This window comes from Olea europaea, chromosome 8 (genome assembly GCF_002742605.1).
Source record: "Olea europaea var. sylvestris chromosome 8, O_europaea_v1, whole genome shotgun sequence".
NCBI lineage: Eukaryota > Viridiplantae > Streptophyta > Magnoliopsida > Lamiales > Oleaceae > Olea > Olea europaea.
The window spans coordinates 6725418-6795397 of NC_036244.1; the positions used below are offsets into that span (position 1 = coordinate 6725418).

At 32.6% G+C, this 69980-nt stretch overlaps 4 protein-coding genes across 5 annotated transcripts in view; 1 reads left to right on the top strand and 3 right to left on the bottom strand.

Moving 5' to 3' along the window:
* Positions 1-478, bottom strand: part of LOC111399223 (protein PLANT CADMIUM RESISTANCE 2-like) — a 2670-nt gene extending 2192 nt beyond the window's left edge. The window contains exons 1-2 of the mRNA XM_023026488.1: positions 266-478; positions 97-168 (exon numbers count right to left, since the gene is read on the bottom strand). Coding sequence (XP_022882256.1) covers positions 97-168; positions 266-452 — 259 coding nt within the window. The 5' untranslated portion in view covers positions 453-478. The remainder of the gene's footprint in view (positions 1-96; positions 169-265) is intronic.
* An 11130-nt stretch (positions 479-11608) lies between these two features.
* Positions 11609-12561, bottom strand: LOC111398225. The gene is made up of 2 exons (XM_023025153.1): positions 12399-12561; positions 11609-12303 (listed from the first exon to the last, which is right to left on the bottom strand). The coding sequence occupies exons 1-2, from the start codon at positions 12559-12561 to the stop codon at positions 11609-11611; spliced, it is 858 nt and encodes a 285-aa protein (XP_022880921.1).
* A 23093-nt stretch (positions 12562-35654) lies between these two features.
* LOC111398671 (prostaglandin reductase-3-like) lies at positions 35655-48507 on the top strand. Its single transcript, XM_023025694.1, has 17 exons — positions 35655-35999; positions 36297-36478; positions 36833-36938; positions 37043-37119; positions 39361-39448; positions 39678-39867; positions 40611-40737; positions 41304-41384; positions 43749-43850; positions 43968-44063; positions 44268-44342; positions 44892-45011; positions 46528-46656; positions 46834-46911; positions 47676-47762; positions 48050-48136; positions 48255-48507. The coding sequence occupies exons 1-17, from the start codon at positions 35774-35776 to the stop codon at positions 48303-48305; spliced, it is 1902 nt and encodes a 633-aa protein (XP_022881462.1). The 5' UTR covers positions 35655-35773; the 3' UTR covers positions 48306-48507.
* A 14501-nt stretch (positions 48508-63008) lies between these two features.
* On the bottom strand, positions 63009-67606 carry LOC111398672 (B3 domain-containing protein At5g42700-like). Of its 2 annotated transcripts, none has more exons than XM_023025695.1 (8): positions 67446-67606; positions 67264-67347; positions 65481-65512; positions 65214-65376; positions 64676-64882; positions 63880-63970; positions 63604-63777; positions 63009-63519 (listed from the first exon to the last, which is right to left on the bottom strand). In XM_023025695.1, the coding sequence occupies exons 1-8, from the start codon at positions 67542-67544 to the stop codon at positions 63437-63439; spliced, it is 933 nt and encodes a 310-aa protein (XP_022881463.1). In that variant the 5' UTR covers positions 67545-67606; the 3' UTR covers positions 63009-63436. The 2 variants fall into 2 exon arrangements, with proteins under 2 accessions (XP_022881463.1, XP_022881464.1); XM_023025696.1 differs by having other exon boundaries at positions 67264-67344; positions 67446-67578.
* Positions 67607-69980: the final 2374 nt, after the last annotated feature.

The window sequence follows — 69980 nt, forward strand, 5'->3', positions numbered from 1 at the left end:
AAGAAGTAATATCGTGGTTTTATCTTCGGAAACAATATAAAAGGAAAAGAGTACGTCGAAAAGAATCAATTAGTGTGACATGCTTAGGTAACTTACGCGATGAACCTTTACTCGCTATCTCAGCAATCTGTCCAAAAGTAATGCAGGGACAAAACCAAGTGATGAAACCTAGTTTACAAAATCAGAATAATAATAATAATAATAAGAAACAGATCACTAAATAATGAAATTCTCAATTTAGCAGAATTTGAATAAATTGCCATACAATTTGCAGGATCATCGCAGCAGTGGCAAAGACCGGTTGACCACCTTCCCGGTACCCTTCCGGCAACGACATGAGGGGAGAGTAGAGGATGAGGGACATAAGGCTGTTTAGGAATGTTTTCCGGAAGTCCGGTGGCGGCGATAGATCCCGGATGGCCGTCAGCATAGTGGTGTGTTGGCGGATACATTTTGTCACTGATGGACAAGAGTTGATGTGTATTGAGGATAGAAATTACAGTGTGTGTATATATATATGTTTTTAGAGAGCTCACACTTGGAGGGATTTTTTACAAGGTCAACTTTATTCGTTTTATTAAAGATGTAATATAACAATTATTTCGCAGTCGGTATAAATTGAAACTAGTTGTTATTTTTTAAAACAATTTTCATAAAACATGCATTAAATCGAGATATGCATATCTTCTCTACAAGTTGTTTATTTAAATCTGCATGTGGGCAGAGACGTAGAGAAGACTTGTGCCTTTGACTACCAAGTCTTTATCTACTGCATTAACAAAAGGTGGTTATAATGTTACAACATATTTTATTCCATATTTGAATTATAGTTAAACTTCTCAATTTTTATTCATTGTAACAATTATTACCTTAATTTTTTCGTCATTTCTTATCTTCAACTTTCCATTAATTTATATATCTCATCCTTGATGATGATTTATATTAAAATATTATATTTTAATGTTTTGAAATGAAGGTAAAATAATTTTCGCACTTTTATTATTTATTTTTTTTTAAAAATGAATGAAAAATAAGTTATTTTTTGCCATTTTAATGAATTTTTGGACACAAGACTATTATCAAATACAAAATATATTAACTAATAGAAAGTTTGAGGATGAGAATGATATAAAAAATCGTTAAGTACACAAGTGTTATAATGAGCAAATATTAAGAACCTTAAGTGCAATTAGAAAGCGGTGCAAGAAATAAAAATTATGGTATGAATATAATTATCCTTAACAAAACCATAGATATGTCCACGTTTGGTTAATAAAAGAAAAAAAAATACTAATTTTAAAATAATTATGAATGAATGTACCCCATTATTCTTTCTTTAAAAAAATTTCGAACAATAAATTTATTTGTTAAAATAGGTCCTAGAGAAGTTTTTGAGACAAAATTACAAATGGTCTATATAATTGATCATATAATCATGCTCTATTTTTTCTTTAAAATTGAATATCGTAGTAGCATGATTTATTAATATAAAAAATAAATAAAGTACATCTTAGGGGTGGAAGTCAAACCTCTAGAGCAGTAAGCTTACATAAAATCATATGATAAAACGTGTACAAAATTTTGTGTGATCGAGTCACGCTTCGCATAATCTTGCTCCAGTTACATACTTGGAGGATTGTTGTCAATCCTTGAACGAATCTCTAATAATCTCAACGTCTAACTATATTTCAAATCCAAATTATCCACGAATCATATATTTTTCATTAATATATCTGAATGCATCCGACATAATTTATTTCAGATAAAATAATACGACATTTGTTGTCAACTTTGTATCATGTGTTTGTTGGGCGCAGAAGCTCCAATAATACACATTGATTCCAAATCGGATTATAAAGAACGAGATTTAATGACAATATTGAAATATACTAGATCACATCACGAAAACGCAAGATTGAATTTGTAAAGAAAGAACACAAAGGGTAAACGCAGAGGAACGATGTTTATTAAACTGAACAATATGGAGAATACAAGACAGTCTAGCAATACAGTTTCTGTGTTACTCTCTCTACAAACTGACCAGAGGAGCCTCGTATTTATAGGCTAACCCTAGAAGAGTTCTAAAAGGCAAGAAAATATATTACAATTAGGAGATCCAATTTCAACAGGATTTTGTTTCCTTATTCAAATTAGTTTCCTTAAACCCTAAGTTAATATTCTCCTAGTCCAAGTCGAAAACGCCTCTTCAAAAGACTCATATTTGAGTCATACTCCTAACAATCTCCACCTTGACTCAAATTCCGGTGCTACAAACGAAACTCCTAGATTTCAAATTCATCTGCAATGAAATTAACTGGCCGAATCTCCTCAAAACATTAACCACTCCATAGAAATTAAACGCTCATCCTCTGCTCGGCGTCCATAACCGATACCCGAACCCAATCCCCATGGTTCCCAATTTCACTAAGGAATTAATGTTGATCACACAGGGCCAAACAAAACACACCCTGTAGCAAGAACTAAACCATATGCTTGATTAGAAGGCCCCTTATTGGAACTATCGCCTTCAACATCCCCAGAAGTATCCCAGACATTACTGACACCACGATACCTACGCTCGATGAGTCCTACCCCAGCAACTGAACACAATGTACTTGCTGAAATTGGTGGCAAGCGGAATCACCAACGCTTTCCCTAGCAGTGTTCTGAATCGACTCAGAGCCAAATACAAGAGGTACTGCACCAAACTGAACTTCCACCAAGGTACTAAACTTGTCTAAATGTCTCCTCTTAACTGGTTGTGCACTCTCCTGTAAAATGTACAATTGGGATATTTTCCGTCCCTCCAGTACAACTTGAACTCGCTTTTGGACTTTCAAGACTCCACCTCCTCCAGAGAATTTATAACTTTTTGCATCCAGGGTACTTAACAAAATGAGATTCCTTTTCAGGTCAGAAACATGTTAAACTTGAGCAATTGTTCTAAATTTTCCATCTCGCGGCTGACTCGACTGATCCTAGCAATACGACCAGATTGTTTGTTTCCCATTACAACTCCACCTTACTGAATAGCCTCATATGTCTGAAATAAATTTTCATCGAAACACATATGGTGTGAACATACTGAATCAAGAATCCACTTCTCGTCAGGCCTAGACTCCACATCAGATACCACGATCAACATCACTTCTTCGCTATCTGAACAATTCTCAACTATATTGGTTTCATTTGAATTTAAAGGTTGCGCCTCACGATTTGTAGCTAAATCATCTTTAGCTTACAACATATCGCAATCCTTCCGAATATGTCCCTTCCTTTTTTTGCAGTAGTAACATGTCACATTGCTAAATCTAACTCTCGATCTGTCTCTTCGTCGACCACCATGTGAGAGCTTCCCCATCCCTTGATGTAGTTTCAACCAAATGCTTCATTTTCTCCTTTAAGTGCAAAGCATCATAGACACTTCTATAGTCGAAGTATCTTGATTATACAAGATAGTATCCCGAAACGACGCATATGACTCAGGCAGCAAACACAACAGGATCAAGGCAAGTTCCTTTTCATCGTACTTAACCTCCAACGTCTCCAGATCTGCAACTATTTCCTTAAACACGACAATGTGATCTTCCAACGATCCTCCTTTCACCATACGATGGGAATACAACTTCTGCTTAAGAGCCAGTTTACTAGTAAGACTTTTCGTCATACATAACTGCTATAGTCTCAACCACAAAGCAGCGATCGTCTTCTCCTTCAAGACATTCTGCATAATATTATTGGATAGATGAAGATGAATCAACGACACAGTCTTCCTATCCTTTCGTTGTTTCTACTTCATTATCCAATTAACTGGCATCTTCTCAAAACCTAGCAATGCATCGTCTAAATCCAACTGCATCAGAACAGCCCTCATTTTTACTTGCCACAAAGAAAATATTGTATTATGATCTAGTTGCGAAATATCATGCTTCAACCCAGTCATCCCAAAAAAATCTCAACAATCTACAAAAGGAATTAAGCTCTAATACCACTTGTTGGGGGCGAAAGCTCCAATAACGAGATTTAATGATAATATTGAAGTATACTAGATCACACCACGAAAACACAAAATTGAATTTGTAAAGAAATAACACAAAGGGTAAACATAGAGGAATGATGTTTATTAAATTGAACAATATAGAGAATACAAGAGAGATTATCAATACTGCTTCTATGTTACTCTCTCTACAAACTTACCAGAGAAGCCTCATATTTACAGGCCAACCCTAGAAGAGTTCTAAAAGGCAAAAAACTATATTACAATTAGAAGACTCAATTTCAACATGATTTTGTTTCCTTATTCAACTTAATTTCCTTAAACCCTAGGTTAATATTCTGCTAGTCTATGTCGAATACGCATCTTCAAAAAACTCCTATTTGAGTCATACTCCTAACAGTGTTGGTATGTTAATGCAAGATAATACCAAGAGAAAATCCAAAATCAATAAAGAAATTAAAGAAATACGATAAACAAAACTTTCCTAATGCGGGACAATACCAATAGAATATCCAAAATCAATTAAGAAATGAAAGAAATAAGATAAACATTATTTCCTACATTAAACTTGTGTTTAGCTCTATCTTTTCTAGTTATGTTTATTTTTTTTAAATATAGTTGTGATAGGACTTTTATCTTTTATTTAATTTGGGTTATAATTTCTTTATTGATTAGAATATGAATTTTAATTAGATTAAGATTTTATTAGTTTCCTTATTTTAGACTCCTTATATTAATAAGGTTAGGGGGATAATTTTGCCTATATATATATAAGAGCTTTGTACAATATTTCAGAGTTCAATTTAATCATTCGATTATTTATTAATAAGATATTTTGGTTTTTTAATTATTGTGAATTCCAATATTTATTTGGTGGATTCCAAATAATTAACACGTTTGTTCGAGCTAAATTCGAGTAAACACGTGTTCGTGTGTTACGAACTAGACACTTTTATTATTATCCACGCTTTCATCATGTGTCAGGCAGTATCAGAGCAGGCTTTTCTCTTCTCTATATCTTTTATTCATAAACTTGGGTGATGTACTAGCTACTAGGGAAGATTTGGATATAGCAAATCGACGACTTGACTGTCTTACTACTCAGATTGAAGAGATTCGTCAACTGTTTTCTGGCGGGTGTTGGAAATAATGGGCAGAATGAATAACAGACAATCAACAATGAATGGATTGTTGAGCCTGTAGTTCGAAGGGGAAATAATAGGAGTGGTGCAATAGAACTAAGTGAATCGGAGTCAGATGAGGAGTTCAAAGTATTGCCGCGTAATCCTAATCATCAAATCTAAAATACCTTTGATGATTCTCGATCTCGAATTAAAGCAAACATTCCTCTGTTCTTTGGAAACATAAAGATTGATGACTTCTTGGATTGGTTGGTAGAGCTTGAAAGATTCTTTTAAATTATGAATGTCTCAGAGGACAAGATGGTTAAAATGGTTGCATTCCGTTTGAAATCTGCAGTAGCAGTATGGTGGGATCACAATTATAGAATGCTTGAAGGAGACAGAAAGAGTCGGATTCAGACTTGGAGAAAGATGAAGTAGTCTATGATGGATCGATTTCTTCAAGCAAATTATGAGCAGATTTTGTATCATATGTACATGAGATTCACATAGGGCACTCGTACAGTATCAAACTACACCAATGAATTTATGTGATTGACGAAGCGAAACAATCCGTCCGAATCTAAAAATCAAAAGATAGCCAGGTATATCAGTAGTTTGAAGGTGGCTATTCAAAATAGAATTGGGTTGCAGAATATCTGGATATTGTAGGAAGCCATTAAAATAGTGATGAAAGTGGAGATGATGGAATATATAAGAAGTCGATTTCATGTAGAAGACCCCCATCCGTCGAAACATCATCATCCATTCCTTCTGACAAAGGAAAGGCTTTGCAACAAACCCCAGCAAACCCTAACACAAGTAATGTTGACAATAGTGGTTGATTCGAAAACAGAGGTCAGACTTGAGGCGCACCTCAAAATGCAAATCCGCATACTAAGCCCACGAAAGATATTTGTTATAGATAACAGTAACTATCTTGAAAGAAAATAGGTCAATTTGGTGGAACCGGAGGCAGTGGACGAGGAGGAAGATATCGAGGTGGAAGATGAGTATGTAGGAGTAGAGATTGCTATTGAGGAAGGTGTAAAAAAGATAACTTTGGTACTACAACGAATCCTTTTATCGTTTAAGGAGGAGGGGCAACATTATTGCATCTTCTGTTTGCTTTGTTCCATCAATAATAAAGTGTGGAGTGATTGTGGACAAAGGAAGCTGTGAGAAACTTTGTGTCGATGAGGTTGGTAAATTTGTTGAAATTACCAACCGAGAACCATCCTAAACCTTATTCACTTGGTTGGATGAAGAGAGGTCATTCCGTTCAGGTTGCTGAGACTTGTAAAATATATTTTTTTTCCGTTTGGTAAGCATCATAATGATGAAATTACGTGTGATGTCATAAACATTAATGCCTGTCAAATCTTATTGGGTCTTCCATGACAGTTTGATGTGGATTCAACTCTTAAAGGACGTAATAATGTGGTATTCTTTTCATGGGGTGGTCATAAGATCACTATGATTCTTCTCAAAGGTGGAGAAGTCTACTCAACAACAAACTGAGAACTTCCTTACCCTTATAAGTAATGAGAATGAGATTGCAGAGTATGTAAGAGAATCTGATTATTTTTATCCAATTAAAAGGACTTTTTTACAGCAAATAAGGAAGACGAGGGTGTTCCACCTGAGGTGCAAGAAATATTAACAGAATTCAAAGATTTGGTTTTCAATAAATTGCCAAATGAGTTACCTCATGTGAGGAATATTCTGTATCAGATTGATTTGGTACCTAGGGCGAGCCTTCTAAATTTTCCTCATTACCGAATGAGTCCGAAGAAGAGTAAGGATTCATCTACTTAGGTGAATCAAATTTGTAAGGTACTTTTGTTGATTGAAACTTATCACAAATCAGAAGTTATTTGTGAACTTGTTCAGTCGGATGGATGTCATATTCTACTGGATAGATCATGACAAATTAATGTGGATGACATAAATAAAGATAGAAAGAATACTGACAAGTTTAAGTGAAAAAATAAAAATAATAAAAAAAATTACAAGAAGGAGGACATATAAAGCTTCTAAAGTGGAAGGGAAAGATTTTCCTGACTATCCCAAATACAAACAATGAGTTTTCTTTAGATAAGCCTTTACATCCTAATGACAACTTGGGGTCGAGTTGTTTTAAAGTGGAAGGGAGTAATGCTAGACAATACCAAGATAAAATTCAAAATCAATTGGGAAATGAAAGAAATAAAATAAACATTATTTTCTATTAGGAATCATGTGTTTAGCTCTATCTTTTCTAGTTGTGCTTATCTTTCCTAGGTATAATTGTTATATGAACTTTATCTTTTATTTAATTAGTATTATAAATTCTTTATTGGTTAGAATTTGAATTTTAATTAGATTATGATTTTATTAGTTTCCTTATTTTAGACTCTTTATATTAGTAAAGTTAGGAGGTAATTTTGCCTATATATGGGCTTTGTACACTTTTTCAGAGTTCAATTCTATTATTCAATTCTTTGTTAATAAGATATTTTAGTTTTTCAATTTATTTGTGGATTCAAATATTTATTTGGTGGATTCCAAATAATTATCACGTTCGTTTGAATGAAATTCTAGCAAACACCCGTTCGTGTGTTACGAGCTAAACACTTTTATTATTATCCATGTTTCCATTCTGCATTATATGTCTTAGTGTTCAATGTATATTAGAAACGGAAAGAGTTGCCTCTTGATTATTTGCCCATATCTTTTGACCCATACAATCATGTTAGTCTCAATTAGGCTTGTAACTAGATTATTTCCTTTGGAAGGTGGTGCAACTCCATGTTGCTCATATCTTTTATGGGATCAGTTCTCTTAATCTTATTTCAAGTGCGAGTAACTTCATGCTAGCCTATTCCAACCGAAGATATTGACTCGCTTGACATTGTCTAATTCTTGTTTGGTAATTCAGATTATTAGTAGATTTTGATAAAAGTTGATGAAATGTGTTATAGAAAAGTTGTTGGTCCTATAAAATATGTGATCAATATTAGGTGTTGATTTTGACTTAGATTAAAATCTAAATTTTAATTTGTATCAATTGGAGGCCTAATCTTTCTTCATGAATAAATTAGGAAAGAAAACAAAGGTAGATCAAATTAATTGAATCAAATGATCAAATTGAAATGAATTTTTCAATAAAAATAACAATCAACAAGACAAACTCTATGTAATTGACTGTGAATGTGTTGAGACTATAGCTTAAATATTTGGTGAATTTGACATTATTAAAGGGAAAAAAAGGATTAAATTTTTATCTACTATAAATTTGGATTCGTTGTCGTGAACCGTGTACCAATCACATCCTAAATGTTTTATATTATATTTTGATGGTCATGTCCCCAACAATTTTGTATAATGCGAACGGAAAACACTGGTCAATATTAATTATTAATTTAGAAAGTTTTTATTTTAAGAGTAAATTAAGGAATCTTTTGAAGCTTGGTGGACACCTCAACATTTCAATACCTACGGCTTCAAATTACCAATCAAATTCAGTCAGCAATTGAAATAGCATGCAAGTTTAAATAAATGCAGAAAAATAATAATGCAGTGGTTGTCAGTTTTAATTAGTTAATGCAAATTGATGATTAAAGAGCAAATGCTTTCTCGTGTTAATTAGTAACTAATTAGTGACAGCTAATCGTGACTGCGACATTATATCAGAAAATTTAGATGCATAGTATTATTTTATTTTTAAAGGGGACAGGCTAACATATTGGTATTGCTGTTATTTTTATTACACTTTATAATGTATCAAAGAGACCCTAAATAGTTTTAAATTAAACATTTGATAAAAATATAATTTAGAGTCAATATTAATTTTAATTACACATTTTTTGGACCATGACTTTTATCTTTGATTCTCATTTTTCCTAAAATAAATTTCTCTCTCTTATTTTCAACCACATATTCTTCATTAAAATAATATTACACACAAACTAAAAACTTTTCCTTAATTTTTTAATCACACATTCTCCATCAATCTATTATTCCAAAATACAATCTTAAAAAAGCATTGGTCTCAAACACAACCTAAATATATACTACAGGGTAATTATCACAAAAAGTTCATACCTTTCAATGTTATTAGGGAAAATTGCAGCCGAGGTACCAAACCTTTCGTTTATTAGCAGAATTTGCCCAAACCTTTAGTTTGTGCCACCGGAGATACCAAACCTTTAAAAAATGTGTGGGGCCAGTCCAAAATGACGGTTTTCGTCTGTTTGACCACAAAAACCATCAGTTGACCCCTTTAATGATAATTTCAAGAATTTTTCCCAAATAAGTGAAGGGCAACATGGTCATTACACACATTTTCCTCCGATTATATACTTCACTGTTTATTTCCCTCCATTTCTTTATCACTATATATTACCTACCTTCTCTCTCACAGGTAGTAAAAAAAAATCAGCACGCACATGGAGGGGAATGTATGTAGATGTGGTTCCCTAGTGCAGATGAAGACCTCGTGGACGAACTTGAACTCGGGAAGAAGATTTCTCACTTGTCCTCGAAGCCAAGATGTGGGTGAATGCACCTTCTTTATGTGGTGTGACCCTCCGATGTGTGAGAGATCGAAGGAATTGATTCCTGGTCTATTACGAGCTAGGAGGGAAATGGAAGCTAAAATCGACACCCTTCAAGCAACAAGACCAAACGTATGGAAGATCTGGCTCTTTGGCTTTGTGTGTGGAGTGTTTGCAAAATGGGTTTGTTCCTAGGTATGTAAGGTCAGATTGTAGGATTTTAATTTTTTGTTCTAGAAATTTGAGCTTAGGGTTTCGAAATGGAGCCATGTGCTAGATGTTGTGAAATGCATATGTAAAAAAGGAAAAATTGTGTTGTACATTTTGACTTGAAATTTAACGATATTTTCCTAGCCTCTATGTCAAATGTAAAATTAAGATAACAGATTACACTTCAAACTTATCTGAAGAAGGTGCAGCATACGTACCAAACCTTATAACGATTCGCAGAATCAGTATCAAACATTTTCTAATGGTTTCAGACAGAGTACCAAACCTTTAAAAATATTGCAGTAAAGGTACCAAATGTTTGATAATACTTTCATAGGAAGTATCAAACATTCTCATATATTTCATAATCGCCTACACATCAGATCTTATGAATACAATTTCAGAAACCAACGACAAACAGCAGAAACATAATGCAAGATATTCGACATCAACATTATCATCTCATTGAACAATTTCATCAAAAATTCCAGTTACATCTACAAAATACACAGCATTGGAAGCACATATTTCCAGTTCAGTTTATAAAAAACCACAGCATTTTCCCAAAAAGGTAACTATACAAGAGAAACCACATGATGTTCAAGATTTCGATCCTTTATGCTTGGATTTCTTTGTCTGTGACTTGGATGTTTGCGTTGTATGTGCTTTTCTCTTCCCCTTCGCTGATCTGGTATGTGTATCTTCTTGTGTGGTTGGTTGAGACTGTTGCTGTGAACTATCTTCACCAGGCAGTGCCTCCTTACAGCTTCTTTTGTTATGTCCAGACTCTCCACAGCGTTTATATGTCATCTTCATGCTAGTCCTTCCCATCTTAACGCTTGTAGGTGGCTCTGCTTGTGACCTCTTCCTCAATTTTTTGGGTCTGCCAGCCTGTTTTCTCTTCTGAGGTTGATTGAGAGGATGCTTTCCCAATTCTGGCCACAGTTCAGGCCCTGACATCGAGTGGATCATTGGGGGCAACATTTCAGGTATGTCTCCTTGCTATACCATGGGTCGATGTACTCATATATGCCAATATCCCTTGAAAGCATGCCTGATATTGCATCGGAACATGGTATTCCAGTGAGCTGCCATTTTCTGCAAGCGCATGCATGTTTTGTCAAGTCAACGCTCTACCTTAAATCGTCTCTACTGTTTATCTCAAATTTATGGTTGCCTACATAGTCTGCCTTCAAGTACCTTGCCTCAGACTTAGCCTTCTTAATGATTTTCACAATTCTTGGCCCGAATGCATGATCCAACCTCTGTACCGCTTCCCTTTTTACATTCATCCTTATCATTTGCTAATGCCGAATTTTCTCTAGCATGGAGATGATGGGCCTGTCTCTGGCAACAACAATGGAAGAGTTGAATGTCTCACACAAATTATTAAGAAGAATATCACATCTCGAATGCTCTTCAAAATGGGATCTGGTCCACTGGGAAGGAGGTTTTTCAAGGAACCAGTTGTAAGCCTCTTCACTTATGTCTTTTAACTCATTCATTGCACTCTTTCACTCTGGCACTGTTGTTGCCCTTGCTGCAGTCCAAAATAGGTTCTTAAGTGCCAGATCTTTGTGTGCCAAGGTGAAATTACTATAAAGATGTCTAGCACAACACCTATGCTCCGCTCCTTCACAGTATTGACTTATGGAATCCACCAAACCCTTTTGTTTGTCGGAAATGAATGTCCAAGCTCGAGGGTTGTGCAACCCTATGTCATGAACCAACAATTCTATGAACTATTGCCAGTTTGTTTTGTTCTCTACATCCACAACTGCCCATGCTAATGGGAACATATAGTTCTCACCATCGATCCCAACAGCTGCCAACAACTGTCCACCTTCTACAGATTTTAGGAAGCATCCATCCAACCCAACAACTGGCCTACACCCAGCCTTAAACCCTTCCTTACAAGCCCTTATACAGATGTACAATCTCTTAAAAGTATGTCCCGAACCTTCGATTTGCACTGTACTGCCTGGATTTGTTCTCTTCAATTCCTCACCGTAATCCCATAAAATTTTGTACTGCTCAGCTACAATTCCATTAATAACTTCTGCACATTTTGATCTTGTCCTGTAGAATTGATGCTTTGAAATCTCATACATGCAGTCCTCTTTCACAATCTCCATAAAACTACTCATTGGAATGTTTGGATCAGACCTAAATTTTCTCACGTATTTCTTCGCCAGAAAACCTGAATTAACCCTTTTATTTTGCCACACCATGGTACACGTGTGCTCATCTACAAATGTGTTAATTCTAAGACTCTTGTCGGGTTGTTGGTATGCATACAGAACCCAAGGGCAATTATCTTGACACCGAACTCTCAACTGTGTCCTCATATTTTTCACGTATCTCAGTTGCCTGGAATTTTCGACTGAGTATTGAACTACTGCATTCCTTAGAATCTTGACGTTGTCGAATTTCATCCCTGGTAGAAATCAATTAAACCAGAATGCATTATCATCCAAATGAATTAAACCAGAAATGAATTACACAAAACAGTGGACATTACCTAGCTTGAACTGTGGATCTTCCATATCAGTTGCAGGGTTAAATCAGCACACATTCTTCCTTCTGGCAGATGATCCCTCAGCCTCTGTATCACTGGGTAAGCTTCTAAGCTCACTGGAGTCTTCGTATTATCTTCCAGATTCTTCCCTAGCAGCTGCCTCGCCTTCCTGCTCATCCCTTACACCTTACTGCTCACCACTTACACCAATGTCAAAACCTTCACTCAACCTGAAATATGTGTTTTCATCCCTTACACTTTCCTGCTCACCACTTGCACCTCTGGTTCGGCATCATACAACTCATGTTCAGCAGCCTGCTGCTGTGGTCCAGAAACATACACATCAATTTCAGCAGGCTGCACCTCTGCTTCGGCATCATGTTCAGCAGCCTGCGCCTCTTGTTCAGCAGCATGCAGCTCCTGCTGCTGTGGTCCAGAAGCATGCATATCAATTTCAACAGGCTGCACCTCTGCTTCGACATCATGTTTAGCAACCTGCGCCTCTTGTTCAGCAACCTGCAGCTCCTGCTGAGCCTGTTTCTGTGGTTCAGCGTCATGCAACTCATGTTCAGACCTCAACTGTGGTTCAACATCATGTGGTTTCTCTGGTTCAGCAGCATGCACTTCTGATTCATGTGAGTCTACTTCAGCCCCTATTAAAATCAACCTCTGTATACTCATGCTCTGTTCCACGCACTATATAAACTTCCTCTTCATCTGCTTCCATGTCATCCACTTCATCAACTACATACACGTCATCACCTTCTACTGATTTGTCATAAATCTCAATAGCATAACATGGCTGCTGTCATTCAATGCTTCACCAGACTTTTGAACCTTCACCAACTCCTCACCAGTCTCACAATCAAACACTTGAACATCCTTCTATTCTGTTTCATCCTTAGGCAACTCCAAAACCTCAACTACAGGCAAGCAATACAGTTCGGCTGTCCTATTATCACCAAGCCACTTCACTAAATTCATGAAATATGAGTCTTTAACCAACCAAAATGAACCTTCACTCATTCTTTTCTTCTCAATCTTGTACAGATATCTAATTCTATCAGAATATCCTAACATCTTCACGGCATTGTCCAAAAGAAATCTATTGAAGAAATTAGGGTCGATATAGTCTATATAACTTATTTTCCCATACTCATACACAAAATTTCTCATCTTCTGAAATAAAATTCCACCATGATGAAGCTGTATGCTGAAGTACTTTGAATTTTCCCCTGAAAAAACATCGAAAAAAGGAAGTTAAGCCCTAGCCCTTTTCAGTTCGAGCAACGAACATGTGCAGAAAAGATAGTACACAAGCATTACGCTCTAATACAACAAATCACTTAAAATTTTTGAATTTCTAGTACGTGAACACAATCGAACAGGGGAACTTCATAATCATACAACTTCACACCGTGAACCGAAAATAGGGGAAGACACTTACCATACACGGGTTGGGGAAGAGAGCCTCGAATGTGGGCTAAAATGTCCACTGGATGTTCGTCTTCTTCGAAGTCCGTTTCGTCTTCTTCGTGGATTTTCGCAGGTTTCATAGTGGATGGTGAGTGGAATTAAGTTACAACTGACGTGTTTGATGTTGAGGAGGGAAATGTGTGTAATGATCATATTGCCGTTCACTTATTTGGGAAATTTTTTTGAAATTATCATTAAAGGGGTCAACTGACGATTTTGGCAGTCAAACAAACTGAAACCATCATTTTGGACTGGCCTCACACATTTTTTAAAGGTTTGGTATCTCCGATGGCGCAAACTAAAGGTTTGGGCAAAGTCTGCTAATAAACGAAAGGTTTGGTACCTCGGCTGTAATTTTCCCATGTTATTATGCAAAACGTTCATATCTTTCATTTTTTGTACTTTTTGCCCCTAACTGTCACTTTTCATTGCGCAAAAGTTCATTTTCATCAATATTTTTCAATGAAATTACAATTTTACAATTTCACAACCTACCAAGCTATCACCTATAGATCCACATAGCACCACCTTCGCCCACAATGTCCGTTGGACTCCACCACCACTGCCAACCTCGCCTCACTCCCTGACCGCCCTCTCACACACGAATTTGAAAGATTGGAGCACTTAGAACGCACTAATTTTGGTCAAACAGCTTTCGTTGTGCATCGCGCGCGTAGAGAGTTTTTTATCAGAAATTGAAACGGTTGAGGGGATAATTTGTTCAATTAGATTCAGACACATTGTTGTTTGGGTTTGCTGATGGTTCGATTGATATTAATTTGGGGATTTAGCATTGTGGAATGCATGAATTGAAGGAGAAGAGTTTGGAAAATTGGATGTCACTACTGCCGAATGTTCTAAAATTACAACAAAATGATTTGAGATAGTTTTGATTGATGCGAGACCATGTATAGGTTCATCAAGGCGAGGGATAACCGTTGGTGATGGTGCGCGACCGTGGGTGGCGTCAAAAGTGGGATTACCCTGAAGGGTTGTATACGACAGTTTGATATTTTGAGCTATAAATGTGATTGCTTCAAACTGATTGGTAACTGATACTGTGGAAGAGGATGTTCGGGAGAGTGAGACGAGGTTGGTGGTAGTGGACTCCGACAGGTATTGTGGCTGGAATGTGGCACCCTATATGAACATAGGAGGGTAAAAATGTCATTTTGTTGAAAAAATGATGAAAATGAACTTTTGCGAAATGAAATGTGAAAGGTGGGTGAAAATGTCAAAAAATGAAAGGTATGGACGTTTTGTACAATAACATTGAAAGGTAAGGACTTTTGTGCTAATTACCTTATATTCCATAAACTTTTATCAAAATCTATTAAAAATTTGATTTTTAGCAAAACTAAATAGGGGCTAAGTTGCGAGGATAAATTAGAGCTTGTTTATTAAAGTAGGCCAAAAATTTTAATCTAAAATGGACACGGGCTAATTGAATTTGTTTTAAAATTTTATGATTTTCAGAATATTTATAGCCTTCGGTTTAAATAAATATATTTATTTTCTCTTTATATAACGTGTGTTTGAAAAGTAGTTGTTCCATAAAATTGACTCAACCTTAAATAAAGTTAGAACATCTCCAAAAGACTCTCTATTTATAAAGAGTATCTTCTGCATAATAGAGAGCATCTTTAAATTTAGAGAGTAATTTTTTTATACACTCCAACAAGCTCTTTACTTTGATTCTTTATTTTTTTTCCAATGAACATTTAATAATTTCTCCATATATTTTATTTAAGTATAATTTTTTATATATTAATGACCACTCAATTCAAATGTAATTTGAAAATTTTAAATTGAAGAGTATTGAAATTTGTAATGTGTTAAATGTAATCATTGCACATAAAGAATAGAGAGCGAGTTTGACTCTCTGAATTTGGAGAGTCAAACACACTTTCTATTTTAAAAAGTTAAAATAGAGGGTCTCTTGAAATCCATTTTTAAGTATTGACTCTCTAAAATAGAGAGTATTTTGTGTTTAAAGAATCTCTTGGAAATACTTTTAAGATTCCCTCTCGAGACATGAGATATTGACCCTGGATTGGAAGGGTGCAATTAAGTCAACAAACGGAAACGTTAAAAGAAGTCGTTACTCCAATGCTTTGAAAAAAGCTTGTATTAACCCAGGAAGAATCCATGAGCAAGTTCTCCATATGGCTTGAATTTGTCATGGCTTATGCATGAAAAGCAATAATATCTACTTTAAAAATTGGACTTTTAATGTTTTCTTATTCAAATGATACAACATAGATTAACGATAGAGAATTGAAATTCTTTGTTAGAGCTTGTTTGGTAGTGATTATGAGAATTGATTTTTTGATCGTTAGAGAGAAAAATGAGTCCCACTTATGAGTGAAAATGTAAAAAATGACAACTAAAATAATGAAATAACGATCAAAAAATTGATTTTTTAGAATGAAAAATTGCTACCAAACAAGGGCTTAGATTTTGCTATTTGTACATTTTGGGTTGGCACATCAGATGATAGCCCCCAGGGTCTTACAACATTTTTCGTTTGTCGAGTAAAGGTAGGATAACGAGGTGCAATTATTTTATCCTATTTAAATTGTTTATTTTTTGTTGTTGAATTATTATCCTTATGAAAGTTTTAAAATATAATATGATATGTATGTTATGGCCATCCGTTACCAAATATATAATGTTTATTGAGCTCTTACCAATTTTCAAAGATATGATGACGGTATAATATTTTTGACACATATATTTAAATATTTTTATTTGGGATTGTACCATAATTTTTTTGTCCTACTGAGTGTTCTCATGTACTTACCCTTTTTCTATACTTCTCACAGGTTAGAATGGGTCGTTAATTGGTGAGTGATAATGTGCAGTTGTGATATGATACCCAATAATAATAATTCAGCGAAATTTGACCATGGATTTTTATTTCAGCATTGGTTTTAGTTTCGTTATTATTATGGAAATTGTTATTTAGAGTTAAGAACATGTTTATTTGGTTATGTTTTCCATGTGTTTTATTTTTATTGGTGGAACCAAAAATTTCGTGTTAGGATATTCGATATGTTTATTTAATTATGGAATGAAAGTTTTAGTAACAATTTAAATGCCAAAATTTGGTCATTATAGTTTAATTTTCTGTAGATCCATATGTATTTTCATAATATAAGGAAAAAAAAAATATATATATATATATATTAAAGATGTGAACAATTAGTTGAAAAAAAAAATGAGTAAAAGAAAAAAAATGCATTTTAAGTAATTGGTTAAAGTGTGTGCATGTGTGTATGTATATATATTTTTAAGATGGAGGATTGTAAATTAAATAAAAGGAAAAACTTGCTAGCTAGTCACATAATAATGAGTGAAATCGTCTAAAATTAAATAAAAGGAAATACTTGCAAGTCCCATACTAATGAGTGAAATGTCTAACCTACTGTATAAAATATTTTGAGTCTTGTCGTCTATCATAACATATGGTACTTTTTATATTTTGAAGTTTCAAACTAATCCTTTAGTTATGTATGGGTATTTATATATAGATGCGAATAAAACTTTTAGAAATGCCTCCTCTAAAAAAGGGGGAAAATGACGATGTTATATTAATATTGAACTTCCATGTTTTAAATGCTACGTGTATTAAATATTTATTTGTTTAGCCATTAAATTGTGTAGTATTTGTTAAAAATTAATATTTTATGATATATAAATATAAGGATGAAGTAAATTTAAAGTTCTTAATTATGTAAGAGAGTAAAAGATCTTTGGCACTCAATGATCACCAATCGACCACCCTCCGACGATCCTAAGATATGTAAAGTAAGAAGATAAATTTATTTAAACCTTTTTGCATAACTTAAGTCTTTGGAATTGCTTACATTTAAATTTCTAAGACATGCACGTTTATTTTTCTCGTTAAATTTATGATATGTATTACAATAATATATGTATAACATGCTAGATGTACCACCTACTTACATGTGACGAGCGACTTAATGTTAAATTTTAGGAAATTGTACCACCTACTTACACAAATTTGACACGTGTTTTATTGCGAACGATACAAGAATTGAGCAGGCAGAATCAAGCAACCTACTACAAAATGCACCATCACAGCAAATGCACTTCCATTTGCTCCTAGAGTTGTTTCAATGGTTGAGCAGTTTGGAAGGTACAAGCCTCTTACTTTCAATGATGATTCCAACCCACTAGCTGTCGAAGAGTGGATAAGAGGTTTGGAGTGCATATTTCGATAAATTGCTTATACGGATGCATAGAAGGTACTATGTACAAAATTCATGTTGGTTGGAACAGTCGATCACTGGTGGAAATCTGTCTTACGCACTAGGACTAAGGAATAAAAGGGTAACCTAACTTGGGAACAGTTTAAAGATGAAGTAATAACAAAGCACTTTTTACAAGTCCTGAGAGATTTCAAGGAATCAGTTTTTCTACAGCTCAAATAGGAATAGATGTTGCTTACTGATTACGAGAGACAATTTGAGCAGCTCTCCACGTATGCTCCGCACTTGGTAAATACCAAAGTTAAGAAGATCGAAAGGTTTGATAATGGACTATGCCTGGAGATCGACATGATCGTTATTTCTTATCATTTCACTTCATATCGTGAGATGTTGGAGAAGCCTCATGCTATTTTATATCAGAGGACTATCTTTGAGCAATATGCCCAACAAAGAAATGAGTCATTGGGAAAAAGAAAGTGGAATAATCCGAGTAAGGACAGACGTAACTAGCAGAATAAAATATCAAGCACAGAGTTCTTATCAATAAGGTAAGTGGGAGTATTACACATTATCCTAAAAATAATAAACTCCACAGGAGTGAAATGCTTACTTGGAAGGAATATGTGTTTTTGGTGTGGTAAGCTATGACACATTACTCTCAATGGTACATAGCCTCCAAAGAAGAAGGATGATGACCGGGACAAGAATAAGAAAAGGAAGACCTGAATTTTTGCACTAAATCAGCAGGATCCGAATGTTAAAGCAAGTATTTTATTATTATTTAAAGTACCTATGTATATTTTTGATTTTGCATCTTAAATTGCTAGGCTAACAATATAATTACGAAAACAAGTATTCTATTATTATCCGATCTACTCACTTATGTACTTTTTGACTATGGGGCTACAGATTCTTTTACGTCTGCATCCTTCGCTGCTAATTTTAACATTGCATGTGTGAAAATGGATAATTCATTAGAGGTTAGAATCCCTTTAAGAAGAACTCTTTGCACAAATCAGATGACTAGGGCTATGAAATTGGAGATTGACGGAAAGATACTACCGGCAGACTTATATCTTTTAAAGATGAAAGACTTCGATGTTTATTCTGGGCATGGACTACTAGGACACAATCATGCAGCCATTTAATGTAATGAGAAAGAAGTTTTATTTCATAGATCGGCAGAAGAAGAGTTCTGTTTCTTTAGAGCAAGGTTCAAGTCTCTACCTCAATTGTATCGGCTTTACAAGTGGAGAAGATGCTAGAAAAGGAGTCATGCTAGGGATTTTTAGTTAATATTATTGGTTCTAAATATACAAAAACAACCGTTAATGATATTGATGTTGTGCAAGACTTTGCAGATTATTTCTAAATGATTTACTAGGAATTTCATAAGATAGATAGGTAGAGTTTACAATTGACTTAATCCCCGAAGCAGCACCAGTTTCTAAGGCTCTGTATAGAATGGCACCAAAAGAATTTCAAGAATTGAAGTTACGGTTAGGAGAGTTACTGGAAAAGGGTTTTATTCGACCAAGTGTATTTACTTAGGGCGCTCCAGTACCTTTTATTAAGAAGGACAAGAGTATGAGGTTGTGTATTAACTATCAAGAATTAAACCATACAACTATCAAAAATAGGTACCATCTTCCAAGAATAGAAGATTTATTTGACCAGTTAAAAGGTGCAATGGTATTTTCAAAGATTTATTTGAGGTCATGATATCATCAATTGAAGGTCAACGCAAGCGATATACGGAAAACTGCTTTCAGGACTCATTATAGACATTATGAATTTAATATCACGCCTTTTGGGTTGACTAATGCTCCAGCTGTGTTTATGGACCTAATGAACCGAGTGTTCCAAAAGTATTTAGACGAGTTCGTCATAGTATTCATTGACGACATACTTGTGTACTCCAAAGATAAGAAGTAGCACGAAGAATGACTTTCCAGGAGCTCAAACAGAGATTAGTCTCAGCTCCTATATTGAAAATACCTGAAAGTTCGGACGGATTTGTAATTTATAGCGACGTCTCCAAGTAGGGTTTATGTTGTGTCCTAATGCAACATGGAAAATTGATTGCTTATGCCTCGACATAGTTGAAGCAGTATGAACAGAACTATCCGACACATGACTTGGAGCTTGAAGTTGTAGTTCATGCCTTAAAGATATGGCGTCACTATTTCTATGGTGGAACAAAAGTCTTAAATACTTCTTCACGTAGAAGGAACTGAAGATGAGGCAAAGAAAATGGTTGGAGTTAGTAAAAGATTATGACTATACCATCCTTTACCATCCAGATAAGGCTCACGTAGTCGGAGACGCCTTAAGTAGGAAGACTTGATTGCAGTTAGCAGTTTTACCCATGGTGTAGGAACACTTGATAAATGACTTTGAGAAACTGAGATTAGAGATCATCACGTAGCTGAACTAGACAACAACAAGAATAAAAAATTTTATGATTTAACCTATTCTTCTGGATCGAATCAAGAAAGCACAGGATAGGGATCAATTTTTGCAGAAGATTAATGCTGAGATTGGTACGAACAAACATATAAGATTTGAAGTATCTACAGATAAAGCACTAACTTTTAAAGGAAGATAGTGTGTACCTAAGGATGAGGGCATAAGAAATGAGATGTTGGAAGAGACTCACTCCACCCCATATGCTGCACATCCAGGCGGTATAAAAATATGTTGAGATCTTTGAGATACATTTGGCGGAGAAACATGAAAAAAGGAATTGGTTTGTTTGTAGAGAGATGTACTGTCTATCAGGAGGTTAAAGCAGAATATCAAATGCTATCAGAACTGCTAAAACCATTGGATATTCCAGAATGAAAATGGAAACATATAGCGATGGACTTTATGGTAGTTTTTCCGAGATGAGCAAGAGGTCACAATGCTATTTGGGTAGTAATTGATAGTTTCACAAAGTCAACCTATTTTCTGCTAATCAAAGTAAATTTCAATATAGAGTAGCTCGTACAGTTATATATCAGAGAAATAGTCAGACTACATGGAGTTTCTGTCATCATTGTTCAGATAGGAACCCAAGGTTCACATTGAAATTTTAGAAAAGTTTATAGACAGCTATAGGGACGAAATTGAAGTTTAAAACTACTTATCATCACGTATGGATGGACAATCAGAAAGAACAATTCAAACTCTTAAAGATATGTTGAAGGCATGTGTTTTGGATCTTGACGATAGTTGGGAGACACACCTACCGTCAGTGGACTTTGCTTACAATAATAGTTTTCAGGCCACTATAGGCATGGCCCTATATAAAGCTCTTTATGGTAGAAAGTGCAGTTCCCCTATCCATTGGGATGAGATTGGAGAAAATAGAATTTTGGGTCCTAAAATCATTGAATGAACAATTGAGGCAATTGATAAGATTAGAGCAAGAATGAAGACAACGCAAGACCAATAGAAAAAATTATGCTAACGATAGAAGAAAGGATTTAGAATTTCAAGTGAGTGATAAAGTTTTTCTAAAAATAGCACCAATGAAAGGTGTGTTAAGATTTGAAAAGAAAGGGAGGTTGAGTCCACAGTTCATTGGCCTTTCGAAATTCTTGAAATGATTGGTAGTGTGGCTTACAGACTTGCCTTGCCACCTAGATTGGCAGCGGTGCATAATGTGTTCCATGTTTCTATGCTCATGATCCTAATCATGTGGTAAGTTACCAAACCTTGGAGGTGCAAAAAGACATGTCATATGAAGAAATTTCGACGATGATTTTGAATAGAAAAGTGCATCAATTTAGAAACAGAGAAGTTTCCCTGGTCAAGATTCAACGACGAAATCATAGATTGGACGAGTCAACTTGGGAGAAGGAAGATGAGTTTAAAATCAAGTATCCAGAAATTTTCGATTAGTCAAGGTAATTTTTGAGGACGAAAATATTTAAGGAGAAGAGATTGTAAAGTCTTGAAAATTTTCATAGAATAGAATTAATTATTTTATATGTTATATTTTAAATTTTGGAAGTTGGGGGATTAAAGTGATAAATGTATAAATTCAAAAAAATTTTGAGCCAAATATTTAGATTTCGATAGGGAGAAAATAAATATATCAATATTGAGCTCATTGGATAGCTCGTAATTAATAATGTATGTTGGGCTCGAGAAAATGAAAGATCTTGTGAGTTAAGCCCAAGTTATTTTAATTCAAAGAAATGTAACTAATATGTATTTTTTATTACTTAATAATGTACCTTTTAAGATAATTAACAAAAGAATGCAATACTTTATTATATAATTATGTTTATCTCTAATTTGAAAAAAAATTAATCATATCCAAATTGTGTACACGTGCATGGTATATAGTTTTGCAAAGTAGTATATTATCGACGTGCATGATTGTGCAATTTATCTTTGTTTTATCCTATCAAATCTGTCAGTTGATTTAAGTCCACAGTAACCAAAATCTGTTTTCCTTTTTGCCGTGTGGTTTATATGTTTGTTGTTTGTTTTAAAAACCATAACCGCTATATGAATAGATGAAATGGGATTTGAATTTTTTTTATTTAATTTCAAATAATTCTTGTATAAAATTTTTTATTATATGTGATTGACTTATCTTTAAACAGAGAATATATAAAATTCAATCTTAATCAAAATCTAAATAAATTCTACTTTATACCAACCTTGTTGGTCTTATTTTTCATTTCATTTCAAGTCAAAAGAAAACATACACCACAAATATTCATATTCAGAGTTTTATTTAGAATTTTAAGTGAGGAGAGTGTAACATGTATATTTAGATAGTAATGGACGCAGACAATTTGAGTTAGTAGAGCACAATTAAATTTGAAAAAAAGTTGTAAAAAATTAAAGTATTCGATATCTTATCACAATTGTTCTTTACAAATTCTCAAACTTTAATGCGATTGCTTAAAGAGACGTGATCGAATGCTTTGTTCATGATTCTTGAAGGATTCATACTTGATACGAGCTCGATTTTGTGCACTACTTGATTTTGCAACATATTTTCTAACAATTTCATTCTTTTTTCAATTTGAGAATCCGTCATAGACAAATGAACTACCACTTAAGTTGAATAGATAATATTAGAAGCAAAATATATCATCTTTTGCTATATTGTATTCCAACTAACTGGAATGTTCATTATACCATGAAGCACAAAATCATACATCTTATAAAAGTTTGTTGTGAGACTAATGAAATAGAATATCAAGTATGTCTTGATAATGAAATTCAAATATCCTATAGATCAATAACTCATCTTTATTATAATTTGTTCTAAAGTAGCCATCTAATTTAGCCCATGTTTGGTGGCCATTTTTTTTTTGTAAAAATATTATTTTAAATAATAATTTTTTTGGGAGAAAATGTGATTAAAAGTGAAAAAATTTGAATTCATGTTTAAAATATTTTATTGTGAGAATGTGTTGAAAACAAACGTGAGTTATCATTTTGAGTTAGTTACTCTTGTAAAATGCATATAAAATAATATTGAATGATTTATTTCCAAATAAAAAAAGAATTATGGATCAATTTGACGAAAAAAGGGATAGGCTGACCAACGCTACTAACAGAGTACACAATATATTTATAGAATGCACCAACAACTAGGCATAATAGTTAGTAGTACCACCGCTTTCTCCATTCTCTCTTATTGGTAAGAGTAAATATGATTTTGTGATGTTAAAAAAAAAAAAAACCTTTAAGCTAGTGGGTCAAGTGACCCACTAGACCCACTGAGAGTCCACCCCTATTTTCAGAAGGATCTTACAACATTTTTCATTGGTCTAATAAAGGTAGGATAACGAGGTGCAATTATTTTATCCCGTTTAAATTGTTTAATTTCATGTTGTTGAATTATTATTCTTATGAAAGTTTAAAGATATAATATGATGTATGTTATGGCCATCCGGTACCAAAGATATGATATTTATTGAGCTCTTACTGATTTCTAAAGATATAATGACGGTATGATATTTTGACACATGCATTTAAATATTTTTATTCGGGATTATACCATAATTTTTCATGTCCTATAGAGTGTTCCCATGTACTTATCATTTTCCATACTTATCACATATTAGATCGGGTCGTTGGTTGGTAGGCTATGAGGTACAGTCGTGATACCAGAAATTATGGAACCCAATCATAATAACTCGGTGAAATTTGACCAGGGATTTCATTTCAATATTTGTTTTAGTTTCCTTATTATTACAGAAATTGTTATTTAGAGTTAAGAACGTGTTTATTTGGTTATGTTTTCCATATGTTTATTTTTATTGGTGGAATCGAAAATTTCATGTTAGGATGTTGATAGCTTTATTTAATTATGAATGAAAGTTTTAGTAATGATTTAAATGTTAAAATTTCGATCTTTACAGTTTGGTATCAAAGTTTAGGTATTATTTCTTTTGCTGATTTCGAAAATGAGAATGTCGTTGAAATATAATTATAGTGGATGAAGAAAAGTTAGGAGATGAGGGTTCGATTGTGCCTGAGTAGGGTATATAGTTTAAGGATGAAAAAGCAATGTCGAGTTCTACAAAGAGATATGCATATGATATATGTTTTCCACTTTGGAAGAGGAATTCAAAAGAGAGAGGAGACAATGGAGTTATGATATATGTGACCTTTACATATAGTCGTGAAGGTGGAAGAAGCATTAATGTTGTTGGTTAGTTGAAGCCTCAACTAACAATTCATATGGATTGTGAAGCCAGGATATCCACATCTTTAGCTATTAATGGAACCTGGAGAATCAGCACAATACACCTCGAGTACAATCATACAACAAGCCCTTCAAAGTCTAGGTGTTATCATTGCAACCGAAAATTGCTAGCACATGTGAAAAAGGAAGCTTGACGTTAATGATATGACAATAATTTTGTTACACAAAAGTTTTAACTCCACAGTTGTTGAAGTTGATGGATATAAGAATTTGACTTGTGTGGAAAAGGATTGCTTAAATTCTATTGTACATCTAGGGAACTTCGACTTCAAGCAATGAAAATGCATCTAGGGCGATGCATACTGACATGTTGGAGGTTGCACCTAAAGTTCAAGTTTCTCAACAATTAACCTATTCCACTTCGACCACATTCTCATATTCACAAATGTTGCTAGTTTGTATTATCATTTCTCTATTTTAATGAATGTTTACACTTTATTTACGTTGTTATTATATGTATGGTGATGCTAAAAATCATGTGTTTATCCAACAATACGCGTCTTCCAACTTTATGCCTCTATCATCACCTAATATTATATTTAATTCGCAATTCAATTATTATTATTTAACTAACACCAGGTCATGTAATGCCCTACTACTATCCAAATTTATCGGAAGAATATTGCAGAGGCTTGTGAAAGGTTAAGTTTCCATCTTGAATTAGCATATAGAAGTGGGATAATTTAACAACAAACTTAGAAACATTTGCCAACTTGTAACAGGCCTAACTGAATTGGAAAATTTCACGTTGATGCCATTTTTTATTCAGTCCAACTTGTGTGCAGTCCACTTTCATGTACCTTATCCAAGTTCGTTTTATTATTTGGCGTTTCACTTTTGGGACTGAGTTGATGAAGAACTTCTTCGTTTTAACAAGTTGCTGCTGTTGCCAAGCATTATGAAAATTAAGGACTTGTTCAAGGCTTAGGCTAAGCATTTTGGAACCGAGTCAACATCTTGTGAATGTATTTAGACAGGAAAATTTGGATTTTGGGAGGGAATGAAATTGTTGTAAATAGCAGTCTGATGTGATCTAGGAATTATGTGATAATTTATTATCTAGAAGTCTATCTTAACTTCACGGGACATGCTTGTTCCTTTTGTTTCTATATGAATTCTTCAGTTATTGAATGTTAATGGGATACATCTCTTCAGCAGGATTGCACACAAAAACGGGAGGCAACCATAATATTTAAATGACTGGACAAGTGGGTTGATTTACATAGTTTACAAACCGCAAAACACTTAACATAGTTGTGATCTATTATCATAGAGCAAATATAAAGTTCCCTTCCTACCATTCGTATGTAGACAAACATAAGTCGAATTAACCCATTCAAACAACAATGCCAATCAAGTCGGCCCCTTTCATTTTACATTTCCTCCCATGCCACCTTTTTCGCTTGCGGATCGTCACACTCATAGAAATCTAGAGCTCTTCATCATCATTTAGCCTCATGTGAGATTGGAACGTGCAGATCATATTTTCAATTGCTTCCATCACCGTAGGGTTAGCCGAGGTAGTGCTAACGCTACTACATTCATCGCTTGTTTGACCTTCTTCATACCAATCCCAAAAACCACATTTTCCATTGCAACAATTGAATAATCTATCTTCATTAGAAGTCTCATTCTCTACCTCAAAGTACTTCTGATATCCATGCTTACACAATAGGCATCAGACTTTGATCGGGCATTCGGTAAAGAAGTCCCTTTATCTCTATAACTATGACTAAGGGTGTCAATTGGGCTCGTCAGCTCAAGTCGCCCGTGGCCCGACCAGAAAAAACCCTAGTTGCCTCGGGTCGAGCCCCATTTTGAGGTTCCAGGCGGAGCCCGAACTGGCCCATGTGGCTCGCTGGCTCGGGCCTTTAAAAAAAAGTAGAAATAAGGCAGCAGGCGGTTGCCTTTCTTAAGGCGGCCAAGTGCTATATAAAAAAAGATAGAAAAAAGAGAGAAAAAATTGAGTCGGCCCGATTCGAGCCTTTTTTTTGGTCGAGCTTTTGCTCGTCTTGGGCTTGAAAAATCTCCTTTGATTTTACTCGAGCCGAGCTTGAACCTTGAGTTTCGGCTTGCGAAGCCGACTCGGCTCAACTCGTTGACATCCCTATCTATGATAGACTCATGAATTCTTCATTGGTATTCTAGTATGAAATCAACCACAAACAATCAATTGATTTTGATATTGAAACACTAACTAAATAGAAAATATGAATTACATAAATAATGTATAAAATACAAACAATGTACTACTGCAAAATATGAATTACCTCATTGAGATATTATATAAAAGCAGATGCAGGTTACAAGGACATGAAATAAAAGACTGGATTTTTCAAAACAATCATGGAAATGATAATAGAAAGATGAAATTCTGCTGCTACCCGAATGGAATTAGATGGTTGTTGTATTTTTTAGGTTACCAAGCTAATTTACCGATAACAGTTATTGAGAAGATTGTTGATCGGTTCAATGCTTTTTCAAATGATGTACAGCTTGGTATTGCAATAGGGGTTTGTTTTGTCTACTTGCGGCATGTGAGGCTGGCTTCGAAGATCCACAAATTTGGGAAAGATGACTTGATGAGGATGGGTTGTAAGGTGCTGCTTAAGATGGAGATAAGTGTGTTGGTGTTTGGTTGGCGTTGTGAAATGAAGGGAGGATATAGTTTTTGAGAGGGAAATTTTGGAGAGGTACTACAAGGTTTCAATTTGGGGATTGTTGGGGAAGAAGGGTGAAGATGAGTTGGTTTGCTAATTAACCTCTTTTCTCCCTTTCCACATTTGCCCTATAAAAGGACCTCTAAGAGATCACCCTGTATGCCAAGCACGACTGGATTGAAAACTTGACGTGAAGTACAAAAAGGGAAATACATGAAATTGACCCAAAGAAGAGATGCCATTTTCCAAAATGACCTTTGACTTTTCCAAACATTTGAAACTACCTAAAATACCCTTAAACAAATATTAAAAACAACCTACTTCATAATAAAAATCTTCTATTTAAGTCCTTAAAAAATTAACAAGTAATTTTTCTCAAAATTTGAAAGAATTATTAATGAATAATTATAAAATGAAAAAACCCAAATATAAGAGAGGGCCATATAATATAAAAAAGGTTGTTAAAAATAAAAAAGAAATTAAGTTTGAAAAAGAAATTGATAAGATAGGATATCAAGAACAATTATATGCATCACAAGAAATATTAAAATATTTCAAAGAAAACTTATTAGAAAATTTTGCTAAAGGAATTGTAAGATCAATAATCATAAAAGATATACAAGATATCATAGATAAATTAGAAAAAAGGAAGAAAAATATCTCAAAATACGATATACCTTTTAGAACAGATATAGATATGATAACAGATATTGATATTATAAATTCTCATACATTACTGACTTTGAAGAATTACTTAAAATTTTATGAGAAGACCAATAAAAAATAGATTACCACAAGCATATAAAAAATTAGTTTTTAACCTTACTTTAAGATTTTATATGCGCTTAATAACAAATAAATTAACTAAAACAAAAATAAAAGAATTTTTAGAATATTAGAATACTAGATTTGTGATTATTAGATTATTAGATTTTTGTTTGCTCATAGTAGCACCCATCCCGTTAGTATCAGAGCCATAGAGATCATGAGAAAGTATATAAAAATAAATTACCTAAAAGATATTGAAAATAAATAAAATGTATGATTTTAGAAATTATTAAAACTTATAAAAATAGACTAAGGTATCAGGTAAAATACAGTTCTAATATAGAAGGTTATATAGAAGAAGATAATATAATTGGAACATATAGTAAAGACATAAAAGAAGTATTATAAATTTTTAGAGTAATTAAAAATTTACCTTTAGAACTAAAAGAAAAAATAATTAAAAAGATATTATTTGAAGAATATAAGCATATATATATATATATTAGGAAAAATCCAGAGTGAAATAGATTTCATAGTAATTTGAAAAAAAAATTATTATGGAAATCATAAAAATAAATAATTATTATCAATGTATTGAAGAAAAAGGATGTTATATATTTTTCAACCCTATCCCTAATAAATTAAAAATAATAACATTATATGTAACTAGGAATTTACCTAGAGAAATAAAGGAACAAATATTACATAAATTAATTGTAGGATTTATCAAAGATAGACGTACATATGAAATAATTATCGAAGTATTTGAAAATGAATTATACGATAGAGAAATAGTTGAATCAACATAAAAATATAATGGAAGAAACTAAAAATATTTTAGAAAGAAAGTTAAGAAGAATAAGATTAATAAATAATAAAATTTTAGATGAATTATTAATACCTGGAGATATAACTAAAACTCAAGAAAAACAAATATTAAAATTAAAACAAGAAAGATATAAAGAAAATGCAAGGTATTATGAAAAATTAAAAGAGCTAACAAATATTGAAGTTATAAAACAAAAATATGATAAAATGATAAAAGGGTGTAAAAATACTGAGTATATAACATTTTATTATTGTCAATAAAAAAATCGATAAAATATCAATCAATGAACATATGGAAGAATTAAAACATTTAATAAGAACATTAATAAATGATGTACAAGAAATAAAGAATGAAATAAAAGAAGCAAGAAATGATATAAATATATTGAAACTTGAAGTCAGAAAATTAAAAGAAAATGAAGAAAAGAATAATAGAATAGATAAAAAATTTATAGAAAAAGAAATAACCAGAATAGGGAAAAAACATATTGAAAGGAAAAATATAATAATAGAAACAGGAAGCATGGATGATGAGTTTAGAAAAATATATTACCTAAAATATTAGAAGAAGAGGAATCTAGAGAAAAAATGTTAGGTAAACAGAAAATTGAAGAAAATCAAGACAAATAAAATGAATGAAGAATTAGATCTACTTATAAATAATTTTGATCATTTAAGTTTAGAAAGTATAGATGATGAATATCAAATTTTAATGAATACTGGAGGATGACCTAATCCCGTAGGAACCTCTAAACAAGAATCAATAGATCCAGATGAAAGTTATACTCCAATGTATAATAAATCATATAGACAATTTTATGATAAAATAAGATAAAAACAACCGTCTAAAGGAAATAAATATAGTAATAGATTTGAATTAAATAATAATTATGATAAACCCGTTAACCATGGAGGAACAAAATTAGACTTAGATTGCAAAATAGACACTAAGAAAGCCTTAATAACTTAGGCAGATTCAATGATATTATTCTTTTTATATAATAAAGATGATACATGGGAAAATACTGAAATGAGAATAGATTTTTTAATTGCATCTTTTGAAGGAAATGTTAGAAATTGGTGGGAAGGAACTAGTAGTGATACAAAATCATTAATAAAAAGAAATGCACAAACAGAAATAATAAAGTCGGATAAACTAGGAATAGAAATATTAGTAGAATATATTGCAGATGAATTCTTAGGAGAAAATTGGTTAAGAAATTATGAAGAAGAAGCAATACGAGAAAAATATAATGCAAGAGTTAAGTTAATTAATTTAACAATTTGTGATATGTGTAAAATTAAAGAATATACTTGTAAATTCAAGGATTACTATTATACTCAATTTTATAGTAATGAGAATCAAGAAGTATATCAAGATATGTATTACAATAAATTATCAGGATCATGCGTCATTTGGGAACTATAGAAGGAACTTTAGCATATCAAAAATTAATATTTACTTGTTACCCAAAATATTGTGTTTCATTGAAAGATAAAAACTTTAATGAAGTTTTAGGATTACATTTCAAATTNTTGTTTGAAAGACTTGCATATATATGTCAACAAAAACAATTATTGAAAAAATCAGGAAATTTAACTAGAATATGTTGTGAAGATATGGAAAAACCCACAAGATGGTGATGTAATTCTGAAAAAAGAAATAAAAGAAAGTATAAAAACAGAAAGTTTAAAAAATATAGAAACTTTAAGAAAAAATACATAATACCTGGAAGGAAATATTATAAAAGAAAAAATAATATACAGAAAAATAAACCTTATAAAAAAGATAAAAAACAATGTAAGTGTTGGAATTGCGAAGAAATAGGTCATATAAGTCCTGATTGCACAAAGAAAAAAGTGAAAATATTACAAAAAGATTATTTTGAAATAGAAAGTGAATTAAGTGAAATATCTGATATTGAACATTATAATAATCAGGAAGTATTTATAAGTGAAGCGGAGAAACTAGTGGTTTAAAAGAAATAAAACCTCATGGAAATATGAAAATAGAAGGAAAATATTTCAACGATAGAAGGTATATAAAAGGACCAAATATATTGATAGATACAGGAGCTGGTGAATGTCATATGGCTGCAAATAAAAATGAAAGATTAATGAGAGAAATTGAAAAAATAAAAAATAATAACATAGAAATCCAAGAATATGAGGGAATAGAAGGTTATGGATTAAAAGTAATTTTTGATAATAATAAATTTAAGAAAATATAAAAGTTATCCTTAGATTTGAAAATAGGAAAATGAGAAATTCTAGATAGAATATGGAGAAGAGAAAGAATAGCAATAAATGAATACCATAAGATTGAAAAAACTATAGATGTTAGGACTACTCAAGGAACACATAAGATAAACCTTTTAACAAAAAATATAGTATCAGAATTATTATCAAAAATTAGTAAAAAATATAGTAAAAAGATCCAATATGTTTATTTAACAGGAATACAAATAATGTTTAAATCTTTATTTAGGGAAGGAATAGATTCACCATTAACTGTAAGTTTACATGATGGAAGAATTAAAAAAAAGACCAATAGTACAAGATGAACTAAAAAATAAAAAACTATCATATAAAAAGATCCTAAAAATAGAAATAGAGATAAGTATGGAAAAAATCATAGAACAATTAGAAAAAATTTATGGAGAAAATTCATTATTATTTTGGAAACCATATCATCCTAAAGTTAAAATAGAATTAACAGAAAATGTTATAATAAGAGTTAGACCAATGATGTATACTTTACAGGATATGCAAGAATTTAAAATTCAAATAAAAGAACTATTAGAATAGAAGTTAATTAGACCCAGTAATGGACCTCATAGTAGTCCAGCTTTTATGGTTATGAAACATTCTGAGCAGATTAGAGGAAAAGCTAGAATGATAATAAGCTATAAGGAATTAAATAAAAATACTAAATTTGATGGTTACTTCTTACCAAATAAAGAAGTCTTAATAAATCTTACAAAAGGAAAGTAATGTTATTCCAAATTTGATTGTAAATCAGGATTTTGACAAATAAAAATGGAAGAAGATAGTATACAATATACAGCTTTTAGTACACCTCAAGGAAAATATGAATTGTTAGTTATGCCATTTGGTTTAAAAAATGCACCTCAAATATTTCAAAAGAAAATGGATAATATATTCAAAAAGTTTAGTGATTTTCTTATTGTTTATATAGATGATATATTAATATGCTCTAATTATAAAAAAGAACATAGGAATCATTTATTACAATTCATAAATAAATGCAAAAAGGAAGGAATCGTATTTTCTAAAAAGAAATATATAATAGAGAAGTAAGAAATAGATTTTCTGAGATTATTAATAGATAGAAAATGAATAAAATTACAGACTCATATATCTAAAAAGATAGAAAGCTTTCCAAATGAATTAAAATCCAAAAAACAAATACAAAATTTTTTAGGATATTTAAACTATGCTGAAGGATTTATCGAAAATCTCTCAAAAAAGAGATATAAGATACAAATTCTATTTAGGAAAACAAATACTAAAGGTTGAAACAAAGAACATACTGAAATTGTTAAATCATTAAAAAAAGAATGTAAAAATTTACCAAAATTAAGGTTATCAGATGAAAAAGATAATCTAATTGTTAATACTGATGCCTCAGATAAATATTTGGCAGCTATATTAAAAACAGATTTAAATGAAATATGTAAATATTTAAGTGGAACTTTTAATCAAGCAGAAATAAATTATACTACCCATGAAAAAGAATTGTTAGCAATTATCAGAGGAATAAAAAAAATTTCATTATTCCTTTTATCTAAAAAATTTATTGTTGAAATTGATAATTCTCAAGTTGCAGGACTTATTAGAAATAAGTTACCTATGGAACCTCAATATAGAAGGTTATACAGATGGCAAGCATATTTATCATTCTACAATTTTGATATTATTTATATTAAAGGAATAAATAACTATCTTGCAGATTTTTTGAGCAGGAATATCGAATTTGGAGATGGATAATATCAAAAATTCATTAATAGACATCAACAGACGAATGAAATTCTTCATGGAAGAATCAGAAGATATGAAAATTGGAATTGAGCAATTAGAGCAAATGGTAGAATCTATCCAACAAAATGTCAAATTGTTGGTGGAAATATCTAATTTTCATTCCAAATATACCAAAGAATTGAATGACAGAATTGATGATATTACTTCACAATTCGAGTCATTAAATACCAAATAGGAAATACCAATTGATACAATTTCAAAAATACAAACAGGTACACAGCTAGGAAGCAGTAGTGGGCCCAGAAATATCAAACGAGACATAGCAAGTCCCCGGAAGGTGACTATAAAAAATGGTGATGAACATACAAGTTTTATCAGAATCAAAACTGATGAAAATAATGATACCCCTTTATCATCAAAAGAAGAAGAATATAGATCATTTGCCAAAATTGTTTATGAATTGGAAGAAAATGAATCATATTTTATTGCATCGGGAGATCATGTTTATCCCAGATTAATAATTACTAAGGATGCAGACCCTTTCATAGTCAAAATGGCAGCAGATTATGGATTTCTGGATTTGATCTATACAGGAAAAGATTTAAAAGAAATTGAAAAATTTGATGATATATTCAGGGCAGAAGTTTCAAAATTTGCCCAAGGGAGATCGATTTATATCAAATTTTATTCAATAAGTCCCGATGTTGATGGAATTATATACTATCCTACTGAACATATTATCACAATTGGATATGTTGGCCGAGATTTTCAGATTGAAGTTGGCCGAAATAATAAACCATTGCCTAAGATCAATAAATCATGAATAAAATCTCGAAGAGTTTTGGTGATGAAAGTTCTTTATAACATTGCAAAGAACATATATGATAAAAAATTCAGATGCTTGTGCCAATATGAAGGATGGACACTCCTTACGAATAATGGAAAAGAAAAATCTACTATTTTTGAAAAAATATATCCAGAAATTTGATACTCATCAAATTAATGGAAGTCCTACAACAATCCAAGAATCATGCAAATTGAGGGAGTGCCCCACATGCAAACAAGATTAAAAGATTGATTTTTCAAGATAAAAGATGAATGGAGATAGATAAAAGGGGACCTACCACTAACAAAGCATCTAGCCAGCTACATATGGAGCCAAAGATGGAGAGGCAATAATAGAGGAAAAGATGCCTCTTTGATGAAAAAGCAAAAAATGCATGTGAAAATGTAAACCCCAGGAGGAAAAGAATAGAGAGGCATGTGAGCCCTTTTCAAATTCTGATGTATGCAATGATATAATAGACCAATAATAGTAAATTTGAGTCATGTATAAATAGAGGTCTCTGGGGAAAGAATGAATTATCTCGAGTTGGAAATCATTTTCTTTCCTTAAGCTTTCTTCAAAACCAGTTTTTCTGGAAACTTCTTGTATACAATATAAATCTTGTATAAATCATTATAAAAATAAAATCCCGATCTTTTGATATCAGAAAAATATGAGTTTCTAAACTTTCTATCCCATAGATTTTTTACAGATTGAAGAAGATAATTTTTTTCTTACTTTAACAAAGAGAGAATTTTCTTTACTTAAAATCTTTATTCTTAATTCTAAGAAAAGATACAGTGATGGCAAGAAGCTGAAATAACAGAATTCCCATTGAGGCAAAAGACCGTTTAAAGGAGTAGTTTGCAGATTCAGAGTTTGAAGGTCACTCGGTTCTAAGAATACAGATTTAAGATCAAAAGTAAGGTAAAATTATTGTCTTTGTTAAATTTAGAAAGAATTCTTCTAATATCTTGAAAGAATCGTAGGGATTATTACTTATCATGTTTGCAAAAACTTATCTATCATGTTATTATTATCATAAAGCTTTATAAGGAATTATCTATACGATGCCAGACTATATAATTAAGGGATTAGATAACCTGTTAGAAAGACTATTAGAAAAAATAAAAAGTATTTTTTCTCAACTAGAGACTATTGATATGTCATCTAAAGAATATGATAATCTTAAAGAATTATATGACAATTATATTACAAATTATGCTAATTTATTAGATCAAAGGATGGAACTTTATATTAAAATTCGAAATAAGAGAAATAAAAGAATTTTGGAACTATCCTAATAAATCAGGATATTTTGTGCAAAATATGACAAGCCATTTCATTAAGGGTATTATAGACATTTTGACAAGAATGAATAGTGATAGACCATTTAGAAAAATCCGCCAGTACAAAAATAGAGTTTCTATTTAATAATTATTAATTTTATTTTTTCAAGCTCGTTTTTAGCCTTTGTTTGATCTCCATTTTAGAGGAATAATGTATTTTGAATAGTAGATTGATGAAGAATATGTAGTTAAAAATTAAAAAATATTTTGAATTTGCGTATAATAATATTATATTGAAGAAAACGTATTTGAAAATGAGTTTTAAAAAAATGAATTTTCAAAAGATTGAGAATCAAACAAGGGAATAGTAGTACATTTTCATAATAAAATATTTTATAGGTAAATTTAAATCTTTTCAAATCATCATCCCAGAAGCCCAAAATTCATCGTTTTCGAAAAAAAAAAAAAAAATTCATTTTAACGGTTTTCATCATAGAGGCGCAAAAAAGTAGCAACAGCTTTAGTCAATCAATCAATCAATTCATTTTCATTTATCAATCTTTCCATTTCGAGCATAAAAAATGGAGATCAAGCCTGGTCTTTCAGCTTTAGTCACTGGCGGAGCACTAGGCATCGGCAAAGCGCTTGTTCTTGCCCTCGCAAGCAAAGGAATTTTCGTAACTATAATCGATTTTTCTGATAAAGGACAAGACGTTGCATTACTTGCTGCAAATGAAGTTTCCAAGTTCCACTCTGAACTGGGATTTCCACCGGCTATGTTCATCAAAACTGATGTCACTAATGCAAGTAAGTGATGCTTTGTTGAGTCTCGGGTTCCATCTTATTAACATGTTCGTTTCAGAACACTAATCTTAAAATTGGACTGCTCGATTGCGTTAAAATTTTCCATCGAACTTTTTGAAGCCTGATACATAGCCCAAGTCTGTTGATTATTATTTGTGTATTTACGTAATATATGATTTTATCCTTAATAATCTTTCTCGCTTTCACCAATTAAATTGGCACATAATTTTTGTAGATTGTACTATTTATTTTTACCGATTAGGGAAATACTGAATATGTTTGGTTTGATTGTTGGGTTAGATGAACTTTCTGCGGCTTTCAAGAAGCACGTCGAGACGTATGGAGGATTGGATCTCTGTATTAACAATGCGGGGATTGCGAATCCGGTTCCATTTAACAAGGACAATACTGATGGTTCTAAATCTTGGAGACTCACTGTTAATGTCAATCTTATTGCAGTTATTGACTGCACCCGTCTCGCTGTAAAGTATTTTAAAGTCTCTTATTATTTTACGTTCTACCAGTTGATTGAAACTGAAATTCTTATGTTATTCAATAGGTTCAGCTTGAAATAGATACACCTTTTTATTAAGTTAAGATGGTGTTATTTTTGAATGTTCAAGGTTTCCTATAATTCATGCTCGAGTTTGTAATTTCAGTAGATTGATGGTTATTGTAGTTAAGAGGACCTTCGAGAGTTGCACCTATGAAACAGATGTGGAGATAGTTTTTGTAGGTCTGCACGTTAAAGAAGTGTCTTTTCTCTGGAATGTTTTCCATGTTCACGGGTCTTCTAATTTGGTGATAACGGCATATTAATCTTGATTTGGTTGCAGATTCAAACCATGCAACAGGTTAAAAAGCCTGGTGTAATCATTAATGTTGGTTCTGCGTCGGGGCTCTACCCAATGTATGGTGATCCTATCTACTCTGCCTCCAAAGGTTTGTAGGTCTCTATTATGCATTGTTATCTGTCAGTTCTTTCTTAATGTAATTAATTGATCTACATTATGTTTTTGCTCTGACGATGATAAGAAATTTCACAGGTGGTGTGGTTATGTTCACCAGATCCCTCGCTCTTTACAAGCGTCAAGGGATCCGTATCAATGTGCTTTGCCCTGAGGTAACCTCTATTTAATTTTTCTAATGACACATCTGCAACGTACAACAATAATTGGGCTGAGATATTAGATACCTTCATTGATGTTACAGGTTGGACATGAACTGTTGTGGCGGGGTCTGAATACCTCTTTGCACACAACAGCCCAAAAGGAAGTACCATTCATTGTGGTTTAGTCTCTATATCTATGTTGACCAACAAATAGAGTCCCAGAGTTGCCGAAAGGGTAGATAGATACATTGTCTAACATAGTGTGGAACAAAAATGGTTCTCAGCAATGTGAGTCTTAGGAGCTCGAGATCGAGTTGTCTATTGTACTTGACTTGGAGAAGAGTTAGGACAAGGGGTTATCTGAAAAGAAACCTCTCCTTATTTGGGAATGGAGACTGGATGGACTAAAAGGCCATTAGCAGCTTGAGGCTTACCATCCCTGTACATGTGGCACTCTCTTCCTTAATAATAAAAATAATAGAGATACCCTGCATCAATCATGTTGTTGTAGGGAGCAGTAGTTAATTGTCATCCCCGATTACAGAGATGTTTTTCGCATTGTCAACTGACCTGTAGTTATCGACTCATAAAATATTAGGGAGGAGGTCGTGATACAACTGCACCTCTTGCATTTTAGAGACGTTAATAGATAATTATATCCAGATCTTCAAGTCGATCATCACTTTTAGGTCCCGTTTGAGCCACATTAATATAAGAATGAGAATGAAAAATATAGCCGTTACGGACCTCACATAAGAAATAGAAAGTCAAATATGGTGGCTTGATGTGATGGATAGCGGTCATATTTTTCATTTTAACGGGCAAATAATGGGAAACAAACGGGGGCTTAATCCTGCTCGTTCATCAAGAGCTGCATACTGTTAACGGTAAGAAAACTTGATTTTTCTTAATAACTGCAAATGCCTTTTTTCTTTCTATCCTCTTAATTCCTCTATTCAGTTTTCTTAATATGTACGGCTGCATTTGGACTTACTCATTCATTCCCAATATATTTTGCTTCAGTTCTCAATTCTAATAACCATGTCAACATACTTACCTGCCTCAATTCGCATTCCCAGTTCATTTTTTAAGTCTCAAAATTTATGGCAATGTTACTTCCTCAGCAACCATGTATCTGACCCTTTGGCAACAAAATGAGCATCCGAACCCCTTAAAATAAACAGCTGCTCTGCATCCACAGCAAAGTTCTTCTGAATGCAGTTTCCTACGAAGAAAGGGGAAGGAATGAAAGCACCACCGCCTTAAAGAAACCAACTATTATAAAAAAAACCAGGATGGCACTGGCCAAAGCCTGAGGCCAAAATGGATCAATGTCCCCACCTCTCAGAACCTTTAGGAAAAAGACTGCCAAAAAGAAAGCCAACATAAAAAATCGTCCTCAAACAACAACCACCTTGAGTGACAACCCCTCAAAATCACCAGAACGACCACCATTTCCTCTTCCCCCACTGTGACCAACCATACACATTAATGAACCTGAAATTAGAAGAATGGGAAAAAGGACCACAATTTGTCACTCACTCCGATGAACCAAAATCATTATAATCATTCAGAAGTCAAAAGTTTCCATCAACTCTCACTGCATATCACCCAAAGCTTCTCAAATTACACTTACTACTACTGAGAAGCACCTCAAATCAATTGGTTAATATGACGTATTTAGTAGGAGAAGAGGTTTAGTTATTGGTTTTGAAGGTTAGCTCAGTGAGGAAGGTTGTTAATTTTAAGTTGGGGTTGTTTGATAGCAACATCAGCTGATGGAATGGCTGTGATCTAAGGGTTAGAGTGATATGCTAATGGGAGACTGGCCAGGTATGGATGAAACTTGGCGAGGATGAGGGTTGGTGGTGGTGGGTGGGGTGGGGGGGGGGACTATAGCTTTATCATCGATTAATAGTGAGTTCACTCTTTAGCATGATGATTTTCCATACTACCTGGTAACATAAAAATTTTTAGCTTTCTTATTGAGATTAAGAAGATGGTGTTAGCGATTTGCAAGCGATTTTATGAATGCATGTTTGGGAAACATTAATTTTATTCACATATTTTTTAAGACACACAACTACTGCCTACTTATCCGCCACTCATGTCTATCATATTATTATAATTTCAGCAACTTATAGTTTTATCTAAACTATTACATGAAGCTTTTCAGCATTGTTGCTAAAAATACTATTTAAGATTTCTAATCTTTTCTATAAAAAATAATTATTAACCCTTTTCTGCCTGCAGTTTGTGCAAACTGAGTTGGCCTCAAAAGTGGATCCTAATTTTATCGATCTAATTGGAGGATTCTTGCCAATGGAAATGTTAGTGAAAGGTAACTACTATTGCAATTAATTTTTCAAAATTGCACCCTACATATCATCGAACTTCATTGATATAAGGGATGTGTATGTAATACCATCATGCATGTCAAGGAAGATACTGTTTGTTATTGCATTTAAAGAATTATTTGAAAATTAATCTTTCATTATGCTTTACCCTTTTCGATTATTGTATTGCAACCTCTGTTTTTAGCTATGAGTGTCTAATTGTCAAATATGCAGGTGCTTTTGAGCTTATAACTGATGAGACTAAAGCTGGGGCTTGCTTGTGGATATCTAAGCGAAGGGGCTTAGAGTATTGGCCAACTCCTGCAGAAGAAGCAAAATACCGTGTGCGCCCTTTAACATCTAGGAGAAAGTCTTCATTTATTTCTCCATTGAGTACTCAAATACCACAAAGTTTTGAGAAGATGTAAGAAGACATAAATTCAGTTACTTGCATTAACAAGAGTGGAAGTAATCTATGTCATCTTCTTATGTTTGTTCCTCAGCTTTGAAATAAAACCATTTTGTGGACACAAGAAGGCATTGGTCAATCATAAAGAATTATGCAATGCTCTAATGGAAGAGTTGAAAATTTTGATATTTATATGTTACGGTCATTATATGCAAGAAACTGAGTCCTGAAATCCACACAAGACTAGCTTATTTAACTTGTTTGTGGAACATTTTCTTAGAAGGAGCCAAGCAACTCTGTGCAACTACTTCCTCTTTCCTTATGGTAGTATTGTGATGATTACGTTTTAGCTCATTTTTTTCTTACAAAATATTTTATGGATTCTTGCCTCCACATTGAATTTTCTTTTAATGATTTTTCAACATGTTGAATATGACCAAATCAGTACAGAATAGTTTCTCATGTATGTTGCAGACGTACTCTTGATGAATTAGATTTTAAATTTTCTGTTTCTTTCAGTTTTGATGCAGAAAGAACATTTTTTTTTATAACTTTTGGCAGCTTTTATTGGGATCTTTGTGGCTTTAGTGTAAAAATTACTCCGCAGAGATGCTCTTGAATCTATTCATGTTTAACCGTATTTAGGCATGAGGCTAAAATTTCACGTAAATCACTGTTGCAATTATTTCACTTCTTTTGTACATTTACCAAATCATTTATTGATTGTTTTTAACGAGTCTCTTTATCTTGTTCTCTAGAGTTGTCCACACATTGAATCATGATTTCCGTGGGGCTACCAGTGTAATACGTGCTCCATTGAGATTACCACTCAAACCTGATCATGTGCTTTTGAAAGTCATTTATGCCGGTGTTAATGCTAGTGATGTAAGTTTGTTAGTCTTATAATTTGATTTTTGTGATTCAAATAGATGTCCTAAAGTTTGGTATCCTATATTTTTGAAAAAGATTAGAAATAACAAGCCTTACCCTATATGGGTGTAAAATGCATGTACGTTGCACAACATAGCTACATTTTAGATTATATTATATCTAGGAATATTTAGATTTAAGGCTCTTCCAATTTAGTTACACTTTGCTACTTGCTTATTTATTATTTTTTGGTGTTGGCTGGCTCTATTGGGTTAAACCTGATTAGCTCAAGTAATATTATCAGGAATAAACTTACCTGGTGTACCATACATAATGATGAGGAGCATCTTTACGTACATTGTAGATTATATTATATCTAGGAATATTTAGATTTAAGGCTCTTCCAATGTAGTTACACTTTGCTACTTGCTTATTTATTATTTTTTGGTGTTGGCTGGCTCTATTGGGTTAAACCTTATTAGCTTAAGTAATATTATCAGGAATAAACTTACCTGGTGTACACATACATAACGATGAGGAGCATCTTTACATGTGCACTAACTGAGAGCATATCATAACAGGTGAATTTTAGCTCAGGACGGTATTTTAGTGGTGACATAAAGGACATCAAATCCCGTCTTCCATTTGATGCTGGCTTTGAGGTAAGAAAAAACTTAAGTTTTAGCTTAATTTGTGAAGTAAATTAGTGTACTTAAACAACTTTTATTTTTATGCTTTTACATTCAGCACTGATCCTCTGAAAGTGCCCCTACCAGTAATTCCTCATGCTCCTTCCTACTCTTATTGCTTTAATTGCACTCAAATTGCCATCCATTGTTAAGATATATGGAATGCTAAAATGTCATACTTTTATTTTAATAATGTAACTTCTCCTTCTCTTTTGAAATGAATGACTTGCTTCATATTTTGGATTGTTTCAAACCCTTGTGTACTTATCCTAAACTAGAGCTTTTTACCTTTCTCCTCCTCCCGGAACATAATAATGAACTGTGTGGTTGTACTTACTCGAATACCTTTTCAAGCTTTATAAAGACGTAAAGTTAAATCATGTTGTTTCTGGCTTGTTACTAGTTCCATTCCAAATTGACGTCTTAATCATAGTATCAGTGTCATGTTTGCAAAGGTTTTGCATCAAGCACTATAATATGTGTTAATCCCAGCTGACAGGTTTAATCTGGAGGGTAGAAGGGGTGAGGGTGGGATGGGGGTGAAGACATTAAACAACTATTCTTATTTTTACAAGATTTTATTCTGCTGCTTGCTTATTCAAAATCTGTTTGTTTCTTCTTTAAAAATCTTCACTGTACGATCGAATTAATAAATATGAAGTTTCAGAAAGTAAAAAGATGACAAGAGAGCGCCAGATTTATGACGGTTGATCATGAGTCTACATTCATTTCTGAAGACTCCCTTTTCGTGTTTACCAGTTCAGCAACAACAATCTCTCGTTTCTTTTCATTGGCTCAGAAACCTACTTACAACAGCACTACAACAACTTGAATCTAAGGAAGAGGCAAGCTTAGATATTCACAGTGATTGGAGAATCACAGAACGAGAAAAGAAAATATTCTTTGCAGATTACGCCCAGAGGGTGTCTTCACAAAAGACTAATTTTAACACTTTACAACTCAAATAATATTGTTTCTTTCTTTCATTTTAAAAATCTTGTGATTAGAGTTTTCCGGAAGCATCTAGGTTTATTATCTATTATAAACTAACAGCTTGCATAGCTTTCAAGATAGGAAAAATATGGACTTTTAATAGCGAATTGTGACAAACAGTAATAACAAATAAGAGTCTGCATGAAGTCTTCTTTGGTTGCCTTTCCTGTTGTTGCACAATGTCTGTTGGACTTCTAAGCACAATTTGTTATCGTCTTGATCTGGATCTGTGATTCTGATAATATCTGTTAATGTACGAAGTCTTCAAATACTTCAATTAATTTCTGAATCATCAAGAAATGACATTTGAAACTACCTATGCAACCAATTATATGTCTGGTCTTTCTTTGTTTTACCTCTTCAGATATATGATCCAAATTATCATTCATATGACCTTTTCAAAATTCACATCAAATGTATTATAAGAAGCTGTACCTATGGTCTCTTAAACATAGCACACTTGGTAAATGCAAATCAGCTTCCAGATTTACAACTTTCGTTTCTTTCTATGTTGCACATATGATACAACTTCATCGTATTTATGGCCCTTGTGTTTTTTCTCCATCATACATAAAATTTTTTAGCCATTCCACTTCACATGAGTGATACATCCACACTTGTATCTCTCAGACCTTCCACTTCAATTGTATGATTAATGGCATGAGACATATGATGCTCCTGTATCTTCCTTCAAACTTGTTATCTCCTTGAATCTACCATTTGCATGTGGTTTAAAATTGTTTAGTCATATGATCTTCCATAACATTCTTTTGAACATCACTTAAATATCTGAACTTTTTATCTCAAAATTTGAGACCCATCTATTGCCCAAAGATTATTGCATGACTATGTATGTGCATTTCACTCAATCAAACTTATCACTAACATTTTACATGTTGGTTATCATCAGACTTAGAAGTTAATATATCAAATGGACAAAATATTGTTGTTTATTTTAGATATTTGTAAAGTTTTACTACGTACCGTGTATGCAATCTTCATAAGACTCCTGTACACTTGAATTAGATTTAAATGTCTTTAAGTTGTCTGTTTTTAGTTTCAATTTTTTCTTGGGATTTTATTATATCATTTTAATTCAAGACTCTTATCATTTTATTGGTTGCGGATGCGTCAGTTTTTGGGAGTTTCAACATAATGGTCTATTGACAGAAAGAAGTAGTTCATGATGGAATAGTCACTTTTAGTGCTTGTTCTATTTGTTTTATCAGTGATCTTTCTATCCATATTAGTTCATTATATTTTTTTGTCAGGTACATTTTGATTTTTACGAGATCAAACGATTCTTTTGTGGGTTCACAAATGTAATCTTGTCTTATGATTCAGGGAGTGGGAATAATTGCTGCTGTAGGCGATTCTGTTAAAAACTTAAAGCCTGGCACTCCGGCTGCAATAATGACTTTTGGAAGTTACGCTGAATTCACCGCGGTAACACATTTATAATTTTTTTTGACTTTGAGATTGGTTGGTTGACTCGGTTCTGTTGTTCTGTTTTTATATTTTCATATTTCTTGAGGTGATAATATGCATAAACGTGTAATTTAGGTACCTTCAAAACACATACTTCCTGTGGCAAGACCAGATCCGGAAGTTGTTGCCATGCTCACATCGGGATTGACAGCTTCCATTGCTTTGGAAAAGGTTTTTCTTCACACATCTGAGATACATTATTTTGTTCTTTCTTTCCTTTTTTATATTCCTCGTACTTGTTATTATTTTTCATGCGATTCTGAATGTTCCGTATTGTGAGTACAACTTATTGGTTATGTGTTTTATTATTTGGATGACGTACTTCAACTGGACCATTTATATTGCTAAGCCTTTCCCCATTTGCTAACTTTGTAGGCGGCACAAATGGAATCAGGAAAAGTAGTTCTCGTCACTGCTGCTGCAGGAGGCACCGGGCAGTTTGCTGTGCAGGTATAGTTGTAGATGACATGGATATCCATCTAATAATTTACTACATCTATATTGTCAGCATTACCATATGCCAATAATACTTGGAAAAAATAGCAGTGTGCACGTTGATGCCTAATCTATTTATCTGTTTCAGAGAAGCAATCCCTATTTCTTTTGGCCTTCACTTTGATTGATCACCTCCTTTATTTGAGGGAAACATCCATCCATGAGGTTCCAGCTACTTGGTCTGGATAGGTTTAATGCATACAGCTTTACCTGGGGAGTGGCCTTTACATGTTGTGAGCTCTTGCTACTAGATTGCAGCAAAGCATCCTTGCCACCACTGCTCCAATGTCCATCATCTATATATTCCTCCACTGTTTCTGTTCACGCACTGAGTTGAATAAGATTCCTTCTTCTAGATTTCTTATTCCATGTTGTTCCACATAGTCTTTTGCATCACCATGAATGTGTAATATCTCTTAAATTGTGCCATTGAGAAATAACATTCCTTTCTAGTCATTTTTTCTGCAGCACAAATGAGGTTATAACAACTATTACTTGATGCAGCTTGCTAAACTAGCTGGAAAGAAGGTTGTTGCAACTTGTGGAGGCAAAGAAAAGGCCAAGCTTTTGAGAAGTTTAGGAGTTGATCGAGTTATTGACTATAAGGAAGAAAATATCAAAACTGTACGTATCTTGAAGAATTTGGTTGTTCATTTCTTACTTTGCACTTGCATATGTGGTGGCCAAATAGCAAAGATGTGAAAGGTGAAAAAAACATAATACACTCTAGCATGTCAAAGCTTGAGTTTTGCTTTGGGTTTACATACAATTGTTTTATTATGATGTTGTCCATTCCTTTTGATTAAACATGCACAAATCCAAAAGCTTATGTTTGTGTTAGGAATAATCTCTTGCTTTCTTGTCCTACCTTTTTAGAAGTCGTGATATGATGGATATACATGATAGTCACGTCACTGTATGGGGGACCACTGCTCATTAAAGCTCTGTCCTATTAAATTTTCCTTTTGACATCTTTATCAGAATTGATGGCTGTTCTCCTGGTAAAGAAGCTTGGTTGAAAAAACACAGAGCCTTCAAATTTACCACATGAAGATATTTTCAATGCTGTGACTCAGAAATAAAACTGCAATAATGTAAAAAGATGAGTTCCTTGGATAGTGAAGAAGCATTCTCTGTATATCTTAGGTCCTTAACTCTCGTACGGATTCGTCTTTTCTTTCCTTTTTCTTTTGTTCTGGATGGAACCTTATCCTATTGAGAGTTAGACCAATGGTTGATTAGATGTAAAATGCTTCAGAATTTCCAAGTTTCGACCTTCAGACTCTCTCTCTCTCTCTCGCTCTCTCTCTCTCTCTATACACACACACACACACACACACGTATATATACACACACAATATGACACAAGTTGATGTGTCTTTTATTTCTTTTGATAAAAAATATATGAAATCAAGTTCCCCGGATTCTAGAATATTTTGCAATAATAATATTGTCTGACTGCCATGTGGCCACAAGAATTGACATGGTTTTCCTACTTCTTTTCCAGTGTGGGAACAAGGTCTACTTGTACTATTTTAATTTGCCAACTTTTTGGAAGTGAAACCTCATGGACCTTTGGCAAAAGAATAGATGAATTGAAGATTTTTTGAGGGATTTTACAATTTTGCAACTCATTAGGAAAGGTTCAAAGGTCAATATATATTTGTTACCTAACATTGCATTTGGGTGTGCTGGGTCACCCTCTTTTCTTTTGTAAAGAAAGATGAAGGGAGTCAATCGTTAACAAGTCTAGAGTTGGTCTTAGAGAATATTAGGATTGATATTTAAAGAACAGTTACCTAAAGGTTTGTCATGAGCTTCACACTTACATCCTAAAAACGGATTAAGGATTTTTATGAGAGGGAAGCCTGAGGACTTACTACCCATGAAGTTCCACATCAAAATATGAATCAGAAGAAAAAGAACTTTTGTGATCAATCATAGAAGGGAAGCTCCAAGGTTATGTTATATGGTGATTTTCTTGACGTACTCAATACAAATGGATGGCCTTTTATTTCAGGAAAGGGAGGGGAAATGGGATGTCTATACAAATGCTTAATCATATGAGTTTATCCATTGACAACAATATAAATGCTTAAGATCTTCCAGCATTGCAAGCATGTTCTTGTTGTGTATCCAGGTACTAAAGGCTGAGTTCCCTGAAGGTGTTGATATTGTCTATGAGTCTGTTGGTGGTGAAATGTTTGATCTATGCTTGAATGCTTTGGCAAGATATGGACGACTTGTTGTGATTGGAATGATTTCTCAGGTTTGGACTTGATTCTGAACATATATAGTGTGTATTTCAATCTGTTTGCATCAGTCTTGATTGACCATCTTAAATTTAGACTGCTACTTAGCTTGAAGGAAACAAATTTCTTTATCATTTGATTCTTGATCTCCAATTCATTTTTCAAACTTTTGATAAATATTCATCTGGTTTTAGTATCAAGGAGAACAGGGATGGAAGCCACGAAATTATACTGGGTTATGTGAAAAGATTCTGAACAAAAGCCAGACTGTGGTATGTGATCGATATTTTATACATTTTACATGTTAATCCTCTGTCTTGCTCTGATTTTGTTGCTATCAAAGAATCAATTGGTGCCCATTTTCCATTTTCCTTGTTAATACTGTATATCTTTTTTGAGTAGTATTTGGCTTTAATTTCAGTTCATGGTGTAATTATGTTTTCAGATAGATATTTTTTTATTCACTTTTTGTAAGAACGAATGCTGCTACTTAGCTGCTTGGATGTATTATTAGTTTACTGAGGATGTTGAATATAGAATTTTGTCCTACTACTTTGCTCACTATGTTGATCCCTGTCTATTATCGTTGTTTTTTTCTGCCTTTCCACGGCTGTTAAAGCTGTTATTGGAATATGCTATGGTCTTTATATTTCCTACTGTTTTCAAATATTAATCTGTAAATGTTTATCCCAGTAGCCTTTTGATTCTGTTACACAGTAGAATCTCCATTTCACCTAACGTTGTCCTTAGCAAATTGCCTTTGATCAAAGGCCAATGTTACTGGCCTTGTAAAATAGCCTTCCAACTTAATTTACTCCAAACTGAATGTCTTAATCCTTTTAGGAAATGATAAGATCCATTGTTCATGTCCATATATTTCCAAAATATGACTTGAAGATATTTTGTCCCTCCCTCTGCACCTTCGTTCACTTTGAACTTCGTTTTGTTTCAAAAATATCTCATGATTATTGAATTACGAGCATGTGATATTTTATGTCTTATGGAATTTTAATGGCTTGATGTCTAATGTTTTCAGGCTGGATTTTTCTTAGTACAATATGCTTACCTCTGGCAGCAGCATCTAGATAAGCTTTATGATCTTTACTCCTTGGGAAAGCTCAAGGTATAATACATTTGCTTGGCACTTTTTGGTTCATACACGCTGTGCAAGTTCTCAATAACTTATTCTTGAATAGATTAAACTACTTGGGTCATTATGGACATGTTTTGTATACATATTGGACAAGAACGGACAATATAATGAGTTCTCTTTAACTTATTCTTGAATCGGATTAAACTACCTGGGTCATTATGGACATATTTGGGATAACAGGAGTGAACAATAAAATGAATTAAGCTATTTGGGCTTATACACATCTTCATGAGACTTGCTTTATCTCTTCATGACAGGTTGCTGTCGATCCGAAACCATTTTTAGGCGTTAATTCGGTGGCTGATGCAGTTGACTATCTTCATTCTGGAAAAAGTGTTGGCAAGGTATTCATTCTTTATCACAAGACAGTTTCTTTCACTTTATAATTCATTTCAATTTTTTGTGCTTACAGTTTTGATTGCTAGATCGATACTTTAATACCGTGATTGAAAAACACTGCAGGTTGTCGTGTGCATTGACCCGTCATTTAGTCAACAATTGTCAAAATTATGAGCAAATGTACCTGTCGAAGTTTTTGCTTATAGTTGCAAGAATTAGGAGATGCAATTTAGTGTGCCTCTTAATAAAAGGGAATGAGAGAATAATGCCAGCCACTCTTCTGCTTGATATTTTTATCGAGTGCGTGTTTGATAGGCAGACTGGATTTTACTATATACATTACAATATATAAGATTTTCATTTTGGTTCTTCCTTATTTGGACTGGAGAGCAAAATGTTTAAAAAAAAAAAAAAAAAAAAAAAGCAGTATTTTTTTTGAGTGTATGTTTGGTATATTTTAACTTCATATTCTACCTTAGCACTGTTCTTTTAAAGCTTCCCATCTCTTATATTCAATTCATATTAATTAATTTATTTTCTAAGAAAAATTCATACTATATGATAATTTGCCAATAAATATTGTCCTAAAAGAAAAGAAAAGGAAAGAAAAAAAAAAAAAAAAACAGACATAAAATCACCTCAAGGTAACTTGAATATTTATATATGTAACTGCGAACCCAAGTCGTTCAATTTTAGCAAAGATAGACATATTTAGCCATTGTTTGGTTCTCATTATTTTTAAAATATGTTTTTCTTTCTTATTTGTAACTATGCAAGTTTCAATAAAATAAGATTACATGCAAAATCAAAATTTTTCCTTATTTTTAACTATACATTATTTGTCAAAATACTATTTCAAAATGTATTTTTCGCGAAAAAATTGAGATTCAAACAGGCTCTTAATTCGGTCTTAAATGATCTGATCTTAGGGGAAGTTGACAAAAAACATGCTACTGGAAATAGATAAGTTTCGGGTAGAACTCACATTTAAAACTATCGAGAGGAAGTGCTTATAAAATTACAAGGGAAGTCTTTCCCAAGTAGAATATAATTAGACATAATTAGATCATTAATATCTGCACGTCTTCAAAATCGACGTTCACGATGGCCCATTTTTTGCATAACCAATAGAATGAAGGAATTGCTCAACCATATAATCCTAACCTCAATATTATTCCCCCAGTATATGAAGTTGCCTGCAAATTGTGATCATCACTTTTGAGTAAAATTGACTATACAAGCGAATTATAAGGTTTAAGTGTTAAATAAATCACAAGATAAGTTTTTCATGTGCGATCTGAGATAATTAGATCATTACAAACAATTAAATTAAAGTAAAAACTTGTAAAATAAGCTTAATATATTTTTTTATTATCAACAATTATTACATGACAATCATAATTTTAGAATTATAAATCGAGAAAAACGTTAATAATTCAATCAGAATGTTAAAGCATCTTCAAGAAACCAATCCCACATAAACAACGAAAAGTAGTAGACTCTAAAATTATACAAAAATTATACACGGAAGATCCTTTTTTCGATTAATATGCTTAGCCCTACAAAAGGAAGGGGAAAAAAAGGCAAGCCAAAACAACTTTAGGGCTATAGTAACTTGCATACTCTGCGTGCCAAATAGTCGCCTGCTAAGTAGAATATGCATTAAAATATCCCAAATTTTTATCATATTGTTGTTTTTTTTTTGTTTTTTTATTTTTTTTTATTTTTAACCCTATGTATTCCAGACATTCCATGAGAATAGAGTTTCTAGTATTTTCTACAATTTTTACAAAAAAAAAAAAAATGTAACTCATATCGAGCATGGTACCTTCATATTTGTCTTACTTTAGTACGAAGTAACGTAGAAGGAAGCTATCACCATCCCCACTTTCATTAACTCTGATAACGTCAACGTGAAGTTTGCACATAATAAAAATAAATGATAAGAATGATAAGAACTTTACATTTAACATATATGATGAAAAATAACAAAGTATAAAAAATATAAGCGTCAATAAATATGATTTTAGTTTAGAAATATAGAAGGAATTTGAGAGCATATTCCTATTAAAATAAGCAAAACTAAAATAAAGACACACATTATTTAACCATATGATAATTTGGCTGATAAATTGATCTATTTTGTTTCTAGAGTTTCTTTGCATGTTGCTATTCAATTAAACCTTGTGCCAAATAATGGAAATTGAAATAGAAAAAAGGTTTAGGAAACTTTTATGGTGTTTAATATATTTTCAGAAGATATAATCGATTTCAAAAATTAATGTCTCTTAAAAGGGCAACTTATTTGTCCTTGTGCAAGTTAACCTAAATGGCATCCTTGGTAGGTTAGATCAATAGCACTTTGACAATATTAAAATGAAGTTAAGTGCCCATTTGATGTAGATTCTTTGAGAATAAATATTATGAAAGTGATTTGTTTATTTTTTATTTTTAAGAATGTATGATTAAAAAGTAGGAAAAAGTTATGGGTATACATGTAAAATTATTTTATTGGGAAGATGTATGGTTAAAAATGAGTTTTACATAATCTGTACTAAACGGGGGCTAAAATCTTGACATACGCATGGTTTAGTCCTATCTAATACTGCACGCCAACTACCCATAAGTTTATCTATGCCATCTGTATTGGTAGAAACATTATCGTAAGCTATCCAATGTACAGAAAATTGTAAGCCTTGGGTTTACAAAGTTGGGTTCAAGCAATTTTTACATTTTAGTACCTCCATGTTTTAAGCTAGTTATTAATAATTCACACAAGTAAATCGAATGTAACCATAACTCCCCAAGATTACCTTAAATGTCGTAGGAGAAACTAGTTGGAAAACCAGTGCATCGCCGTCGATTAACTCGTCATCAATTTTGAAACCCCTCCATCCACCACTAAGCCCTGCTTCCTGAGCGAAGTACTTTGCTGGATGTTCGTCTAACGCTTCATCCACAAGAACGATAGTTTCCTCATGATATGGAAAGGTGAGTCTTGCACAATATGTGTGGAAGACCCTATTGCAAAAATAATGCAATATTAACAATATGGCATATTCTAAAAACAGGGAATTGAACTTAGTGAAAAGGGATTAAGTAGCTGCTTCCAAAAATTATTGAGAACAAGTATTAATTTATTGTTGTCGCAAGTTATTAGAACATGTTCCAAGCTAATATAGTTTCCAATTAGGTTTAAAAAAAAAATAAACAAAATAAAAAAATAAACTCATGGTCATGATTCTAAAGATTGTGTTCATTACAATCTTGGGTTCGAGTCCACCTATTTCTTTGAAAAGTTCAGGATTTTTAGTTACTCCCTGGAAAAAGATAAACAGCCATCTTCGTAGAACATTAAAAGCATGTTTAGTACATAAAAGGATTGCATGCTACAATGAACAATAAATTTACTACTTAATCTTCTATGATTTTGTTAAGTCATACTTACCAAACATGTTATAAAGGGATAAGTAAATTTAGAACTTATTTAACCCCCATTTTGCTTTTGACAAAATAGATTTTGCAATAGGGTTTTTCATAAATGTATTGTTAAAAAGTAGGAAAAAGTTCCGAGTTTACAGAATGTGTGATTGAATTTGAGTTTGGAGAAAAGTGAGTTTTTAAAAAATGGTGTTTAGACATGGGCTTAGTTTCCAAAATCTGAACTTCATGGAGGTTATTATGGTTCGTGATGATTAATCAACAGAAGGATCATAAACTTTTCTTGATCATCAAAAGATTTGAAACTGTAGGATATCATTTACCAAGAAACAGTAACATTTTTATAGGGACACTCTAAAATACAAGACAGTTGTTAGAATTTGGATGTGATTCTAATTCTTTGTTGCAAATAATTGGGAGTTCTAATTAAAGTACACAATAAGAAAAATTCTATTGTGAATCCTAACCAAGTTTACTTGGTAAATTCTAGTTGAAATTCTATTTGGAAATTCCATTGGAAGTTGAAATTTGTGTTGGAGTTGAAGATGTTGAAATTATGGATTGGAGGGTGTTCTCTTTGCATTTTGCTAGCCTAGACGCTCGAGCACCAAAAGTAGAAAGCTGGCGCCCACATGGGGCTAGCCTACTGCTCGAGCAACAAGGACTACTAGCTTAGCGCAAGCCACCTGCTTGATCGGCGATGTTATTTGGCCCAGGCCAGTTCTCACGTTTTGACCAGTTTTTTTTTTTTTTTATTTGCGTTTGGATGTCATCTATTTTTTCCTATATATAGTTGAGTCTTCATTATGATTTAGAACAAGTTAAAAAATTGTAAACATAAATCTTTGTATCCTTTCTCCAAAATAGAATAAAATCTCCTTCACTCTGCAAATCACATTGATGTTGTGTCTTTGAGATCTTTACTTCATATTGTGGCTATAATATCTTATTTTCTTCAACAATGTGGTATTGGATTAATCTAGTATCATTTTTATTTCATAATAAACTGGTATAAGAGCTTTCGGTTTTGAAATTCTTGGGAAGATCTAGATTTTGATTAAGTTAATAGCTCAACTTGATTTTTCGTAATGTCAACTATGAAGTATGATATTCGGCTATTACATTGCAATACCGGTTTCTCTTTGTGATATGTAAAGGTGCGAGCAGTACTCGTTCAGATGGATTTGGAGGATGCATTGTTTGGATCTGACAAGATGCCCACACCTTGGACTCCTGGGGAGAAACAATGGAAGGATTGAAAGTCCCTATGTTAAATACATCTTCATCTTTCAAAAAATATTCTTCAAGATGTTTTGAAAGAGAAGTCAGCCGCTACATTATGGTTAAAATTAGAGCAATTATGCTGACAAAAAATCTTACTGGCAAATTGTATCTGAATAACGTCTATATTCTCATTGTATGACAGAAGGTTCATCTCTTGAGGACCACCTAGTTACTTTTAAGGAGATATTTGTTGGTTTGGAAACGTTAGATGTCAAATATGATGAAAAAGATTTGGGATTGCCAAAAGGGCCTCAGATGCAACGTTTAAATTTGGGGTGACGTCACGACTCCAACAAATGAAAGGTTATGGAAAAGTCTACTAGCGTTTAAAGGGTTTGGAGCTTCTACTGCAATTATCCCTTGATTTTATTGTTTTTATTGCTTACTTCATACATGTCTTTTAGAGATATGATTTTATAAAGTCATGACACTCTCCATCAAAGAAGTCCATGATGCTCTATATATGAAGGAAAAGATTATGCATTTTGTAGCATTTGAGGGTCATGGATTTCGTCACATTGTTGACGGTGGTTGTGCAAGGGATAAGTTAAAATTTAACTTCAAAGTTTGTAAATATTGTAGGAAAAGGGGGCACTTGATAAACAATTGTTATAAGTTGTAGAATAAATTAAAGTTGACCATAAAACAACAATTAGACACTATAAGGGAAGTAAGTATTGCAGAAAATATTAACAGTGATGGAGAGCTTTTACTTATATTTGACTACAAGTCCAAACTTGATGAAGCTTGGATTCTTGATATAGCTTGTGCTTTTCATATGTCTTCCAGTCAAATTTGTTTTCAACATATGACGAAGTTTCAAAAGGTGTTATGATGACCAATAATGATGCGCCTTGTTGGATAGCTGACATTGACTGGGTCAGAATAAAAATGTTTGATGGAATGCTTAGAGTACTTGATATAGTGATACGTGCTCCAAATCTGAAGAGAAATTTTATCTCCTTAAATACTCTTGATTCAAAAGGGTATATGTATATTGTTTAAGGTGAAGTCCTAAAAGTTAGTAAAGGAGCCCGTGTTTTAATAAAGGGACATAGAAAATTTCATTTATATATCCTGCAGTGTTATACAAAATCTTTGAGCAATTAGCATATTTTAAGAACTCAAGTGGATTTGGAGTTGGATTATGCACTTTTGGAGTCTAATTTGTGATTTTCTTTAAGAATACATCTCAGTTGAACTTAGAAGATACGGGTAAATTAGCCTTACGACCAGTATAGGTGGTGTCATTATATTCAGTTGCTAGTAACAAACCCATTTTGGCCATAATACTTCACATAGGTACGATTCTACTAATTAGTTGATGTTTTGAATGTGGGAAAAGATATTGATTCTAGCCAATATCTTTATTCTGATGCATTTAGTTGTGATTCTGTTACAAGACTTGTTTCAGCCTTGTTTGGTGATAATCACTTTTTCCTTTAGTTGGGGGTAGAAGAGGTGGAGAATATTTCAGGTTGAAAGTTTTTGATGGAGAAGTTTGTGTTTTTCATCAAAGAGTTCAAGTTTATTCCTTAAAGTAAATTTTGTCTCCCGATGGAGAATCTTTTATGAAATTTTATTTATTGCAGTGAAATTCGTGTCAAAGTGGACATTGTTAGAATTTGGAAGTGACCTGAATTCTTTGTTGAAGATAATTGAAATTTCTAATTCAAGTACACATAAAGAAGAATTCTATTTTGAATGCTATTGTGGAATTCTATTCAAGTTTACTTAACAAATACTAGTTGAAGTTCTATTCTAAAGTCCTATTGAGGTTGAATTTTTGTTGCACTTGAAGATCTTGAAATTATGGACTGGAGGGTGTTTTCGCCGCATTTTCGCTAGTTTGAGGCTAGCTGGACACTCGAACATCAAAAGTTGAGAAGTTGGGGGCTGCTAACCTGGCGCTAGGCGCCTTCTCAAGTGGTAGTTTTATCTAGCTAGGTTTGTGTTCGAATTTTCAAGAGTTTTCTTGCATTCTACTTCAATTACAACTCTCCATTATTAGGGTTTGAACGTCTCCTATTTTTTCCTATATATAGTTGGCTCTTCATTATGATTTGAAACAAGTTAGAAATATTGTAAATACAAATCTTTGTATTCTTTTTTCTTTTTCCATATTATAATAAAATCTTATTTACTTCGCAAATTACATTGTTTTTGTGTCTTTGAGATCTTTACTTTACATTATGGCTATAATATCTTATTTTTCTTAAACAAAGTCGTATTGGATTAATCCGTTATCATCTTCATTTCACAACAGCAGTATTAAAAAAACTTAAATCTATATTATATCATCTATATCGCATTACTAATATATCCTTTTTGCTCTTTTGTTGACGTAACTTTATTATTAACTTCATAACAAGTCAGACAATATATTTTCATAACAGTAATGCTATTTAACCTCATTGGGGTTGAAACCTATTCTAGGTAGTGCTAGTGTGGCATTAAGTGCTAAGTGAAACTAAATGAGTAATTTAATTTCACATTTCATTTAGCCTATCATTTAGTGTCACCTAGACTGGAGTTGCAATCACAATGGGGCTACATAACATTATTCTTTTCATACACTTACCAGCCAGAATCCACCGGTGACATGTGACTGAAGCATAGGCTTTATAAAACTTAGAATGCCTTGATTGAAACTCGATTATAGTCACTTTGCTCTTTCAATAGAAATGGGGTACTTCCTCTTCTCAAATTTTTCTGCGAAACAATGACAAACGTCATTAGCATAACATTGATAGACAAAGACTCATTAGTCCGAACTCCTCAAAGAATCAACAAGCAACACTAACTGCTCGAACTCCCTGGAAGATAGGGGATGGAGATAAATATCCTCAACTATAACCAACTCAGTTTCAGTTAGCTTGAAGTGTTCAATCGACCCAATAACACATCGAAAGTCAGAATTAATTCCATTACCAAAACAGTAGAACTAGGTAGTTAGAACTGTCACTTGAGGAGCCATATCACCTTCACACGCCTGCCACTGCCTCTTCTTGCAGAACCAAGGCTCTTTCCATCCTTTGATGAAGGAGGGAAGGCTTATAACAAACGGGAAGTGTGATCCCAAGGACAAAGAGAGTACCAACACTTGGAATTCTCTTTCTCCAAAACCCTAACTTGGAAAATAGTCTGGAAGACTTGAAGTAGCATGTCTTCACCAAGGGTGGTCTTCTTCCAAAAAATAGGTCCCCACTAATTAGGCACAAGCATTGGGGATGAGCTGTTTAAGCACCAACTCGTATGACCTTTGAATAGCCCAAAAGAAAAGATGAAGGGACTAGTGAAGTCTTCGCTTCAGAAGAAACTCACTAATGACGACGTACCCCAGCTTAGGAAAGCAGTCTTGCTCATCAGGAGAAGGGGCTAAGAGCTCGATGCTGTAAGGAATACAATATTTTTCCCTCAAATCTACCAAGCATGATGCAATTATGATTGAAGGAATTTTGGCTGCTCCCTAACTCAAGTCATAGCCCTTGTTTGAGCCCCATTTTGAGTGGAAAACTGAATTTTTGAATAGTGTATTGATAGGAAATGTGTAGTTAAAAAATAAGAAAAAAATTTGGATGTGTAATATTATTTTATTGAAGAATATGTGATTAAAATGATGTTAAAACACTGTAGAAATTTTTTTTTATTTTTTATTTTCCAAAGGATGGATATCAAACAAAGGCATAATCTATGTGACCCTTCCGCATGGGCAAGACACTTTGACTAGCTGTAATGGTGTAACAAGGTCGACGGTAGTGGCTAAGGTAGCCCCCATCTCAGCAGCTATAGTCCTAATGTTTGATTACCTCTCTTAGAAGATGTAGAAGACATTTCTAAAGGAGAAAGAAAAAATCTATTGATAGAAAAAGCTTAACGAAACGAGGACAGAACTCACCGAATTTCTTAAAGAATTGGCCAAAAAATTTCGAATGGCAATGGACAAAATGCAAAAAAGGGTCGAGAGCTTTTTGAAGGTTTGATTTTCCTTTTTGCCAAAGTAAACAATGTATTTCCTTAGCCATAGCCTTTTATAGTGAGGGTAATCAATCTCAACCATTGGATTTCGATCCGAACCATCCAACAGTCGATCTAAGGCTCAATCTAGACCAACCATAATGTTTGTCATTTCAAATTTCATCGTCCAGATCGAGAGAGTCGGAGTCACGCGCGCCTACATGTCCGTCCTTCAGGAAAACCGTTTACTACATTCATCACCACTCATTAAATACGGCGATGGTTGTGTGTGTAAAAGTCGAATCGTCCCAACTGTCTTTTCTTGAAAATGTATGAGCTGACAAATTATTTGCGCATAACAATTAAGGACGTTCCTAACGCTTCAAAAAACATGCCTCTTTGAAATTAACTCACTGTTGCTTCAGCAAAAAACAAGGGCACACCACATCAGCTTCGGCATTTATAAACTCAACAAGGGCTCAGATGTAAGATCACTTTGGAGCAAGTAGCCTCAGATTAAGTTCCTCAGTTGATGCTCTATCTCTTCCAAAATTTGATTTTCACACAACTTCGGACAACTCTCTCTATAAGTACCCCAATCGATTCATGGCTGTTCTATTTTTAAATTCTAATTATAATATAAATATTTATATATAGACTTAGGGGACTATTGTGGTGTCAACATTGCCTCCCAACGTTTTTTCTTCTATATTTAAGTCCATGCATTACATCAATGGTCATGCAGAGACTTAGAGGACTGTTGTTACACCTCGCCACATCGAGACTCCAGTCGAAGACCACACCATAAACCACGTAGAGCTTAAAGTCAACATTCGATCAGATAACAAGTCAAAAAGGAGCATACACTTCCTTCCCCAATATTCCTCACACTGATGGCTGAAGCTCTCTCTCAATTAGCGGAAGCCATCCCTCCATCCGAAGCTCCCTTTGATTGAAGCCCTTTACTGTCTTTTAAAGGATTTGTAAGCAATTTTTAGGAACGATTGATGTAAGTTCGTAATAATGAATGTTAGAACTGTTAGCCTAGGATCTATGGTGGCTAACTCGTTATCAATATATTAAATACGTAGATGACTGAGTGCAGTGACTTTGGCCTGGGAGATGAAGCCACGTAGTTTCAATCAAACGACAACCACCTAGGTTGGAATACTATAAATAAGGAGCTCTTGTAATATTTGTTCTTAATGCAGCTCTTTACACTTAAAGCTACTCTTTGTCTTATCTCTTGCTTATTTCATATTCTTATTTGTTGGAGCTTAAATTATCTTAATTTAGTTGAGTTTGTTGATTGATTATTATTATGCAATCATTTCTAAACATACTGTCGGTGTCTGAACATTTTTATCACGCATCATAAAACATCTCTCATGTACATATATGATATAGTCCTCCGACCAAGTCTCAGGCCAAAACTTGTTGGAATTTGCTTACGTGAATACAAGTGGACCAGCATTTGTTGCCCATGTAATCATTAAGAAAAGCTGGGTCAACAGAAAAAGCACATCTTTAACTAGTTCGTTTGTCCATCATTAGTTAATGAGTGCTTTGAACACCAAAATACTATCACAAGAATCAAACAAATCAAACCATGCTAGCATGAGAGAGTTAGATGTTTTACTGACTTCTTTGTAATTAGGGAGAGGTTTTTTTGCAATGCAGCTTGATCATTTGACAGCAGATAAATCCAATGGTTGCTTGGATATCTTTGGCTTCACTTTCTTCATCTATTATGCAGAGCAGAAAAAACCAATTATCTCGTAATTGTAAAGGTAGATTGGACAATATAAAAGAAACTAAAATCTTATTTATAAGGGTTATTCGCATAAAATGTCATTACGTATGGAGTTCACTGTGCAAAATGTCCAAACATTGTATTTTTTTTTGCATTTTCATCCCTATTTCAACATTTCATTGTGGGAATTATCCATTTCATCTATTTACATCCAATTTCTTAATTAAAAAAAAAAGCGTGAAATGATGAATATACTTTCATATTTAAATAAACAAAAAGAAAAATAAAGAACTAATTGTAACTATACCCCAAATTTTTTTTAAAAAAAAAGTGCAAACGAGTCCCAAATAAGTTATTATAAAAGTTTAAAAAAAAAAATCTTCTTCCTTCTCCTTTCCCTTCATATTGTCCCACCACCGGATTAAAGAACTAATCATACTAAACAAAATTATTCACTGTATACATCACCAGCATCACTGCATTCATTCCACTACTCTCTCTTCTACATTTTCCGTTTTTTTTACACTAAATTGAGCTAAATTAAGGAAAAAAAAATTTAGGGTTAACAAGCTTTAAATTCTTTTGATGATATGAAGTGATGGCTATTGTAACAACAAATCCTAAGCTTCCTTCACAGGACCAAAGAGAACGGCACTGTTGCCTTTCGAGCCCGAACATGGAAATTTGCATCTGCCAAAAGCACAGAATGTCAATGAAATGGCCGATGGCTATAGAAGCAACCCCATCGAATGCAAAGTAGATGCTGGTGACATCAATAGGAAGTTTATTAGTGTCGTTTGAGGGAGAATTGATTTTGATACCCCATGAGCAGAGACGGATATGGGGGACTGGGCTGGGCTATAATCCCCCCTAGGGCCCAAGAAATTTATTTTTTTTAATGCATTTTTCTTTTTTTTTTTGAAAAAACAGTTTTTTTGTGTGTAATTTTTTTTCCACGTATTAGCCTGATTTGAAATTTTGTAGTCCGGTCTTAGATCCAATCCTGGATCCGTCCCTACCCATGAGTAAGGCGAAGACTGCATTGAGCGGAAGGTGTTGGGACTACAGGCAATGGTTAGAGGAAAGAACGAAATTCATTCAGCAAGGAGGAGTTTGCATTTTCTTTTGAAAAGAATTTTTGTTCTTTGCTCATAATACGGTATAGAAGAAACAACGCTCACACATAAAAAGTGGAATTAATTTTCAACCGGTGGTGGCGGTGACGGCGGATGGGCGGGGGAGAAGGAGATTTTTTTTTTTTTTTATAATTCTTAAATGATTAATTTGAGACTCGTTTGCACTTTTTATTAGAAAAAATGAGAGTATGATTGCAATTAATTCTTTATTTTTATTTTTTTCTTATTTAAATAGGAGAGTATATTCGTTATTTCACAACTTTTTTTTTATTGTTCTTGAGAGTTTATTATCCATCGGTTCTGAAAATTTTAAATAAAATATTATTACAATTATGTCTCTCAGTGAAATTTTCAATTTATATAGTTTCTTATATGAAATGTTTTCTCGTAAATGATTATATTATTATAGGTTTTTTTATTTTTATTTTTTTTACATATAAGTTAATATTTAATTTAAAAAGTTAACTAAAGTTAAATATTAATTAATATCTAAAGTTAGTATTTTTACTTATAAGTAAACTTTACAATTATAAATTAATTTTGTACTTTAAAATAACTGAAGTGAATTTTTTTACTTTGAAGTAACTTTTTATATTTTATAAGTAAACTTTTACCTTATTAGTAGCATTTTTATTTGTAAATAAATTATTTTACATAAAAGTTATTTTTATCTTACAAGTGAAATAATAATTTTAATCTAAATAAATAATTTTTTAGTTAATATGTTTTTAAGTTCGAACAAAGTATGTTGGTTTGAAATAATTACTTTATTTATGGTAAAATTAGAAGAAGATATGAGAAATGATAAAAAAATTGTCAATTTGATGGGTTGAGAAAACTAATCAGATTACGTTACTTCAATTTTGGATGATTTTTAAACCATCCAAAATTGGTGCTCAAAAGAAAGCATTGATTTTTCCAACCTCTCATAAGCAGTGTCGCCCAAAATCGATAAAAATCAATGCAAAAGAACTCCCAAGCAAGCTCTAACACTCCATTCATTTTTTATTCATACATTATATAATGTATGTATGTATGTATGTATGTAAGTATACACACACATTACAATATTTTTCTTGAAATATGATTGTTTTTGCTTGTATATATTTTCTTGAAGTTTAAATCTAGATGGTTCTCACATCTCTTTTTTATTGCACCTAGAAATTTTGAGCTTACATTCTCAAATTGTAACAAAAAAAATAAAAAAAATATGAAGTGTCAATTGATGCTTTGATGACTTTATGGCACATATTAGACTTCTAAGTTATTGTATCATCTTTAAGTTTGTTATCAAGAAGATTTTCAGTAGACGAGTTCGTTTTTATTAAGAAAGAGATTCTTTTTAATTTAATAGAATGAATCATTTGATTAAATAAGTACAATAATTATGGATTTTATTTAATTAAATAGGTAGGCACAACGAATATATATTTTTAGTTAATTTAGCATATCTTTACTTGATTAGTTTATTACAATACAATTAATATTTTAATTGTTTAAATGTACATGTATTGAATTATAAAATATATTTTACAAGTTAACAAAATTTTAATTTGTTGATAAATTAATAATTCATATTTTACAGGTCCCAACATTATTAATGTATAGAAGATACATTTTATAAGATATACACCCTCATAAAAAATAGCATCACACACTTGTATAGTACCTCTAAAAGTTATAACTTGAATTGCAGTTGTATATAATGCGAATAACCAAGTACTCATAATGTATATTATCAATATTTTACGAGAATTTACAATATAATTGTGACTCGATACATGCACCTTACTTCAAAATTGTACATGAACTCAACTTTCCGCCAAGATCATTCATGAATTCCCATATTTTGTTTAATAAAATAATTTACATGGCAAATAGGAGTGCCAACATGGCTATGTTGTGATGGACAATGACATGTTAATTACGCAATGATACATAAACTTTATTCCCTATTTCAAAATCATACATAAACTTACTTTTGTATCAAATAATGACCTTAAGCCCCCATTTGACTCCTATTACATTAAATTACATTACATTTCATTTTTCTCTCTTCTCTTTTCAACCATACATTTTTTCATAAAATAATATTACATGTAAATCAAAATTTTTACTTCTTTTTCAACCACTCATTTTTCAGAAAAACCACTATTACACCCATTTTTACATCAAAAAATGGTAAAAATGGAGGCCAAACGGGGGCTAAATTAACATCCGCTTGACCTAAGCTAATTTTGGTTCTTCTGGCTTTTGATATAGCTCCCTGTTTGGTCTTCACTCTACACAATTTATTTTTCATGAAACTCATTTTAACCGTAAATTCTCTTAATAAAATAATTTTGCACACGAATCCATAATCTTTTCCTACTTTTCACACATTATTCAAAAAAACACTTTTAATAAAATTTATTTTCACAAAATCTCTACCAAACAAGGCGTAAAGAAATTCTCATAAATGCTAATAGAGAAATTATCGCATATTATCATGTGTTCTGTGTAGCCATATTGATATTGTGAAGTTGAATACATGCAATGCTAGCTGCATATTGTATTCTCAGGTGAAACTCTTGAAATCTTTTAGTTATGATGCAATCAAGTGGCAAAATTCCTCCAGCTAGATTTGAATTTTCCATATATGAAGCTTCTTATTATCTATTAAATATTCTCATTAACATTGCATCATTGCGTCCATTTTGGAGCAATTTTTGGAATTTTACTTTTGCATTCTATCATCAAATTTGGACATTCTGCATAACATTGTAGTATCTAAGAATTTACACTTGAGGACTAATATAACTTGCATAACAATAATAATATATACTAATGGTATACAAATTAGTAAATTCATGTATTATTTTGAAACAATGTTGAATTTATGTATGGTTAAACAAATAATAAAGTTCATGTACTGTTTGCATAATTAACCACATAGGCACTCCATTTACCACATAATTCCATTAGTTTTGACTACTAAAGTTAATTTATGCATTGATGAAAAGCAAATTCGTGACTTTATGTACAAGTTTGAAACAAAGTAAATTTTATATATGATTTTGAAATATGGTGTCAAGCAGGTAATTAACCCTCCTCGTTATAAAAGGTCAAGTCACTAGTTTATGAATATATAACATCATTCAATGTATCCGTATTTTAAAAATGATCAAGAATGCCCATAACCAAAGTTGTCGACTTCGATTGCACTTAAGCTCGGCATCAGCCCAGGTTCGGGACCAGCGGAATATTTAAAAAAAAAAAAAAAAAAGTTGACTAATTTTACATTCACAAGAATATATGACAGCATCATGACATCAACACTGAATTTGATTTTTCATATAGTTGCTATTGCAAAATTTGTAGAGGGACTCAGGGAGTTGTACATATCTTGCAATATAAATCCTCAAAGAAATCTCAAGTAATTCCCAGTTCTGTTTTGCAGTTGACTATGAGATTCATGTAAAATTCTCATTTTACATCTGTAACATACACAGAGTTACCAGTAAATGCACAAGAACATGCCCATTTACATATCAGTATATTAAGGTTTGTATGTCAGCTGCTATACTCCAAATGCTTCCATTTATATATTCATTACCTTCCACAAGTTGTAATATCAAACTCCAAAGCTCTCGAGATTTTTTCCAATGAATTTGTCTTTCCGGGGCAAGAGAAAACTAGCAGAGAAAGGTGCTGAGCCCCGAGGAAGTGCCAAAACCCAAAAATTCTCAAGGAGTCTAGCTACAAGTGACACCATTGTGGGGATGGTCATGCAGAAATGGTGTTTCCGAGTAGCAGAGGCGGTTAGTGACTTCTGAACCTATAATCATGCAATTACTGGGATCAACTAAAGTTCCAAGGGGTCTCAAATTATAAATTCAACAAAAATCCAAAAATTTGATACCTTGAAGAACTTTGGAGCCAAAATCATCACTATTACTTCCGGATTGATCAAGGCTAGAATTTAGTGTATTTTTGCCTTTACTTTGACTGCTCTCTAGAGGTGTAGAAATATCAGACAGAAAAGGCTCCACGTATTTAACTTTTTTACGCTTCTTATTGTCTTTCTTCACGAGATCTTCCAAATGTAAGATGCCAAAAGATAACAAATAGAAGATAATAATGTTTTTCGGTCCGTTTATAATGAACAAAACAGAAGCAACAATGGAAAAAGACTTACCCAAATTAACCCCGTTTTGGCAAGCATTCAAATTCAAGAGGCAAAGTGCAGCTTCTACAACATCTGTCTCATTAACTCTCACTATTTGTACCTACAAAAGATGTAGCTCAAGAATAATAACAGTCTTCGTATGAGCATAATTTTTATATGACATCATATATATAGTGAACACTTGTATATTCATAAAAATTATGCACCTAGACATGTGGCTTCAGGAAAACAATAAGGGAAGAAAGTGTGCTATCGGATCTTCGTACAAGTGTGAAAATAAAATTTCTTCACAACAGGAAGCTTTATAATACCCACCGAATGGAAATACTTGTCATGCTTATACATTGATGTTCCTCACAATAAACGTAGCATGATCATCAAGTTCAGAGCTTTTATTTTCGGGAAAAAAAAAATCCAGACAATCCTTTTCAATTTTCAATTCCTTCCAACAAAACCTGTTTCCGTTTGAATATATAATATATTTGATAGCTTGATTGATTAGAGAAATTTACTAAGTTTTTCTATGCCATCTTACTGCAAAAGAATCGTGCAGTTACTTCAAATTAATTATTTCATAAATATACACCAGACGAGACTTCGTACAACCTCTGTGATTATCTAACCAGCATCATCTTCCTTAGCCTCAGCGGTTTACAATTTTTTTTTTTTCAAGATGTCAATCTTGAGTAGGTTCTCAAACACTGTCAATTCCTTCTCATTTAGGTCATAGAGTGAAACAAAATGCCAGCATTATGGGCTTCAGGTCTAGGTCAATAATGAACACTCCAAATGATGAAACAATTACCTTTAACTTGCAAGGTTCAATCAACTCGAAAATCAATATATCTCCTTTGAGTAGTCTGTGAGATACAGAAAAACCTCTCCAGCCAGCACTCAGACCATGTCTATACAGAAGGTAGGATGTTTCATATTCATTTGCCCATTCATCTACCAAAACAACAGTAGCATCATGATTTGGTAAATGCTGGCTGCAAAAGCTCTTGGGAAGATGCTGTCATGAGATCGTTCAAACCAAGAAATTACTTCAGCTTACCAGAGCATATGTTATTCTTACAGTGGCAAAATAACATGTCCAGCTAAGTAAGAGTGAGTAAAAGATAAGTAAATCTTTCTCCAAAACACGTTAGAATAATTTATTTTTTCTTCACTTTTGACAGAAAAAAAGTTACATAATTTGACAGTACCTTTTTAACTTCGTATCAAAATAAGTAACACAATTCCAATTTCAATCAATAAAAAAATTATTTGTGTTAAGACTTATTTATTTACATATTAGTGAGCTTTTTGAGCTTAGCAAAACATGCTCGAAGTCCCAGGCTTACCAGCCAAAATCCATGAGCAACATTTGATGGGAGCATACACTTCCCAAAGCTAGGGACCTCATTTGCTAATCTTGCCACCACCCTTTCTGCTCGCTCCATAACAGAATATTTAGCTTCAATATTATCATATATATCACTAAACCTGGTCCTCTTTCCTTTACTTCTGTAGGAGATCATACAATCAGTAAATATGTGAAAAATTAACATAATTTTTACTTTGAGTGGGAAAAGAACTGAAGTTTGAAAGCCATTCAAAAAATAACAAACCTTCCCAATTTTTTGGAATTACGAGAAGATACCTGTTCAGAATAGATTAATCCAATCATTATTAGACAATATCTTTTAATTTATGAGAGGCATTTTCATGCATCCAATACATATTGAAGTGGCTGCATATAGACAAATGAAAATATAAATGTTCATCGTATATGAACCATCACATGTTGTAGCAATAAATTAATTTGCTTCAAGAAATCCAAATAACATTTAAGCAAAAGATATACTATAGTCATCTGCCGGTGAATTGTAAGGCGAAAAAACAAAAAGTATAACCTTTTATTCGGGAAACTTTTCTTGTAGAAAACATATTGGAACAAAAAATTTCATTTTTGTAGCCTAAAGACACATGCTCCTTGACAATCCCTTTGCTTTTCCCCACTCTCACGTGGAGAAATCCATAAATAAAATCTTGTAATTATCAGTTACTTCAATATAATCAAGTGGCCAATTTGAGGATGTACACCTTTGATACAATTGTTTTCCCTTAACCTTCTTTTTAGGATCAGTATTATTCATTGCACCGATCACATGAACCCTACAACATCTTTCCAATGCTTCATAATTAATATATATAACAGAATTAATTTACGTACAACAAACAATAACATCCAAATATCTAGAAGAAGTTCTGAAACTGTATAGAAATTTTTTTTCATTTTTTTGGTTAAAACCACATGGTAGCTTATTTTATTAATAACGTAACATGAAAGAGTACAAACTTAGGAGGGGCAATGACCTCCAACTAATGAAGATATAGAGAGTTCACCCTGTCCGTAGATGAGGAGTGCATACAATATATATATAGGACTAAAACTAAAACTCATGTGGCCTCATCCCAGTTTTAGTCATCATACGTCGCATAAGATATCTTGTTGGATCTTTTGGTTCAAAATCACTAATTGATGCTATACACACAACAGAGGATTCTTTACATCTCATAATTTTACTACAATCACCTAAAGAAGATCCTAAAATGACACCACAAGATTATGAACAAATAACTCCAAAAAATCCTATTTCATTAAGAAACAATGATCATAGAGACAGTCAATTTCATAAAACTGATTTACAATATTAAAATAGATAGAATAAATGTTCGGCCAAACTTGATAACTTATCCATAGGTTTTTGGAATAAATTTGGGTTTCAGACGTTGAACAGTTTGTTCAAACAAATTTCACGATATATGTTCAACTATTTATCAAACAGACAGTCACAATACAACGAGATTTTGCAGCATATTGATATCATAATTCCGCAAAACTTAAAAATACATTTTGAACATTCAACATTTTCCTTGAGCATATCGCCTGACAATCTTAGACATCGGATCCAACTACAATCAACTCCAAATAAAGCAAATCTGGAAAAAACAAAGCGTGGCTCGCCGCAACTGCATCTACAGATCAGTAAAATTTAACACAATTCTAAGTTCGTGATATAACTCATAAGTAAGTTTCGGACATCCAAGGATGGTTTTTAGGTATCGGATATTGAGAATATTTTTGCTGAATCACGCTTTCATTTATCCCCAAACATAAAATTAGGGTGCAAAACAAAATCAAATTATCTTCAAATCCTTCGAAAATTGAAAAACACTCCTGGAAACACAAATTTTTCGTGGCAGAACTCAATTAATCAACTGATACTACATGATATCCACATATAATTTCATCCGTCAATTCAATAATTCTCAGATAACAAAAAACTAAGTTGGGCGTGGATCTACTAACAAAATAGATCAAAAGAAAGGAAAACAGAGAATCCTCACTTGCTTATCCTTAGATTTGAGACTTAAAGGCCTTTCCGAGACCATGTTTTTCTTGGTCACAGATTGCATTCTCTTCCTTTTCTGCTATAAATCAAAAGGCAAACAACCGACAACTACAAGTTTAAGAAAACAAAAATATATGGGCGACTATATATACATATAAATATATATTCGAAAAGTACCTTCTGTGAAGATTCTGCGATGATGTTTGCTTCATCTTCCTTTTTACAGTTTTGGGTCTCGAATTCATATAGCTTTTGTTTAAATTTCTTGGCTTCCATGGTTGTTTCCTGGTTAACTTTCTCTCTCTCTCCAGAAAAAGCTAGTACTGCAGTTGTAGTAGGACTTGTTTAATGTATTGTATAAAGGTTTAACCCCAAAATTTTGGTGAGAAAGGTGAATTGTGGCCCAAAATTTTGGTGAGAAAGGTAAATTGTGGGATGTGTCCCAACAGATTAGGAAATAAGAATTGATTGTACACTGTATTTATAAAGAGTTTAATTTCATGTTTCAGAAATCGAATCTTCACACTGCTACTATTTACAATTCGTGAGATAACCTCACTCCTATCGTTTGTATACATATATGTTAAGTATATTTATGTGTAAGTAATTATTTTCGAAAAATACACACACAAAAGAGGATCATTTGAATTTGAATACATATAGTGTATTTATATGTAAGAACATGCCATATTTTCAAAAAGTACATATACCAGGCGGACCAAATACCATACTAATGTTATCTGCCGCTACTAATATCAATTTACGTTATACTATGTGATAGTCTCGATAAAAGTAAGCAATTATAAAGTTGAATAGTCTTTCATTTATATTTCTTTCGATAAGTTCAAATCAGTCCATCATTCATTGTTGGCTTGCTTTTTTAGATAGTAGAAACAATGGGCACTTAAAAAATGGTATTCTTCGTTTTGGCATCCAAGTATCGAACGAGTACTATTAAATTGATAGGATTCACATTTTAGATGTACAAATGGTCAAGTAGGATTGTAGGTCTGTTCAGACAAGATTATTAATGCATGACCCAACGACGCGTTCTGCATTAACTTACTCACCAGTATTAATGCATGACCCAAAGATGTGTTCTGCATTAACTTAATTATCAATATTAGTTGTTAATTGATTTTGAAAGCTTATTTTTCATGATAAGAAAGATATCATATTGAGAGAAATAATATCCTAAGTACCATTATAAAAGTGACATGACACATTAAATCTAATTTATTTTTTCATAAATTTATTTATCAATTAATTGATATGTCTAGCTATTGCTGTTTAATAAGTTATGGTGCTTACTAGATCCATTTTCATTATTTTTTTTATTTTTTTTTAACAAACACTACACTTCAAATTTTTGGTTAAATAGTAGCAACACATCTCGAACCTTTCATGTCATTTACAAATAGAGGAAATAAGTGAAAATTGCCATTTGACCCACCCTTATTTCCACGTTGACCTTTGACTGATTTAAAAAAAAAAATAAAAATGAAAACACAATTTAAAAAACTTTTTCAAAATATCCCTCCATCTTCCTCTTTCTCTCTCTCTCTCTCTCTCTCTCTCGACGGTTTGGAGACAAGAATTCAAATTCACTGGTAGTCGACCGTCCAGGCATCTCCCTCACCAAAGAACTTCCGGTTGTCGGCTATTAAGAGTTATAAAGGTTAGTTTTTTGTGGAACTATAATTAGATTATTGGGTTTTGTTGAGTTTTAGCTAGATTATTGGTTGGAATATGATTTTTGTGGAATTAAAGGCATGATTTAGGCTAGATTAGTATAGATGAAGTATATTGACCAATTTTTGTTGTTTGGGGAACTCCCACTCGCTGAAAATGGTGGAATCCGACGAGTGGATATAAAAAGGTTGCGTTAGTCGATCGGCTATCAACCGTCGACTGTTAACAGTCGGGCTCAAGAACCGGCTGTTTAACAACTGTTTTTTTTTTTTTGTAATATTAAATTTTCTAAATTAATTTAAATCATTAAATATTTAGAAATGTTATTACATATTTTTTTCTTGATCAAATTTAAAGGAATTTGTTATTCTAAAATTATTTTTTTAATTCTAATTTTACCTTTTTATTTAAAATTTAAAATTTATTTTTATTTTAAATTTAAAGAAATTTTTTAATTTAGAATTTATTTTCAAATTAATTATTTAATCCGAATTTTGAATTTTATTTTTATTTTGAATTTTCATTTTAGTTATAATTTTAATTTAAAGAAATTTGTTATTTTAAAATTAATTTTCAAATTACTTTTTTAATTCTAATTTCAACTTTTTATGTTAAATTTAATTTAATTGTAATTTTATTTTAAATTTACATTTTTTAATTATAATTTTAATGTAAAGAAATTTGTTATTTTAAAATAAAATTCAAAATAAATTTTTAATTCTAATTTAAAATTTAAAATTTTTATTTTTAATTTTATCTTATTGTAAATTTAAAATTTCATTTTAGTTATAATTTTAATTTAAAGAAAATTGTTATTTTAAAATTAATTTTAAAATTATATTTTTAATTCTAATTTCAACCTTTTATGTTAAATTTAATTGTAATTGTAATTTTATTTTAAATTTAATTTTTTTAATTACAATTTTAATGTAAGAAATTTGTTATTTTAAAATTAATTTCAAATTAAATTTTTAATTCTCGCTTTAAATTTTTATTTTTATTTTTATTTAATTTTAATTT

What these genes read in the sequence shown, in the direction of transcription:
- LOC111398225 (XM_023025153.1), bottom strand. Translation starts at nt 12,561, where the DNA reads ATGAGCAGGAAGGCGAGGCAGCTGCTAGGGAAGAATCTGGAAGATAAT. An exon ending in ACTGATATGGAAGATCCACA is followed by an intron (nt 12,304 to 12,398) that starts GTTCAAGCTAGG and finishes GATTTCTACCAG; the next exon opens with GGATGAAATTCGACAACGTC.
- LOC111398671 (XM_023025694.1), top strand. Translation starts at nt 35,774, where the DNA reads ATGGAGATCAAGCCTGGTCTTTCAGCTTTAGTCACTGGCGGAGCACTA. An exon ending in TTGACTGCACCCGTCTCGCT is followed by an intron (nt 36,479 to 36,832) that starts GTAAAGTATTTT and finishes ATTTGGTTGCAG; the next exon opens with ATTCAAACCATGCAACAGGT. An exon ending in CCGGTGTTAATGCTAGTGAT is followed by an intron (nt 40,738 to 41,303) that starts GTAAGTTTGTTA and finishes ATATCATAACAG; the next exon opens with GTGAATTTTAGCTCAGGACG.
- LOC111398672 (XM_023025695.1), bottom strand. Translation starts at nt 67,544, where the DNA reads ATGGAAGCCAAGAAATTTAAACAAAAGCTATATGAATTCGAGACCCAA. An exon ending in AATTCCAAAAAATTGGGAAG is followed by an intron (nt 65,377 to 65,480) that starts GTTTGTTATTTT and finishes GATCTCCTACAG; the next exon opens with AAGTAAAGGAAAGAGGACCA. An exon ending in TTGCTCATGGATTTTGGCTG is followed by an intron (nt 64,883 to 65,213) that starts GTAAGCCTGGGA and finishes ATCTCATGACAG; the next exon opens with CATCTTCCCAAGAGCTTTTG.